Source organism: Notamacropus eugenii, chromosome 6, assembly GCF_028372415.1.
Source record: "Notamacropus eugenii isolate mMacEug1 chromosome 6, mMacEug1.pri_v2, whole genome shotgun sequence".
NCBI lineage: Eukaryota > Metazoa > Chordata > Mammalia > Diprotodontia > Macropodidae > Notamacropus > Notamacropus eugenii.
Window position 1 is genome coordinate 21,279,991 of NC_092877.1, and position 72,089 is coordinate 21,352,079.

The 72,089-nt window shown below is 39.0% G+C and overlaps 1 protein-coding gene across 4 annotated transcripts; it reads left to right on the top strand.

Moving 5' to 3' along the window:
* Window positions 1-19,629: 19,629 nt before the first annotated feature.
* On the top strand, window positions 19,630-50,037 carry KCNA4 (potassium voltage-gated channel subfamily A member 4). 4 transcript variants are annotated; one of them, XR_011969271.1, is made up of 4 exons: window positions 19,630-19,710; window positions 24,017-24,142; window positions 24,324-42,092; window positions 47,678-50,037. XR_011969271.1 is itself a non-coding variant. In XM_072619271.1 (3 exons), exons 1-3 carry the CDS (start codon window positions 19,682-19,684, stop codon window positions 26,332-26,334), a joined length of 2,166 nt encoding a protein of 721 aa, XP_072475372.1. In that variant the 5' UTR covers window positions 19,630-19,681; the 3' UTR covers window positions 26,335-50,037. The 4 variants fall into 4 exon arrangements, 3 of the variants coding, with proteins under 3 accessions (XP_072475372.1, XP_072475374.1, XP_072475373.1); XM_072619271.1 differs by having other exon boundaries at window positions 24,324-50,037; XM_072619273.1 differs by having other exon boundaries at window positions 19,631-19,710; window positions 23,593-50,037.
* The last annotated feature ends 22,052 nt before the right edge of the window (window positions 50,038-72,089 follow it).

Here is a 72,089-nt window from a genome sequence, read left to right on the forward strand (position 1 = left end):
AGCCTTTGGGAGGAGGTGGTGGGTGGGAGGGGGTATTGCCCTAACTCAAAGGGCCAAGGCTCAAATGCCTTGTTCAAGGTCTTTCTTAAGGAATGGTAATTCCCACACTACCTACCTACCCTACCTTGGAGGGTTCAGTGTGAGGATCAAATGAAAAAAAACACATGTAAGGCTGTTTGTAAAAGGCAAAAAGACTGGATGAATATCAGCCATTTGCATGAGGCCTTACATTTTGATATTCTTGTTACACTACGGGGAAAAAAAACCCTCTAGAAATGTGAGTAAAAAAATTATCCTTTGTAACTTCATGATAGATTTCATGCAGATGATATTACAGTATGATTAAGAGGGATTTTTTATAGTGTTCCATGCAATACACTCTCTCCTCAATTTGTAGTTCGTTGGCCTTTTTCCTCAAGGGAAATCAGTGTTTTTTAGACCCTTCCTCCTTCAATTTCTACCTTTATGGATAGAATTTCCATTTTTTCCCAAAGGGAACTTTGAAGACAGCTCTCCATGGTGAGGAGAGGGAGTACTCTCAGTGAACTGTCACAACTCCATGTTTTAAAAGGATAAAAATTTCTGAACCTCTCAGTGTGCTATTCCTGGATGGATTAATATGACACAGTCATTTTTCTTGAACATTTGAGTCCTGGGAAGATTCCATGTTCTCTGTTTCAGATACTATGTGATACAGATAATGTATTTTGTATTTAATGAGGTATGCAAAAAAAAACATAGGGTTTTTTTTTTTTGTTTTAGCTAATGCTAATTTTCATTAAGTAATGGGGAATAGTAGATTGAGAGCTAGGGAGCCTAAGATCCATAAAGATCTGGGTTCAAGTCTTGCCTCCAACACATACTGTGTTACTGTGGGCAAATCACTTAATCTCTCAGTACCCCAGACCAATTTTCTAAGACTAAAGGTCACAGATCAGGTGCCAAGCCCATATTGGTAGAGGGAGTTTCCTGAGAGCTCTCTATATCAATGAAATCACAGGTCCAATAACCTTCCCACCTACAAAAGATCATTTTCTGTAGCTTCTCCATGGTGTGGAGGTAATCCTGAGTTATTTTCTAAATTATTAAATTATGTAATTAAATATTAAACTATTAAAATTTTAAATTATTAAATTAAATCTTTATCTTAAATTAATAATTGTCTAATTTATTTATTTTTAACATTTATTTTTAAGAAAATTTGAGTCCAAAATTCTCTCCCTCCCTCCTGTCCCTTTCCTAGCCATTGAAAAGGCATTGATAGCAATTATACATGTGAAATTATGCAAAACATATCTCCATATGAACCATGTTGCAAAATAAACAAACCAAACAACAATGGCAATAAAAGCAAGAAACATAAAGAAAGTGAAAAGAAAGTGCTTTGATCCATACTCAGAGTTCATCAGATCTATCTCTGGGGGTAGAAAGTACAATTGATCATGTGACCCTGAGTTCTTGAAAGCTCTGCTAGTTCCTATTAGACTAAAAAAGCTTCTAAAATGGAATCTAAAGATGGACTGTATGACACCTATCCAAAAAGTATCCCAATGAAAGCCAGATATCATCACCAGTAAGTTGGCCACCAAGAAATGATTCATTTATTCATTTATTTGTTTGCTATTATAACTCAAAATATCTGTCTATGAAATCGCATGGTTTACAGCTGGAAGAGCCTTTGTTGCTGTTGCTGTTTCATTCAGTCCTGTCTTGTACTTTGCAAATATTGCTTTATCTTTACTTTTTACAAATTGAAGATATATGTCAACTTTACATTGGGCAAGTCTATTGGCACCATTTTTCCCAACACCCCATGCTCCCATCCTGTCTCTGTGTCACATTTTGGTAATTTCCCCAATATATCAAACTTTTTCATTATTTTTGTATCTCTGATTGCACTTTGTGATCAGTGATCAGTGAGCTTGGATGTTACTCTTGGAATTATTTGGAGGTACCACAAACTGTGTCCATATCAGATGGTGAGCTTATTTGATAAATGTGTGTGTTCTGACTGTTCCACCAACTGGCCATTCCTAAATCTCTCTCCCTCTCTTTGGAGCCTTCCTATTTCCATGAGAAACAACTATATTGAAATTTTCTTGTTCTTGTGCAGTCATTTCAGTTGTGTTTGACTCTGTCATTCCATTTGGGTTTTCTTGGTGAAAAGATACTAGAGTGGTTTACCATTTCCTTCTCCAGTTCATTTATAGATGAGGAAACTCAGGCAAACAGGGTGAAGTGACTTGCCCAGGGTCATACAACAAGTAATTATGTGTCTGAGAATGGATTTGAATGCTGGTCTTCCTGACTCCAGGCCCAGTGCTCTATCCACTGAACCACCTAGCTGCTCTTACTATTGAAATTAAGCCAAATAATAACCCTACAATGGCCTCTTAGTGTTCAAGTAAAAGGAAGAGTTAATCGATGTGACAAACTTCATTATCTTATTTTAAGAAACTGCCACAGCCACTCCCAACTTCAACAACTACTACCTTGAGCAGTCAGCAGCCATCAACACTGGGGCAAGAACTTCCACCAGCAAAAAAGGTAACAATTCATTGAAGACTTAGATGACATATAGCATTTTTAACTTTTTAGCAATAATGTGTTTCTAAGTAAGGTAATACACTTTTTTTAGACCTAATACTATTGTACACATAATAAGCTAATCTTGTGTGACTTGTTTTCTTGTGATATTGGCTTTATTGCGGTCGTCTGGAACCAAACCCACAAATATCTCTGATGTATGCCTGTATAATTGTTGCTCATCCTAATGACCAACCAATGAGTCCCCCTTCCTAGCATCAGTGAGAAACTGAGAATGGTTCTCAGATCCAGGTCCTCTGCTGCCAGGCAGATGCTGTAGCAGCAGTTTAGAGAAATAGAAGCAGCAGTTTGAAGGAACATTTCCTTGATATTCTTAGGCAAAGATGAACTGACCTCGAAAGGATTTATTTTTGATTTGAAAAATAGACCAGGAAGATTTGGAATCATTGATTTAGAGCTGGAAATGACTTTGGAGATCATTCACTCCAATCCTTCTCCAACCATTTTTTATGCTTGAGGAAGCTGGGACTCCAAGAACTTACGTGACATCACCTGGGCAGAAAGTGACCTGGGTTCAAACTCAAGTTTTCCAACTCCCAATTGACTGTCCTGTCCACTCTCCCACAATTCCTCCTACTTGTCAGCCATACATTTTACTCATGAAAGAAGAAAAAAAGAAATCAATTGTTTTCGTTGTATACATTTTTCAGACCTTTGAGAAGACAAATGGAGACATATCTTTCTTACATGGTAGAGTGTCAAAGGCACTAAATTCAATGTTAGGACCTGGGTTCAAATCCCTGCTCTAGCACTTACCATTTGACTGACTTTGGGCCAATCAATAAATCAATGAATTAACCTTTGTGCCTCCCTGCCAATGTGCCAGTTGCACTGCCTGGCGCAAAAACAGACTAAAATGACTCTGGCTCTTAAAGTACTTAGAGTCTAGCACCAGTCACTTTCCTGGGTGTCCTGGATATAAACTGAGGGCGTTAGACTAGATGGCTTCCAAAGCTTTTTCCTTCTCTGTCTAAAAGGTGGTGATTCCTTTGCTAGAGATGGGGGGGACTGTGGATCGAATATGTGGCATATGCCTGAAGATATGATTTCTATGTTGGTCATTTGGTTCAACTCTATTTCTTTGTTAGAAAGAAGAGTTCTAGAAGCCTGGGAAGACTTATATGAACTTATGCTGAGTGAAAGGAGCAGAACCAGGAGAACTTTGTACAGAGCAACAACCCCAGTGTGAGGAATTTTTCTGGTAGACCTAGTACTTCACTGAAATGCATGGACTTAAAAAATTTCCAATGGACTCTTGAGGCAAAACACCTTCCACATCCAGAGAAAGAACTATGGAATTTGATTGCAAACAGAAACAGACCATTTTCTTTTCCATTATGTTATGTTTTGTTTTGTTTAATGGTTTCCCACATTCATTTTAATTCTTCTAAACAACATGCATTTAATAGGAATGTACATGTAGAATCTATGTATGACTGTATGCCATCTCAGGGAGGGAGGGGGAAATAAGAGGGGGGAATGGAAAAAAATCTAAGATATATGGAAGTGATTGTTAAACACTGAAAATGAAATAATTCAATAAAAAAAAAGAAAGAGGAGTTCTATGGGAAGTCTAGCAGAAGACAAATGTGCCATAAAAAGAAGAGCATTAATAAAAAATGGGTGTATACACAGGTGCCCATAGGGATATATGTGTATATTTTTCTCTATACATTCATATACATCTAGAAGTGGATGCATATGAATATAAACACTCTCAATGTTTTGCTGATGTCTTTTTAAATATTGCATTTCTTTCCTGATATGCCCTTTCCTCACTTACAAAATTTCTAACAAGGATAGTTAAGGAAAACTGGAAGGGGGAGGAGAGGGCGAGAGAGACAGAGAGAGAAACAGAGAGACAGAGGGAGTGACAGAGAGGAAGAGACAGAGGGAAAACAGAGAAACACACACAGACAGAGAGAGACACACACAGAAAGAGACAGAAGAGACAAACAGAGATAGATAGATAGATAGATAGATAGATAGATAGATAGATAGATAGATAGATAGATAGACAGACAGACAGACAGGCTTAGTTTCCTATATGACTCTAGGCAAATCGCTTAACTTTTCAACGACCTATCCAGTTCTCTAGCACAACAGACACCTATTTGCAATGGTAGATTTATAGTGGAAGTTTCTTATGTAAGTGAAAACAAGTCTGGTCTTTTCTCTCTCTCTCTCTCTCTCTCTCTCTCTCTCTCTCTCTCTCTCTCTCTCTCTCTCTCTCTCTCTCTCTTTCTGTCTCTGTCTCTTTCTGTGTGCTTCTGTCTCTGTGCGTGTCTCTCTGTTTCCTTCTCTGTCTCTCCCTCTGTCTCTGTGTGTCTATCTCTGTCTGTGTGTCTCTCTGTCTCTGTCTCCTTCTCTGTCTCTTCCTCTCTGTCTCTCCCTCTGTCTCTCTGTCTCTGAATGTCTGTCTCTCTCCTCTTTCTCCCCCCCATGTCTTTGTCTGTCTCGATCTGTCTCTGTCTCTCCTTCCATGTTCCCTCTTTCCCATCCCCATTATTCTAGTGTTTTCAGACAATCTGGTTACTTTATTACACCTGAAGGTTTAGAAAACAAGTTTCCATATTTATTTATTTGGTTCCTTTTTTTTTACATCAAATGATCTCTACCACACTCTGCTGAGTTTGGTTGTGTTCTACATCCACCGAATGGTACATTTAGACCAAGATATGGCTATAGGTACAGATATAGCCCTTGCACCTCATTGGGGAATTTAGGTTCCTATGAAAAATCAATGCGATTTCCTTTCATTATCCCAAAGCAGCACAAGAGTGAGTAGCTACACATGGTGAAGAATTATTAAAAGCCTCTAGGAAAATTCCCCTCCTCCTCTCTAACCTGTCAAATGAGAAAACTGTCTCTGTACCTTGCAAAATACAAAAATAATTTCTCCAGTCCCATTTTTTGAAATACAATATTTACCAATTCCTTTATTACATTTATTCCCTTCTAAAGACATGTTTAATTAGAACCTATTATTACTGCCTGAAATAATCACATTCCATTTATTTAAGAATAAAATATTCAGTGCCTCTTACAGTGCTGGGGGACATAGTCTCTGATTTTCCTGCTTGAGCTCCAGGCCAAATTCCATCCATTGCTAGACAGAAATAACACCTCCTTCAGTCTGGCAATTAAGTATTATTATGAATCACAGCATCTCAGTTAGAGGTAGTTTTGTGAACAGAGGATGTCAGGAGGTCTTAGAGTTAGAAAGACCTGGCATCCTAAAGAATTGCGAGTGAGAGGATGTGGGTTCCTTATCCATTTCTGATCCATATCATATATGTGACCTTGGGCAACTCTCACCTCCCTGAATCTCAGGGGTCTCTCCTGCTTCTAGATCTATGATATTACCCTGCCCTCTCCAACCCTCTTCAGTAACAGTTGCTATTTCACCTCTACTGAGTGTCCCTAGTTCTCCTTTCCTGTTGGGAAAGGTGGGGTGGGAGTTGGGGAGACATCTTTCTCTGCTAACATCCCGGCTTCTAAACCCACATGCTTGTGTAACAGAAAATGAAGAAATAAAGAGGCTTGATGAACTTTTCAAAGCAAACAATTTATTTGGAAACAGTTTGTTCTACAACCTGGATAAATAATGCATTAATCCATTAAGAATGAATAAAGTTTTCATTTTGAAAAAAATGTCCTTGACATGTTAGTTACAAATAAAAATGTTCTTCAAAAATATATTGGTGGGATAGTTCCAATGAACAAACGAATCCACTTAGTGTGTGTAACTCCCTTTGGAGACTGAGAGCACCTGAGTTCGTTCTAAGACCAAACCAGTGGGTGATTCTACCTTTAAAAGAAACTGGTCTGGCCTATTTAATAAACACCTTGTTTAGATGATCTACCTTTTAGTGGTGTTGTGGGCACCTCCTGGCAAATCTTAAAACACTTATCACATGTTAAGGGGAAACCTGCTGTTGTTTAGAAGATGGCAAGAACAATTCCCATCTGCAAATAGTTATTTATGACTCGGTTATTTTTAGATCTATTGGATGCATCTCTCCCAGTAGCCTCTGGGCACATTTGCGGGAGTTTAATAATTAGCATTCCCATTATAGCTTACAAACAACACAGAAGACAACATAAACACAGGATCCATTCACATGCATCTGTACATAACCAGAATCAGACAGATAAAGAGATGAGCTATTATACTTTCTGCCCAGAGGTGCTCATCAATCAAGGGAATGATTAATTAAAAGCTAAAGTTGTAGCCAGACCACCAGATACACAATACAAGTAGTTCTGACTTAGGGAGACTCAATTTATGAATGATTTAGGAAACTCATAAAGGTTTCCAAAGGTGGACCAAAGTGGAGAATATTCTTTCCAAAAGGGAGAAACTATCTTTTGTTTCCCAAATTATAATATGGGGTCAAGGTGGGGAGAGGAAGATGAATGATCAGGAGAATTTCCACCTCTTTTTGAAAGTACCTCCTCATATTTGAACATGGTTACCAAATTTTCAGGGGCTTAAAAATTAATATTTCAAGAGTATAATGGATCTGTGATCTTGTGAATTTGGGTACTCCCTCCAATAATACAAACTGCCACCTGTCCATCCATCCTTCCCTTATCCTCCAAAACACCTGTCCATTTCCTCTGGTAAAGCCTATGCGATATCAACATTGTATGAATATCAGTAGAGCACATACAATAATTTTGCAGAGCTGCTTTTTATACAGATTTAGAGTTAATGAACTATTAGTGCCTCTCTTTTAATATTTTGGCTTCTCAAAGGAGTCCCCATCCTTCAAATAATTTCCCTATCTGCTTTTGGGAGAGCCAAGAATGAGGGATGTGGTATATATGGTATAGCTCAGGAATTCTTAGCCTGGGAACTATGAACTTGTTTAAAAATTATTTTGATAGTTGCATTTCAATATATTCAGTCTTCTTTGTACTCATTCTTTTATTTTATACATCTGAAAATATTATTCTCAGAAGGGGTTCCTAATCTTCCAAATGGGTTCATGACAAAAAAAAAAATAAACACAAACATTAAAATCTAGTTAGCAGAAAACACTTCCTATTTGGCATCAGAGGCACTGATGAAATCCTGGCTTTATTACTGACTACTTCTGTGACCTTGGATTTTAGCAACCTTATGTGTAAAAAAAATGGTGCTGGTGGGGGGAAGGTTACTAGTTCAGAGGTATCAAAGAGCAGGTTGGCAATACTCCGCAGTGCTACCTGAAATCAATTAAAATATTATTGGGAAATATTTAACAAATTACATAACAATAGAACATATCAAATAATGTTAATTTGTGGTTTATAGTCAATATGTGGCCATCAGGGATCCTTATATGCATTTTAGTTTAGTAATTCCATTCCTATTTGACATCATTGGACTAGATGACCTCCAAGGACTCTTTCTACTCTAAAATATGCAATTTGATGATATCTTACAATAATTTATACACACATATACATATACAATTATATATTGTAAAGCACTTTACATAAGTTATCTCATTTGACTCATAATGCCCTGGGAAGTAGGTGCTGTTATTACCCCTATTTTACAGATCAGGAATTGAGTTACAGAATGGTGAAGACATACAACTTCTAAGTACAGAAGACACAAGTTGAACTCTGATCTTCCTGACTCCAAGTCCAGTGCTCTGTGCATGGGGTCACCTAGTGTCCACTACACTCATTATTAAGTGTCCGTCATGTTCCAGGTACTAGGGTATAGAGACAAAAACAAAATGGCCCAAGAGCTCTCGAATCCTGCACTCTTTCAGTCAACAAGCATGTATCAATGATCCGTTCTGGGCCCGGCACTATGACAAGTGCTAAAGAACACAGAAAGGCAAAAACGTTGCCCCTATGCTCAAGTAGCTGTTCTAGATAAAGAAACCTACTTTCTAGTCCTAGGGCCTCTGTTAAATTAAACAACAACGATTTATGATCATTCTTATTTCAGGCCCTGGGCTAGGTGCTGGGTGTACCAAGACATGCAATAACAGTCCCTGATTTCAAAGAGCTAACATTTTGTTGGAAAGAACGATACTTGTGGTACATTTATTTATAAGGAAATACAAATAGAGAAGGTAAATATGACGTGATTTCAGAGAGAGGCACTTGCCACCAGAAAGGTCTTAAGTAGGGAGTGATACCAGCTGAACTTTGAATGTCATTCCTAGCACCTTAAATTGGAGCTCAAACTGCATTTCCCCACAAGAACCATGTTATGGATATTGATTAGGTATAGTTGAAATGCCAAGAACAGGACGATAGCTCAAATGAGTTACGAGTTAAAAAGACTTGGGTGACTCAGTATGAGAACTCAGCAGGAAGAACCCCTGATCTGGAGTGAGGGCATCTAGATTTAATTCTGCCTCTCCTATTTAATGGCCTGGGTGACTTTGGAAAAGTTTGATGATGATAGTTAGCATTTATACAGCACCTACTATGTGCTAGGCACTCTATTAGCTCCTTTACTTTGGACCTCTGTTGTTCCATTTGTTGAGTCTGGAAGGTGAACTAAATAATCTAAATATAGCCCCTTCCAGGTTGAAATCCTTTAATCCAACTTCTGTGGAAACATGCCAAGAACTAAACAAGGGATTTGCAAACTTCCTTTTCGACCATCACCCATCCTGAGTCTGGGTCCTATCTACAAAATGCTCTGAAGATTGAAGCAAACAATATTGCCACTGATTCTTACCAAGGTGTCATCAATCCTAAGGAATCAGTGAGCCAATCACCAGATGTTTTATTAAGGGTGTGCCATGTGCCAAACCCTGCGCTAAGGTGCTAGAAATACAAGTACAATCAATGAAGTGTTGTATGAGAATCCATGAGGTAAAGGCCTCTACTTAAAACCTCAAGTCTTCATGGGATGGATTGTAGATAATGAAAGCATATTCAGAGTCTTCCATATCAAGTGGTTTACTAATTCATAGTATAATAGGATTTAGAGCTAGAAGAGATTTTAGAGATTATCTAGTGTGATCTCATTTTATACATATGACAGGAACTTGAAACTCAGGGAAATTAAGTGACTCAATCAAGGTACCCTGTAGTGCAGTGAAAAGAGGAGTACATCTAGACTCTGACTACTTGGATTCAAATTCTACTTCTGATACTCTCTATGTGACCCTGGCAGATCACCTCTAGGCCTCAGTTTCCTCTTCTGTAAAATTAAGGAGTTGGACTAGTTGACCTGTAAGGTCCGTTGAAATGTGTGATCCATGAATCCTTCAATGTGTTGGTATTGCTGTGATTATTATTTTGGCTTCAGTTTTCAGTAAGACTTGAAGCAGAGGTAACTAGCAGGGGCAGGAACTGAACCCAGGCTTCTAACTTTTGTTCTTTCTGTTTAACCACTCTTCCTCTAAGTTTTTACTCCTCCAGTACCCTACTGTGGCAAAGAGGTGACCTTGGAGTCTTGGGCTCTTTGAGCTGGGTGACAGCCAGTCAACAAGCATTTATTAAGGATTTGCTATATGTCAGACACTATTTGAAACAGTAGGAATGAAAATACAAGCAGATCTACAGTCCCTTCCCTCAAGAAGATTATATTCTAATGGGGGAAGATAATACATAGAAGTACTTGTAAGTCCTAATAAACTGGAAAAAACTTTAGTACAAGCCTAGAGACTGTGTGTCTTTTCCCTAAGGACTTGTCTAGCTAAATTCAGAAATGCGAATCATCTGAAGATTAGTATTTTTTTTATTATTAAATTGTATTTTAATTTATGGAATAAAACAAGCATTTCTACAACAGTACAATAAAAAGATGATTACACATGAAACTGCCATTCTACTGTTCACAACTTATTATTCCTTGCTACTTTTTGGCAAGACAGAGGCAAGAGAAACTCACAAAAAGCCTCACAAGGTCATAATGGGGCTGTGTATAAAATACATTAATTTAAAATGATTCTTAAGTATTCATTAAAGTAACTAAGAACTCCTACTAGGAAGCTCTTTATTTACTAAGTTCCACACTTTTTGCCTATGGTCCTGGAAGGTTACCTGGGAAACATTGAGAGGTGGTTTTCAACAGAAATAATGAAAAGTAAAAAAATCATTGTAGCCAAATATTTCCTTCTGCCATGCTTATAAAGGCAACTCATCTTTCTCTAAAACTTAGCAGTTGACAAAAACACTGTGGAGAAAGGTGAGCTGCCATGACAAACATAGTAGAAGGCCATACTTGACTAACATGAATTTTTTAGCTCCGTGTCTGTGGTGCTGTGTAAAGATAATGAGGCTGAAAGTTGGGAGGCCAGAAGTCCACTTTTCAGGTAGCTATATTCGTGGAACAGAGATGGTTGGCATAGCTATTGTCCAAGTTTGAAAAATTTTCATTGTCACATGGTTTGTCATAGGGTGATGGTTTTTTTAAAGCCTGAACTCATGAAACTAAGGCTAAAGGGGTTATAACCTGACTAAGAAAAGGGGTATTCATCCCCCCAAAATCAGAGTAGCCAAGGTGTTTCTGGGATTGATGTATTTCTAGATGAAGAACCTAAGGCACAAAATGGTCAAGTGACTTGCCTAGGGTCACACAGCTAGTAAATGTCAAAGCTAAGTTTAGAACATGGATCTTCTCATTTTCAATGAATTTCTCTTATTCCTAGATGTATATATATATACAATATATATATGACTATACATATATACACATATATGTACATATATGTATTCCTAGATAGTCATATATATGTATGCATACATACATATGTGATAGATAAATAAAGATATTTCTAGATATACACCTAGATATGCAGGAAACAAATTAAAAAGCGCAAACGGAGAAATAATCTTATTCTACCACCCTTTCTTAAATGTTTGCTATATGGTAGCCACTGTGTTAGGCACTGGAAATTAAAAAAAAAACCAATGATCCCTGCCCACAAGGACCTTCCAGTATACTAGAGAAAAACGTGCACAAATAAACCAATATGAAATATAAACAAACACAATTTCCTCTCTGGGAATGGAAAACACCATCACCTGTGGTGACCAGGAAGTGCCCCGTCTAGGAGGGAACCCTTGACCTCTGAAGAAGAGCAAGGACTTCTGAGAGGCAGAGGTGGGGATGGAGAACATCCCAGACACAGAGTGCAGTTTGTGAAAAGGGAATGATCAAGAAACATGGAGATGGAGTGTTGTTTATGGAGAACAGTACGTTGGCTGGTTTGACTGCAACAGGGTATGTGAGGGGGAATAAAATCTAACTAGTCTGAAAAAAGAAAGAACTACAAAGAACTGAGTGCCCACCCAGTAAATGAATTTGTAGTTCATTTTAAAGGCAATAGGGATCCATGTAAGCTGCTTGAGCAGTGGAGTAATGTAGTCAGGTGTTTGGCTTAGGGATATCCATTTGGCAGTTGCATGGAGTATGCACGGGAGAGGGAAAGAGGCAGATGCATGGAGGTCAGTTGGGAGACTATGGTAATAGTTCAGTTGAGAAATCTCAAGTGTCTGGATTAGGGTGGTGCTCATGGAGAGAAGGGGATGGTGTGAGATATGTTATGAGACCCATGTAAACTCACCCAGGAGCTGACACCTCTGCGGAAGACTTTTTGTTACAACCCAGAGGAAATGCTGTGAGCAAAGACAGAGCTTTGGTTGAAAGATTTTTTTTTTTAATTTTTGACAGAGAATATTTTCCTCTGCCCTAAGATCTGAACAGAGTCTATCTGGGTAAGACAGGAGTGGGTAGTAGTGGCGAACACGCTTTACAAATCGCACCTCCAAGAAAATAATAGGGGAATGAGTCACATTTTACAAGGGATTGTGGGATGCTCAGCCCACCGGCAACAAAGAAAACAAGAAAGAAAGGCATGGAATGAAAAGCTTTCCAGAGTTTCTTCCCACCCACCTGGTACAAAACTCTCAAAGCTGAAGGTTAATGGGGAGGACTGATGTGAGTGCTGTGGTTGGGGGTCTGGTGTTAATAGGAAGCAGTGTGGGCATAGAAAAAAAGCTGGAGAAAGAAGGGAAGAAAGGGGATGAAAGATGTATATACTTTGCTCATCTTGCCCCTGAGTAACTTGATGTTAGCAAATGATCCTTTCATCGTCCCAATATACTTTAGGAAAATTTGAAATAATGGTAACCATTTCAATAAGAATAATAATAGCAATTTGGGAGGCTTGGTGTGCACTTAAGGACCAACCTGTATGCAACTGATGTTAAAGGCTGTATTTTCGGACCTGGTCTCTCTACTGAGCTCTAGTTGGGCATCTCCGGCTCCCCCACAGGACAGCTTCGTCTAAATGTCCCATTCGCACCTCAAATAATAATATTAATAATAACTAACCTTTTTAGAGTACTTTAAAGTTTACAAAGCAAGCTTAGCCAAAGGTTTCTTCTTAAACCTACTCCTGCTTTTGAGTTCCCTTCTTTTGTTTGTGGCGGCATCCTTCACCTTGTCACTCATATGTAGAACCTTTGCCCCCTTCCTTCACCTTTTATATCTAACTAGTTCCATGTCTTATTTTTTGCACATTTGTCACATCTCATCTACTCATTCTTCTCCATTCTCTGAGCCATCTTCCTAGTACAGGGCCCTCTTCAGTACCATCAACTCACATATTTTACAGTGCTAGGTAGTGCACAGTGGCTAGAACTCTAGACTTGGGGTCAAGAAGTGCTGAGACACCTGCCCGTGCTCCCAAACAAACCATTTCACCTGTTCAGTTCTCTTATTTATAAAATAGGGATAATAACAGCACCTACCTGCCACAGTTATTGTGAAGATCAAATGTGGTGACATATGTAAAATTCTTTGCAGACCTTAAAGTGATCTATAAATGCTATAAGCATTACCATCGTAGACTTTCCAACTTCCATTCACTCTCCCTCCAAACTACTATCATATTAGTATTAATAATAGCTCACATTGATATCGTGTTTTCTGTGTGCTCTGTTCTCAACCCTTAATAATTATTATCTTATATGATCCTTACACCAACCTTGGGAAGTGGGCACTACTGCCATATTATCCTCATTTTTCTTATGGATGAGGAAACTGAGGCAAACCGAGGCTATTTGATTTGCCCAGGGTCACCCAACTAGTAAGTGTCTGAGGCTGGATTTGGATTGAGATCTTCCTGACTCCAGGTCCTTTGCTCTATGTATACTTAGTCACCCGGTTGGCTGTAATACTCTCTAGGTAATCTTTCTTAGGACTGGATTATAGGTTCAGAAGATCATAGATTTAGAGTTGGAAGAATCTTTTGGAGGTCATGGAGTCTAATTCTCTCATCTTAGAGACGAGAAAATTAGGACCAAAAGAGGAAACGAAAGAACAGACTTTGTTCAAGGTTATAGCTAACAAACTGAAGGAATAGCACTTGGACCCAGGTTCTTTGACTCTAAATTCATGGCTCTTGCCACTGGGCATGGCACTTTTGTGCTCAAAAATCTTCAGTGGGTCCTTGAACTTTGCATACTAAAAATACAAACTCTCTCTCTCTGTCTGTCTGTCTGTCTGTCTGTCTCTCTCTGTCTCTCTCTCCCTCCTTTCAAGGCCCTGCACAAGTGAGTTACAGTTGGCCAACATTCCCCTTCATGAACTTTCTCATGCCCCCATGCTGGACCCCTCTGCCTGACTGACAAATTCACTCTTTGCTTTCAAGCTTCCCTGCCTTTGTTCAGACTGTCCCTTGGACCTGCAAGGCAGGCTGGCTTCACCTGCAAATTTCCTCCCCACTCTTTAGAGTCAGTCCAATGAGAATACCATCTCCAACCAGCACTAGGGGCAATTCATGGAAAGTACAAAGAGGTCAATTCATGCAGGATGTCAGGGATGATGTCCCACCCACTAGAACTTTTCCAAACCGGAATGGGCTGCTTCAGGAGGCAGGAAGAGCCTCCTTGGAGTCTTTCAAGCAAAGCCTCGATGACTATTTGTGAGGTACTTTGTTGATGGGATTCTTATGCAGGTGCCGGGTTGGACTGGATGGCTTCCTTGGCTTCCTTTTCAACTCTAAGCTTTTGTGGTCGCCTCCCTAAACCTTGTTTCATTCATTAGGCTGGTTATGGCTGCCCCTGTCAGACCTTATGTATTTTCTAAATCAAATGCTCTTACTATGTAAGATTGAGTAAAATCTGTCAGTGTCCTGTTCCTCTACTAGACTGTCAGCTCCCTGAACGTCTGTCTTTTCTAAGATTGGTATCCCATCTAGCATCTAGCACAGTGCTCTTTATACTGTAAGTACATGATAAATGTTTGTGGCACTGTATAGAAAATCTCAGAATCAGGATTAGGGCTAGCTCAGTGGTGCAGTGGATACATAGCTCCTTGTACCGGAGGCTGAAAGACATGAGTTCTGATCAGATCGGTGTGACCCTGGGCAACTGACTCAGCTTCTGTCTGCTTTAGTTTTCTTGTCTGTAAAATGGGTACAACAGTAGCACTTACTGTCCAGGACGGTGGTAAGGATCAAATGAGATATTTGTAAAGTGCTTTGCAAATGTTAAATGTTAGATACATATTAACTGTTATCATTACAGGATCACAGATTTAGAGCTGGAAAGAAATATAGGGATCCTTTGTCAAACTGCCTTATTTTATTGAAGGGAAAAATGAGACCTAGAAAACTGTAATGACTTGCTTGAATGGATTTGAACTCAGGTCCTCTAGTGCTGCAGTGGATAGAGACTCATCTTCCTGAGTTCAAATTTGACCACTGACACTTACTAGTGTCAACTTGTGTGACCTTGGGTGTCACCTTGTGTGACTCTGGGCAAGTCACTTAACCCTGTTTGCCTCAGTTTCCTCATTTGTAAAATTAGTTGGAGAGGGAAATGGCAAACCACTCCAGTATCTCAGCCAAGATCCCAGCCAAGATTCTCAGCTGAAACAATGGAACAACAGCAACCTCTTATGCCATATTCAGCACTCTCTCCACTGGACCATGCTGAATTTCATCAGGGAAGGATACAGAGGAAGCAGGGGATGGACAGAGCTGATGCTCCCAGAGAAGTTAAAAATCTAATTGGAGAGTCAAGGACTTCTATGAAATAGATAGTGAGCCATTAGGAGGCATTATTGATATAAATGCTAGTGGAATTCAAAATAAGGAGATGATGGGAGGAGCATGAGTTTACCAAGGAAGGCTTTTTGTGGGATAAAGTTTTGGGAAGGTTGGGAAAGATGTGTGGATCTTAAGAATGAGGTAGAGAATTCAGTTTGAGAAGACAAGGAATTGGTTTGAAGTCAGGAAGCCCTGGGCTCAAGTCTCATCTCTGTCATAAGTGGAGAGCTATTGAACCTCTCAGAGCTCTCTTAGGTGATTCTCTAAGACTGTTACAACATGGTGGCTTGCAGTGGGGGAATCTCTTCCCTGGATGTTCCCAATACTTATGTAATCATGGGTCCAGTCTCTAGCTCCATCTTTTCTTGTGCCATCTCAATTAATTAAGGTTTAAAGTCTGGGTCTTAAAGTCAGATTTCAAGGTTACATCCTACCTCTAACAAACATCAGCTGTATGACAGTGGGCAGGGCATATAAATTGCTTGTGCCGCTGGAGGTTCTCTAAGACTTTAAATGACACGGGGAGTTCCCCACTGTGATGAAATATCAAGTTTTGGACCAAAAACAAACAAAATGTCATTTTTTTTAGAGGTAATGGGGATTAAGTGACTTGCCTGGGTACACACAACTAGTGAGTGTCTGAGTCCAGATTTGAACCCAGGTCTTTTTGACTCTGGTGCTCTATCTGTTGCACCACCTAGCTGCTCCAAAATACCATTTTCTAAAAGACCTCTGTGAGACCACTGATCATTGTTTACGAGATGAAAGGGAATTGTAAAGTTATCTAGCCCAATTCTGTCATTTAATAGAGAAGGAAGCCCAAAAGGGTTAAGTGACTTGCCCAGGGTCACACAAGTAGTACGTGGCAGATTTGAACCTGGGATTTTAATAAAAGTTCTGGCCTTCCTAAGATCTCTTTCTGTAGCATCCATTCTCTCCCTGATTAAGTAATCTGGATTCATGTTACATTGGAAATATGCTGTATATTTATAAAGTCCTTTCGCACCTTTAAATTATTAAAAAAAAACAACAACAACTTGAGGCTGTGTACATGGTAGAGGTGAAGGAAACATACTGGGAAGCATACTTAATACAGTCTTAACAAGGTAGAATGAAAATGTCTTGCTTTTGATAAAGCTACCATCTTGGGGACATCATTCAATTCTATTTTCCAAGCCAGTGACAGCACTGGGCTTCTGATGAATTTCATAAATTGCTTTGGAGCCAAGGACACTGGATCCCTGTTGCCTTCCCTCTTCCTTCCTCCACTCTCTAAGACATTTTCATGTTGATGAGACAACAGCTTTGTATTATGTTTGCTTCTATTCATGAGGAGAGTTGGAATAAGTAGTTTTTTATGTAGCTCTTTCAGGTTTGCAAAAATGCTTTACATATGTGATACCATTTCAGCCTCACAACAACTGGGTGAGGTAAATGCTATCACTGTTCCCATTCTATAATTGAGGAAACTGAGGCACTTCAAGATTAAGTGCTTTGCTTAGTGTCCCCACTAGTAAGTGTCAAGCAGGAGCCAAACTCAGGAACTATTGATTCTTGAGTCAAACTCAGGGACTTTTTCTCTTCAGTAGGACACCAAGTTGCCCTAGAAAAAAGTCCTTTTTCTCATCCTGGGCAAGGTTTGACACCCTTACCCCACCTCCTATCCCTACTTTCTATTCAATGGCGGCTCTGAGGCCCCACTGTATGACATTCAACTTGACTTACTGTAAAATAAATGATTAACTCTCCAGTCATTGTGAGGATGGAATGAGATATTTCTAAAGCACTTTGCAAACCTTCAAGCATCATGGAAATGCTATTATTGTGCCGCAGAATGTTGAATTTCCTCATGTTAAAATATTTACATTCGTAAGAAGCAGTATTAAAAATGTGGTGGAGACCGCTAACTGTCTACCTTGCTTATGCCCAATCCCCACTCTGGCCTAGTGCAAACATTCCTAAACAACTTTTTAAAAAGACGGATCCTTGTAATATACTGAATGAGCTGCTGAGGGAGACATAAGGAGGGTCTGAGGTTATAACACACACATAAATGAAAAGGTATATTTCTCTGCTTCTCTCTTTCCTGAACAGAAACTTGGCCCAGAGGCCACAAGTGAAAACTTTCAGGTTTGGTAAGGGGGTTTAGTAACCTCTGCTACTCCATCAGCCTGGTCTCTCTAGGTCATACTTTTAAAGTATATTTAATATGAAAAGAAAAACAAGCATATTGTTATTATTTTTAAAATCCCCTCATCAGGCTTCTTTTTACCTGCCTGGAGTGGAGAGGTGTGCGGAGGCATATCTATAATTCAACTCGTGAATATTTCTCTTAATAATTAATGTATTACCACAAAGGGAGAATGCCAACACAGTCTGTGAACAAAGCCATCCTTTGGGGTTGGCCCAAGCCTCTGGGGAGAAGACAAGCCTTGGGTTGCTCAGGCTTGTCCTCCCTTTGACCAGATGGGGAGAGTTCGGAAACGGGGAACCCTGGTTGAGTCAAGGATCTCAGATGCTCTGACTGGCGAGGAAGGGGACAAAAGCCTAGTTGTGATCAGTCTCAGTCCCTTCCTCAGCAGCTTTAACTTCTCTGTAAAGATGAGAAACCCAAGGCACGTACTTACAGACCAAAAAAACCCTTTTAGCTTTTTTCTTTTTCTTTCTTTTTTAAATGAACTCCAGACTACATCCATTGCAAGCGGCATATTAATGGCCAAGTGTTGACATCGAAGCTTCCAAGGAAGTCAGATCCAAGAGGAACTCACCTAAAGGGGCACCTGCTGCCTCTTTCACTCTCTCCTTGGTGGCTGGGCATTGGTGTATGTATTCCGACACATGGGAGTCACGGTCACCTAAGAGCTTTCCGAATCGGAAGGCCTCACCAACTTGAACAAAGAAAAAAAAAAAGTAAATATTTTCATGTTTTTGTGTAGGTGGGCCTCTACCCTTTCCTTAGCAAATGCCCCCTAGGAAAACGCAGGTCCGGGATCACGGGAGAGTGGAACCCCAGGCAGGGCGAAGTATTTGGGAACTGTCGGACCCCTCCTCCAAGAGAGGAGGTGGGGAGAGGGGGAGGATATCTCCATCCTTTTTATCCCTTTCCAGCCCAGAAGCCCCCCAGTCCTTTCCCCGAAATCTCCTGGTGTGCAGAAAAGGAGGAGGAGAAGAGGGAGGAGGGGTAAAGAGGGAAAGAGCATCCTCACTCCGAGGGGAGCAAAGAGCGAGGACGAGAAACTCACCCCCACGCAGCTCGAAGACAGGAGAAGCTAGGGGCCCACGGGTGGGATTGGAGCTTAGAGGGGAAAGCAGGATTGGAGGGAGTAGGCCAAGCAAGAAACAAAGGGAGGGTTAGGAGACACACACACACAAACACACACACACCACACACACACACACACACACACACACACACACACACACACACACACACACACACACAGAGTCGGGGGTGATGAGATTCCAGCTGGGAGGTAAACCCGGGTTCCCAAAGCTCCAGGCTCCGCGCCTTTGGGGTCTCCCGTGGGGTCCCCCAGCCCTAGTCCCTCATTTTAGCTCCGGGGCTAGCCGTCGGGTTCTCCACCCTCCCACTTCTCAGGGATCCTCCTCCTTCTCCTCTCTCCTTCTCCCTCCCTCTCCCTCCCGCACCCCCACCTTTTTATGCATGTGGGGGGTGGTGGTGATGATGATGGGGTGCGCCGGAGAGAACCCTATGGAAGGGCTTTCAGAGTGGATGAGCAAGAAGCAACATCCCAGACAGCCAGCCTTCCCTAGGGGGTGTGTGTAGGGGGCGGCAGGGTCCTTGGGGAGGGGGTGGGGCGGGGGAGGGAACTGCGGCTTCGTGACTGCTCCCGCCCCCTGCGCCCTCCCGGGTAGGCGCCCCTGGCGACAGCTTCGATCGCCACACCCTCGGCCCGGCCCTGGCCCCGCCCCCGCCCGGGGAGGCGTGTGCTGCTGCTGCTGCTGCTTCGGAAGAGAGGGAGGAGAGAGAGAGAGAGAGAGAGAGAGAGAAAGAGAGAGCGCGCACGGGAGAGAGGGAGAGATGGATGTTGGGGAAGGAATTCAGGCTTAACAAGTGAGCTCTGCTGTCTAGGATTTTTATCCCTGCCCTTGGCTCCCTCCCCCTCTTTTCCCCCTTCTCCCTATGTGTGGCCCTCCCGTCGCCTCCAGGAACGCAGATCTCCGGGGGCTCCTGGAAGCCTGGGTCCTTCCCAGGGTAGCACCATCCTCTCCCCCAGCTGTGCGGGGCTCCTTTGCCTCTGCCCTCCAACCCCAGCCCCTCGCCGATCTGAGAAGTCGCTAGCTGGGCTTATTTTGGCCCCTCCACCTGCCCCCCACCTGAGTGCTCCTCCCTCTTCTCCTGGATCCCTCTCCGCCATTCATCCTTGTTGGCTTTTGGCTTGGGAAAACAGGGAGGACCCCCCCCCCCCCAATCCTCTGCCTGGGAACTGTAAGTATCCTTGAATTCTTCTTCTTCCCTCCTCTCTTTCCTTCCCTTCCCCCCCTGCGGGGGGGGGGGTGTCACAGAGTTTCTGTTTAAAAACAAGGCATGGATGCGGGGCGGGGGAGGGGGCAGAAAACGAGGGGGCTACCAGGATCTAACAGAAGGGCATGAATGGAAGGCAGTTAAAAATAACCCTGGGAGATGGGAGAAGGGAGGTGCAGAGGATGCTGTCTGCTCCGCTTGCCAACAGTTGTTATTTTCCCAATCTCGAGGAAGGGGCTTCATGTCCCGGGTTTCCTATGCCTAGGCATGAACCTGTATCCGGAGGCGACTGTTCCATTAAAGATGTCGTTTCCCCAGCGGAGGGGGTGGGGGTGGGGGGCGGGTGTTCGGTTTAGCAGAGGCTGCCTGCCTCATCCCTGAGTCTGGTCCGCTGTTCCTTTGGGGAACAGCTGGTGAGCGGGTTTCGTTTGCTTGCTTGCTTCTCCCAGCTCTGAATTTGCATGTATTTTTATCAGCATATGATGAGCACACACTTAGGGGCTATATAAATGGCGCGTGTGTGTTGGTGTGCTTATTTCTCACTGTGTGTTGGCCTTTCACATGTGCCCACACACTCACAAGCAGAGGGACCACGTCCAGGTACCACCCTGGACCTTTTGGGGAATTAGAAATAAAAAAGAATTATATCCTGAAGGCGGTGGTGGGTTTGTTGGTAGAGGAGTGGGAGGAGTCTAAAAGGTGTGTGTGTCGGGGCGGGGAGGAACTGAGCATAATTATATTAGCCATAAATCAATCAGTCACCAAACATTTATTAAACACCTACTGTGCACACTCAGTATCTATGGGAATTCAGACATAAAAAGGGATGGCAGAGGGGTTTCTTGGTTTGGTCTCTACTGAGAAACCCTTGGGAGTAAATCTGAGTCAGCCTAGCTCACCCTGGGGAAGATTTGACCTAGTCAGCCTTGTTAGGTAGGAGGGAACTCTTTAAAGACAAGGGACAATGAGAGAACTGGTCACCAATGATAGGAAAGGGAGATGTTTCAACAGAAGGAGAGAAGAATGAAAGAGGGACACTCACTTTTCCCCCACCCTACACACCTCCTAAATCAGTTTGTAAAGTGGGAGCGAGGGCTAATGGACATAGAGGAGACAGACTAGTTTCTTGTCTGAGAGTTCTAAATATTCAAGGGTCAAGAGAAGTAAGAAATGATACAGGGAAAGTTGTGGTTATGTGCTTTATCTATCTATCTATCTATCTATCTATCTATCTATCTATCTATCTATCTATCTATATACGTGAGTTTCCATTTATTGATATATTTGTCTGTGCATTGGGAAGTAGGGATAGAGAGATCTGAAGTCACGAAAACAAACAAACCACCTTGTGCTTATTTGGCCTGACCTGAGCCTCGCTTTCATAGATTCTCTATTGTGAAAATACATCTGGAGATGTGTTACATTTAGGGACTTGAAGTTCCTGTAGAATGTACGAATAATTTCTTAGGGACATAGAAAAAGATAATGTAAGGCACCTTGAGAGATGTAGCCTCCCAGTTCTGTTGCCTGGGAAACCTCCAAATGGGGACTTCCTCTCCCTCCCAAGAAGAGCTCCCTTAATTGGGAGAGGTATATGGTCCCTATTTGCCACAGCTGGGCTTGCACATCCTTAATGCTTTCTAGGGCCTTCAGGGCTGACACACTTCAGTAAGGAGCAGCAGGTGGTCAAGAGATGGATTTTCTCAAGAATTCCCCAAAACCTTTTTGTTTTGGTCCCATGCATCTGGATGAATCTAGTTACAGCAGAGGCTGAAAATACTATTAGAAATGGTCTGTAAATTGCCCCTCTAATCATCCCCCAGTTCCGTGGCCCTAAAGTCACTTCATGAACTCTATTGCATCATATAAAGGGTAGAGGAAGGGAGATAGAAGATTTGGGGCTTTAGTGGGTGAATCCATGGATTTGAACAACTAGGAGAGGGACAAAAAATAAAGAAGATTGATTGAAAGTCCAGAGGGAAACTCAGTGACAGTGGAACCCAGATTGGGCCTTGGAGGAAGGTATATTCTTCAGTAAGGAGAAGGTAGGAAGGAAATGTGGATGTTGAGAAAACCAGAGAGAGAAAACTTGAGGAAATGGGAAATGAGGGGCACAGATGGGAAAACAACTAGTGAAGGTAAACCTTCTAGACTGAAAAGGGATATAAAAGGATAAAGAGACCATATGGTATACTGGTTAGAGTGCTGGATCTAGAATCAACTCCCACCTCAGACACAATCTATGGGACTCAGCAAATCCCTTAACTTCTCTGGACCTAAATATTGTCATCTGCAAAAAGAAGGGGTTAACTTTGATAACTTTCCAAGTCTCTTCCATTTCTAAATCTATGATCCTATAAGCTCCTATGTGGGAATTATGCCAGGACTCTTAAAAACAAAATTGGAGGAAAGGAAAGGAAAAAGGTGGATTATTAGGAACTGGGATTAATTGCCCTACCTCCTCTGGGTAGGGAACTAATCCAGAGTTTAGAAGCATGCTATTAAACTCAATCAAAATGTGGGGGAAAGGTGGAGGGAATTGGAAATATCTCTTGCTAAAAATCAGCTTTGGAGAGTGTAGGCTAGAATAGATTTCTTCTCTGTCCTCTCCTCTGCTCAGTGTGCTTATGCGGATTCTCAAGTATGCCTAGGATATCAGAAGCATAGCATAGTCAGGCCACTCCTGGGATGGAATAATTTTGAAGCCTTAAATTATGGAATGATAGGTGTTGGGTGAGGGAGGAACTTATTTAAGACCTGGAAAAGACCATAAGAATGTTGTAAAAAAAAAAAAAAGATGAAAGAAATAGGGAGCGGCAGAAACACCCCTGAAAAGTGGCCAAGGATCAGTAATGAGAGTGTAGAATCAGCACTGGATAGATCATCCGAAGATCTGGATTCTCCTCATAGCTCTTCCCCTACTCAGACAACTGACCTTTAACAAGGGCCATTCCCTGTGATCCTCAGTTTCCTCATCTATAAATAAGACCCGGGAGATCTTGAAGGACCCTCCTAGTGCTCACATCCTTCTGTGATTCTCTTATTTGGTGAAAGCAAAGGCTTGGGTTGAGAATCATATGGAGGCTGAGTAAAGAGAAGAACAGACTAAAAGATGCAAAGAAAACAGACTGAGTAATGGGGTAATTGGGTCAGGAAACAGACTAAAGTGGGATTAAGACAAAAAACAAATGAGAAGAGAGTGAGGGAACACACTGGAACACACTTTTAGCAAATGAGTGGCTTTTGACTTTGTCCATTTGAGGCTGTTTTCTTTCACTGAGGCCACTTAGGATGAGAACTTGGGACCTTGGAAATCCAGGGAGCAGCCATTAGAGGACCATTTAGGACCAATAGTGGACCATTCACATGGAGGTCCAAAACAAAGTTGGTAGTTGATATTTTTATTAGGAAAATGACAGTTTTTCCTCTTCTCCTCCCCCACCCCACCCTGTTTTTTCTTCTCCTCTTCAGGTCAAGTACAACTTCTACATGGTCTTAGCCAAAGAGTGACTCATCTCCACCTCCGTGTCTTCTATGGAGACCTCAGAGTTGAGTCTGACATTGCAGTGGCCTCTTGTACTCTCTGTTGCTCCTAAAGTCTTTACCTCTGCCCATCCTTTGCTCCTGGGCTTGAGACATTGTTGATGGACTGATGTGTAGGGGACTTCAGAGTCCTTCTTGCTGAGTTTGAGAAATAATGGCAGGACCTACATCACAACACCTGATGTGGGTTAAATCCTCCTCACCTGAAGGCAGATGTTAAAACTAAAGATACATTGTTTTTTAATTTGAGTTTGATAGACCAAGTTCTGGACAATTTTCATGGCAGGAGGAGAGAATGCATTTTCCAGGTGCCATTACTAGCTGGCTAATGCTTACTTTTTCTGAACCTCAGGACTTCCTCACAGACTGGCTCCCAAACCATTTCTGTGTTTGGAGTTCAAAGGCATAAAGGCAATGCTTGGGGAAAATCCATCTTTATTGACCTAGACGTGCTGCTACTGGATCCTACACAACCAAGGTCAGTGGTACAATGTGGAACCCATGAGAGGCAAGAGGATAGGGAGCACCTAGGGTGGAAAATGCAAAGTTGGACTGGAGTTACCTTTGTTCTTCCAAAAAATTCACCTAAGCATTCAGAGCTTGCCCTGATTTGGTGAGGACAGGAACAATCCATTTCCTTCCCATCCTTCTCCTCCTAGGGTCAACCCTCGCAGAAAAACCAGCACCATGGAGGTTGCGATGGTAAGTGCCGAGAGCTCGGGCTGCAACAGTCACATGCCCTATGGATATGCTGCTCAGGCCCGGGCACGGGAGAGGGAGCGGCTGGCCCACTCCAGGGCCGCTGCGGCAGCCGCAGTGGCAGCAGCCACGGCCGCGGTGGAGGGCAGCGGGGGCTCGGGAGGAGGCAGCGGCTCGCATCACCACCACCAGGCCCGTGGAGCCTGCTCTTCGCACGACCCCCAGGGCAGCCGGAGCAGCAGAAGACGACGGCGGCAGCAGCGGGCATCGGAGAAGAAAAAAATCCATCACCGGCAGAGCAGCTTCTCTCACTGCTCAGACCTCATGCCCAGCGGCTCAGAAGAAAAAATCCTGAGGGAATTGAGTGAGGACGAGGAGGAGGAAGAGGAGGAGGAGGAAGAGGAAGAAGACGGGAGGTTTTATTATAGTGAGGATGACCACGGGGATGAATGCTCTTACACAGACCTGCTGCCTCAGGATGACGGGGGTGGGGGTGGCGGTGGCTACAGTTCTGTGCGCTACAGTGACTGCTGCGAGAGGGTGGTTATCAATGTGTCTGGCCTCCGCTTTGAGACCCAGATGAAGACCCTTGCTCAGTTTCCAGAGACCCTACTGGGCGATCCTGAGAAAAGGACTCAGTATTTTGACCCTTTACGCAATGAGTACTTTTTTGATCGGAACCGGCCCAGTTTTGATGCCATCTTATATTATTACCAGTCAGGGGGGCGTCTGAAGAGGCCAGTCAATGTCCCCTTTGATATTTTCACTGAGGAGGTGAAGTTCTATCAGCTAGGAGAAGAGGCCCTCCTCAAATTTCGTGAAGATGAAGGCTTTGTGAGGGAGGAAGAAGACAAAGCATTGCCAGAAAATGAGTTCAAGAAGCAGATCTGGCTACTCTTTGAGTACCCGGAGAGCTCCAGCCCAGCTCGGGGCATCGCCATCGTCTCTGTCCTGGTCATTTTGATCTCCATTGTCATCTTCTGCCTGGAGACTCTGCCAGAGTTTCGCGATGAGAAGGAGACGACCATGGCCATGAATGCTGGTGGGCGGGGCCTGATGCCCAATGACACCATGTCTCTTCACCTGGAGAACTCTGGACACACAATCTTCAATGACCCCTTTTTCATCGTGGAGACAGTCTGCATCATCTGGTTCTCCTTTGAGTTCGTGGTCCGCTGCTTTGCCTGCCCGAGCCAAGCCCTTTTCTTCAAGAACATCATGAACATCATTGACATAGTTTCCATTTTGCCTTACTTCATCACCCTGGGCACCGACCTGGCCCAGCAGCAAGGGGGTGGCAACGGTCAACAGCAGCAGGCCATGTCCTTTGCCATCCTAAGGATCATTCGCCTGGTCCGGGTTTTCCGGATCTTCAAGCTTTCCAGACACTCCAAGGGCCTTCAGATCCTGGGCCATACCCTCAGGGCCAGCATGCGGGAACTGGGCCTTCTTATCTTTTTCCTCTTCATTGGGGTCATCCTGTTCTCCAGTGCTGTGTACTTTGCCGAAGCAGATGAGCCTACTACGCATTTCCAAAGCATCCCAGATGCCTTTTGGTGGGCTGTGGTGACCATGACAACTGTGGGCTATGGGGACATGAAGCCCATCACGGTGGGGGGCAAGATAGTGGGGTCCCTATGTGCCATTGCAGGTGTGTTAACCATTGCTTTGCCCGTGCCAGTGATTGTTTCCAACTTTAACTATTTCTACCATAGAGAGACTGAGAATGAGGAGCAAACGCAGCTGACCCAGAATGCTGTCAGCTGCCCATATCTCCCCTCTAACTTGCTGAAGAAATTCCGGAGCTCAACTTCTTCTTCCTTTGGGGACAAGTCTGAGTATCTGGAGATGGAAGAAGGAGTTAAGGAATCTCTTTGTGCAAAAGAGGAAAAATGTCAGGGGAAGGGGGACGACAGTGAATCGGATAAAAAAAACTGCACCAACGCCAAGACTGTGGAGACTGACGTGTGATGCTCTCCCCCTTCCAAAGTTTCCAAATCTATTTATGCATAGGGAGTGCAGTGAAGAAATTGAAATATGCAAATGAGTCTAATGCATACAGTAGTACACCATTTATTGGTTAAATGAGACCTAATTATAACTAAACTTGTATTACATATCAAGCAGAAGATATACCTTGTAGAGGGGGTTGGGGCTACCTGAAAGCAAATCAATCTTTATATTTTTATTCGAATGTGAGAGTTTTGCACATCAGTTGGAAGAGATGATAAAAAAGCCAACATCATTTGACAGGGAGTGTGTGTGTGTGTGTGTGTGTGTGTGTGTGTGTGTGCGCATGTGTGTGCTTGTGTGCATGTGTGTGTGATGTCAACATTGCTAGTAATTACTTAATGATAGCAGAAAAAAGTTGGCATTGGAAGTATTTACTATGTAAGAATGAATATAGTCAAATGGTCATTTACCAATGCTTTCATTGAATCTCTCAGAAATCATTGGATTCCATAGTGGTTGTTTTTCCAAAAATTTGTATGAATTGCTGTGTAGACTTAAGGAAGTAAATTGAATAACAGAATAGAGGCCATGGTTTTATCCTGGATTTATCAGAGTTTATTTTTAACTGGAAATTAACTTTAAAAAAAACAGGCTGTATGGGCCCACAGAAATCAATTATTTTTATTATTAATTTTGGAAAGGTATCAGTAGCAAGTGTTGACAAAAATCCCAGAGGACATGAAATTGAAGGAAATGTATCAAGGTTGGGACCATAAAATAAAGGGACTGGAATGCTTTTTTTTTTTTTTTTTTTTTTTGCACTACTTTTATGCTGGAGATTGATCGAACGAGACTTCAAACTGTGAATGTTTACCAATGTTACAGTTCAATGACAATCATTGGAAGAATGATTTCTGGGTCTTATTTGATTGTTCTCCATTTTCCTTTGTGTGAGACTGTTAGCCACACAGATAACAGTTGATTTCATCCTCTTAAAAGTATAAATAACTGTGATCTGGAAAAGGAATTGTGAAGTAAAAACTCGCAATCAAGCCTTTTGAAATTGGTCTGTTACAGTGATGCTTTTGAAAACTAGACTATTTTAAATATGCTTCTTTAAAAAAAGCTTCTCTACAAAAATCTTCTTTAAGCTTAGTATAATCTAACTAAAGAGAATAATGCCCTACTAAAATTCTTAAATGAGTGAAAGGTCCATCAACTGCAATTGATGGATCTTAAGACCTGACTAATAAATGGACTACGTAAATATTACATTTCTTCCATAAGTACAGAGAGAACGCAACATAATGCAGTGGAAAGACTGTGGGATTTGGTGTTGGGGTGGCTAGATTTGAATCCTGCCCTGGCACTTCCCTGTGTGACCAGGGGCAAATCTCTTCTTCTCTTAGTTTTCTAAAATGAGGGGGTTGGACAAGAAAATCGACCTCTATTTTCTTTCTCCCTCTCTATATCTATGAGTGCAGGCCATAATGGCATTCCTTTCATTCATCCATTAAAGGAATTTACGAACCTAGAGTTTATTCTCACTCAGTCACTCTGCTAGCTCCTCACCTTTTCCTACCCCAAGGGAAGCCCCTTTCCATTACATTCAGAATTTTACATCCCAGTAAAATAAAAATGAACAGAAATATTGCTAGGCTACCCTGTGTTGAGATAATATTATTCCTAGCATTAGAATTAATTTATCAATGCCGATCTGCACATGGCTAGGTGCCATTGACATAGAGTCACCTAGGTGTAATAGATAGAGTGGTTGGAAGAATTGAGTTTGAATCTTGCCTCAGACGCTCATTAGCTTAATGTCCTTGGATGAATCACATACCTTTTCATAGCCTCAGTTTCCTCATCTGTGAAATGGGTATAATAATAGCATGTACCTCACAGGATTGTCATGAGGATCAAACGAAATAATGTAGACTAAATACCTGAAAACCTTAAAGTCCTATATTAGTGTTAATTACTATTATTGTTGTGTTAGTAGTCATAATTAAGAGTAAGCTGCCCAATGCCATCCTCCCTTTCGGTTTAAAGGATTACTAAAGTATAAATTAGAAAAGTTAGGGGGAATAATAAGAGGCATAAAGAATTCATGGTTCTTTTCTAACCCTTCACATCCCCCCTCCCCTTTTTATTTTTGCGTATAGAGATGCTCAGTCTTAGGCTCCATGTAGCCTGTGCTTGTCCAGGGTCATCTACTAAATGGGAACTTTAAGAATATAGGTAATTTGGAATGCAGCCAGATAGAAATTCATTGTAAATGCTGTTGGACACTGTTTAAATGGACTGCCCAAAAGGTTCCAACTGGAAAGTAAAGGGTCAAGCCAGTGGAGAAGCCTAATTGGTCTGGTAGATCATGGGACTAAAACTCCATTGTTTCTTCTTGCAATGTTGCTGAGTGGTGTTAAGCTAGTAGCGGAGAAGGCAAGAACCAGGACTTGTGGGTAACTAATGTGTCAATAGGCAGTTGTGTGGCTCATTCTTCAGTAAAATAAGACTATCTGTCTTACCTGCCTAACTGAGTTGATGGGAGGGTCTTGTGAGGAAGTGCTTTGGGAAGCATTGAATGCCTCCTCAAATGCCAGGGATTATCCTGCTTAGCTTTTCTCATCCCTGGCATCTCAATGTGATTGTGGGGATTAATAACTCCTGGGCCACATCTCACTTTGTGAAATACCCCGGTAATTTCTCCATATACTCTCTGTTCCTTAAAGAAAGCTGGCTGTATACTGACCCAAGATATAGTTTACTGATGAGCTGTCACTGGAATTTCTTCTGAGGAGAATTCTAAGAGTGCCGGAGATTGTAAAAAGAGGACCCTGAAGAAATGCCTTGGTAGGGAAGGCACTATCCATTCTGAGTTCCCACCAATTTGGGTCAGATTGTCTCCAAAAATTTTCCTGGTTCTCCTACAAAAGGTAATTCCTGAGCATTCTGTTCCAGCAGCGACTCATCCCCCATGTTTTGAATGGCAAACAATAGCCCAGAACTGTGGTGTTTCTTTTCACCTATGTGTTATGTTTTTTTCTAGAGGGCAAGAGAGTCTATTCTGGACCTCTGAATTGACTGTCATTAGGGTACCACTAAATTAAAAATGGTCTGAGTTATTAGATGTGTTCCTCTTGAGTCTTAAGCTTAACATATTCTAGGTACTTAATGAGTACATGTTGTTAGATTGGTGACAAAGGGGGCAAGAAAGAATTCCACTGTCAATAGTATCCCTGTTGAGGCTGCCATTGTGCAGAAAGTACTCAAAGATCTGGGGTTGAGTCATGACAGACACTTACTAGCTGTATATTTGTGGCCAAGACACTGCCCCTCTGAGCATCAGTTTCCCCATCCATGAAATGGGAATAAAGGCACTTGTCCTGAGCAAAGTTAAGATGATATCTCACACTTCGATGTGGCTTTAAAGATTTGCAAAGCACTTTTTATAATAATAGCTAACACGTACATAGCACTTTAAGGCTGAATAAGCACTTTATATTACTATCTAATTTGTTCTTCACCACAACCCCTTTTGAAATGGGTTCTATTGTTATCCTGCTTTACAAATGAGAAAACTGAGGTTCAGAGAAGTCAGGTCACTGCCAAAAGTCGTATACCAAGGCAAGTGTCAGAGACAAGGTTTGAACTCAGGTCTTCCTGAGTTCCTACCAAAGGTGACTGAGACTGTGTGTGGCATGGATGGGGCTTGAATCTCAGTCTTCTAGGTTCCCTGTCCATTAAGCCACTCAATCTCTCAATTCCTTGAGTGTCATGATAACAAGCACAATAGCTGATGTTTATATAACATTTTAAGGTTTGCAAAATGCTCTCTGTATGTTATCTTATTTGATCCTCACAATAACCATATATGGTACTATTATGCCATTTTACAGATGAAGAAGTTGAGAACTTGAGTGACTGACCCAGGGTCACACACATAGACTAGGGGACATCCTGTGACGTCTCTTATCACTAAAAATGGAAGCAGCCATATTTAGTAATTGGGTCAGAGGAGGCAGGGATTAAAACATTCCTTTTGGTCACTGTAAAAATCACTACAACAGAAAGGCATTATTGTGTAGTGAAAAGATCACTACACTGGGAAGACAGGAGAGCAGTGGCAGCTCAGGTGAAGTTAATCACTAGCCGTGTGACCTTCTCTGGACCTTATGTGTAAATTGAAGAGATTGGACAAGAAGATCTCTAAAATTCCTTACAGTCTGGTACCTTGAGCAAATTAGGCATTTAGCAAATAAATGTTTGTTAGCAAATAAATGTTGTTTTTCCCTTTTGAGTCTCACCACTCCCTTAATGCCCATGATATCATGCATGAAGTTTCACAGAAAAAAAAAAATTAAAACCCAACTACCACATGGCAAAACAGGACTCAACGACAGGTCTTTTCACCTCCCCAAATGTAGCATCCTGCCATTGATCAATAACCATTCAATTCAGTCAATCTAGATGAACTGTCTGTTGAGCTGGTCACAGAAAGGGAATGGAATGAGTCACAGTCTTGGGGCTGGAAAAAACCTCAGTGGTTATTTAGTCCAACTCCTTCATTTTACAGATGAAGCCTTTATTTTACAGATGAACTGAGGCCCAGAGGAAGTGAAATGACTTGCCCAAATAGAGGGTGTTGGGATGTTTTTAAAATTTCCCAACGTTGGAGTATTGGAATTTGATTTTTGTAGTTGGACAATTACAGTACCACTGGCAATAACTTTTTATGATAATATACTTTAAGATTTTCCAAGCACTTTCCTCACAGTCATCCTGAGATATCGGAAGTACAAATATCCTTATTCTAGTAAAGAGTAAGCTTCCTGAGGGATGAGACTATCTGGGGACTTGGGTGGAATTAGGAATTGTCTTTGTATCCTCTTAACATAGAGCCTTGTATAAGTAGACTCGTTTAATTGGAGTGGATTCGATCTCCATTTTTGAAATGAGGAAACTAAGGTTGAATTGGTTAAGATGTAACCAGCTGGTAGTCTCACAGTTAATGAATGTTTGACATGGGATTTAAATGGAGGCTCAGTAACTCCCTGGTCATCTTTTTTTTTACTCTACCTGGCCTGTTGCTTTATAAATGACCTTTTATATCTTGCTATTATCCTAGGATCATAGATTTAGGCCTGGAAAGGATCTCAGAGGCAATCAAGACCCACCCACCCATTTTACAGACAAGGAAGAGGAAGGAAACCAAGGCCCAGGGAGGTAAAGTCAATTTAGCAAAATCATAGGTAGTAAATATTTGAGGCAGAATTTGAAGCCAGGTCCTCTCAGTATTTCTGCTCTCAGAGATCTCAGTGATCTCTGATCTCCGTATCACTGCTCCTTTCCCATTCAGTTGTGGACTTACGTACTTAAGAACTCAAGTACAAGGGAGTGAAAGAGTCAAAGGACTCCTTCCATTGTTGGTTCACACATTAAAAGAGATGACTGATTTTGATCTTCTAGGTATGAGTATGTTTCTAAGGTCAATGGATAACTGGTAGACCTTCTGAGGAGAGAATGCAGTTAATGAATACATTCACGTCTTTACTTTTATTTTACGGAAATGGTGACAGCTGGTAAGTGAACCAGAGGATTTCTTTTCTTGATGTAGTAAAGCCTAGTCTGGAGACACCACATTCTCAACTCTCTTTTGTATATGGACACTAGCATTATTTTGGCAAAATGCATTCAACCTCCTCATTGGAGCCCTTTAAACAGAAATGTCAATTGTCATACCCAAGACTTTTCCTTAAATTTATGTTTGTGGAGAGGTCAGACTTGAATGAAAGAATGGCTGAGAAAAATAGATGCCAAAGGGAGCCTTATTTCACTGGCCTTTTTGTTGGAGGCAACTTTTTAGGTTGAGGAAGTTCTTTTTTTTAAAATAAAATACCCTGGATTTGTGAATAGCAGCTTGTCTTCCAGAAGAATCTGAAATGTTTGCATAGCATCTTTGTTTTTGTAGGGTCTGGAGGGTTGCCCCTTTCCTCAGTGGAGTGGGGGTTGCACTTCCATTTACACTTTTTACAAGAGAGCATATGGTGTGTGTGTTCTGTGCCCACTGCAGAGTGTAATCTCCCTCTTTTATATTTTTTTATATTGATACAGTTTGTAATGAATACAGGGGGCCATCAGGGCAAGAGGGCCTGCAACAGGGGATTTACCAGACATAAATGGCCTTGTGAGTAAAGAATACTTCAAGGGACACTTGGTGGAGACAAAAGGTACCTTTTGGTTTTCCTGCCAAAAAAGAAACATCTGCTTGCGTTAGAAAGGAGGGTTGGTTTTGGACCACCTTAACCTTGGCAGGTTAAATGACAAATTCTATCTTCTGGTTCAGGATCTGATAAAAATGAAATAGGGACAGTTGGACAGAGATCGCATTGTGCTGGAGAGGAAAGAAGACCTTTCCAATAAATGGGAATACTTATGTTTAACTGTGAATTGAGTCTAAGGGCCATGAACACTATTCCCTTAAAGGCAATGACTATATTTCTAAATAAATATACCAGACGCTATGGGCAAGGCAACATCTTGTATTTGAAATGTGTGGCATAGGGTTTGGAGTCAGAACATTTGAGTTCAAATCCCGGTTCCTTCATGTATTACTTACTTGTGTGATCTTGGGCTAATCACTTAATTTCTCTTGGGTCTCAGTTTCCTCATCTGTGAAGTGAGGGAATTGGACTCAGAGACCTGATAGGTCTCTTTTATCTCTTAATCCATGATTCTAAATCTCTCCAGATTGTGTTAGATACTACAGAAGAGTTGAATTTGGAGTATAAAAATTCCAGTATTAATACTTGTGAAGTGAAATTTGACCAAAAGTATTCAATTATCATCGATGATATGAAGCTTTTGTGTCTTCTTGGAAAAATCTTTATCTGGGTGTAAAGACTGCCATGAAGTTTAATTAAATAGATCTGAGTTTTTGCTTTCGTAGGTTTATTTCAGAAGAGCTATTGGAACCCAGATTAAGTGACTCCCCTTCAGAAGGTTTTTATTAACCAGGCTATGAACAGAGTCAATTCTCTCATGTGTTTTGTATGGTTAGATTTTAATTCTAGATTGTGTTCCTTCCTTTCCTGTGTCTCTCTTACCCTCCACCAACACTTCTCCCTAGGCCATTTCTGGGTCATGTCTTTCCATTGTCTAGTCAGTTCAGATAGTGAAAATTAATTTAAAAACAAATCACCCCCCAGAAATTATTTAAAGCAAAAATGAATGCCTTCTTGGTATCAAATCCATAGATAGGGTATGTAGGGCTCATTAATATTGTGGTTTCTTTCTATAAACTTGAATGGTTAAGTGTTTATTATATGACCAAAGGGAGAAAAAAATGAGACCTTTTAAAAAAGAAAATGAGAATGATCATTTTCAGTGAAAATGTTTGAAATGGAATACCACTTAGGAAAATGGTTTTAATAACAATTTTATGACTGCCTGATAAATGTTAAAAATTATTTCTGCTAATGGAATGTTTTTAAAAAAATGTTTTTTTTTAGTATCTGGAGTCTGGTGCACCTGCATCTGTGTCATTATTATATTTGCTGATTCTGAAATCTACTATGAGTTTGGTCTGGGATCATGTGTACAAACAGCTCATCTGAATTGACTGGACAGAATGGTCCATTTTAGTAAATGGCAGTACAGTGTGGTTGAAGGCATACTAGTTTGGGGCCAGAAGGACTGTGTTTGAATCCAGATCTGCTGCTTGGTGGCTAAGCTTTAGTTTCTTCTGCAAATTCTTCCCAGTTCCTTTTTGGTCTTAATTTTTTATACTGAAAAAGCCACTTCCAGCGTCAGTGTTTCATATTCTAAGGTCCTTTCCAGTTTTGACATTCTATGTTCTTAAGTCCCTCAGAGCTTTAAAATCCAGTGCTCCAGATTTTAAGGAAATTCCTTCTGCTTCTAGCATTTTATTCTGTGGTCTTTGCTGCTCTATCATTGAGATGTATAGTCTAAGATTCCTTTCACTTCTAATAACGTGTAATCTAGGGCTCCTTTCTGATCTGACATTCTAAGCTCTAACTCCCTTTCTAGGTATGACATTGATCCTGTGTTCTAAATTTCTATAAGGTCCTTTACAGTTTTTATAATCTATGTTTTGTGGTTCTTTTTAAACTTAACATTCTATTTTTCATGATCTAAGGTTGGGGGAGGCGGTGATGTGCAGCCTCAAAATCTCGTTTGACCCTCTAGGTCATTAAGTTCAGTCCTTTGACTGAATCTAGTCTTCACAAAACAATTCCCCCTAATAAAAGAATTTGTTCTGTAAAACTTGGACTCAGTCAAAAGACCTAGGACCTAGAAGGCCACATGTGGCCTCTGGCCACAGGTTCCCCACCTCTAGTCTAAGGCTTCTTTTACCTCTAACAATGGAAATTTTAGGCAATTGCCTGTTCAATTGTATTCAAGTGGTCAAATTAGCTTTAAAAGTAGGCACAGTTACAAAATGGTGGGCATTCTGTTGATTCATTCCCCTTTGCCTCCTTCTTACTTCAGTCTCTTCCTTCACCATCTATTGCAAGACAGCACTTGCTCATAAATTAATCTGACCATAGACTTGTCATGTATATAATGCCCGTCTCCCTTCTGTCTCTCATAGCAGCCCTTTTTTTTAATTTTTAAATTTGTTTTTTTCAATAAACACAAATCTATTCTCCCCACATCCCCCAAAAGGAAAAAGAGAACTCTTGTTACAAATATACATAGTTAAAAAAAATCTTGCATTGGTCTTGTCTAAAAACGTTTCCATCTGCATCTTGCGTCCAACATTTTTCTATAAGGAGGTGAGCAGGTGGCATGTTTCCTCATCAGTCTTCTGGAATCATGGTCATTGGCTACATTGGTCCAAGTGGTTAAGTCTTTTGTCTTTACAATGTTGTTATTGTGTAAATTGTTCTCCTGGTTCGGCTCCTTCCCTATGCATCAACTCATATGAACCTTCCCAGGTTTCTCTGAAACCTTCCCCTTTATGATTATTTCTTTTAGTAATAGTGCTGCATTTGATTCATTTCCATCTTTTGCTCAAATTCTTTGCAAATCTTTTAACATTTAACTTATTATTTATTGATTTTTAACCTTTATTTCTTTTTAAATTTTGAGTTTCAAAATCTTTTCCTCCTTCTTCTCCCTCCCATGTCCACTAAGAAGACAACCAGTATGATGTCAGTTATACATGTGAAATCATGCAAAACATATTTCCATATTAGCTATATTTCAAAAAAGTCAGAAAATTAAACAATGAGAGTAAATTATACTTCAATTTGCATTCATAGTCCATCAGTTCTTTCCTTGAAGGTGGATAGCATTTTTTCATCATGAGTCCTTTGGAATTATTTTGGATCATTGTGTTGTGTAGAGTAGCCAAGTCTTTCACAGACGATCATCATTACAACATTGCTGTTACTATGTACAATGATCTCCCGGTTCTCACTGTTTTCCTTCAATTCATATAGGTCTTGTCATGTTTTTCTGAAACTATCCCCCCATAATTTCTTATACTACAGTAGTACTCTGTTAAAACCACATACCACAACTTGTTCAGCCATTCTCTAATTGATGAGTATCTCCTAGATTTCTAATTCTTTACTGCCGCAAAAAGAGATGATCTCTTTGGGATACAGACCTAGCAGTGGTATTGCTGGGTTAAAGGGTATGCATAGTTTTATAGCCCTTTGGGTGCAGTTCCAAATTGTTCTTTAGCATAGTTGAACCAGTTCACTACTCTACCAGTAGGACATTAGTGTACCTATTTTTCCCTCATCTCCTCCAGCATTAGTCATTTCCGATAGGTGCTACCTCAGAGTTGTTCTAATTTACCTTTATCTAGTCAATAGTGATTTAGAGCATTTTTCATATGACTATAGATAGCATCAATTTCTTCTTCTGAGAGCTGTCTGTTTATGTCCCTTGACTATTTATCAGTTGGGAAATGAATCTTATTTTTATAAATTTGACTCAGTTCTATACTCAGAATATATTTAAGACATGAATCCTTTATCAGAGAAACTTGCTGTAATTTTTTTGGATATTATTTCATGTTTATGGTACCTTTTAGAATAATGTAGTTTCCCTGATTATCTCTTTTTGTTAGGTCTATTTTTGCTTTTGCTTTGTCTGAGATCATGATTGCTTGCTCTACCATTTTTACTTAGGCTGAAGCATATTGGATTCTGTTCCAGCCCTTTATTTTAACTCTATGTGCAACTTTCTGTTTCAAGTGTGTCTCTTGTAAACAACTTATTGTTGAATTCTGATGTATTCTGCTATCTGCCTCTGTTTTATGAGTGGGCTTATTCCATTAACATTCATAGTTAGCATTAATGTGAATTTTCCTCCATCCAATTTTTTCTGTTTCTTCTATTTTCTCTCTTTTTATCTTGCCCCTCCTCAAGAGTCTATTTAGTTTCTGATAACTGCCTCCCTTAATTGTCCCTTTTATCATCCCTCTACCACTCCCTTATAGCCTTCTCCTGTTATTTTCCTATTAGGTAAGTTACATTTCTTATACACACAATTTAGTGTAAGACAGTGGATGAGCAACATGTTGGAGTAGAAATATGTTGGCTCTGAAGCATTTAGAGACATATTTTCAATGCTGGAGTGAAATTTCATGCATGGCTTTCTTGCATGGGGGAATAGAAAAATTCATTTTTTCATTCATTCAATTGTTCTGGCCCAAGTACCTGTGGCAAGATTTGAGTTCATCTCTTTAAAATTCCTCTGGGACTGCTACATAAAGGACCATGTTACCAAGGTGAGTTGGTTTTTATACCTAATAGGGAGGGAAGAATATTAGTTTCATTTACTTAAATGCCATACATCTTTTCCCCCTCTGATGGGAAAAGTGAGGCTGTTATAAAATGTTATTTGGGCAACTACATGATTTTTAAACTTTATTTAAAATTTGATCTGACTGATTTGTACAATTCTCTTGGCTATAATATAGGATATGTGGTACAGTTACTAGGTTGTAGAAGGCAAAATATCTAGTTTATACTTACTAGAAATAAATTTGCCTAAAAATACTATGTTTTTGCATGACAACAACTCTGTTGACTTGCTGTGACTTCCTCATTGTTTTAAGTTTTCTTGTGGCGTGCATGAGGTCTCTCATTATGGCTATTTTTGATCTCTCTAATATCTTTTATATATTTAAGTCAACTTACAGCTTAAAGAGCTTGAGCAACCCCAAATACCTTTACATCCTCAGTCAGTCTCATTTCAGGGGCTTCAACGATAGGAAGTTATGTGTTACCATCACTCTTCTCTCTCTTTCTAAATGGAAATGATGGCATGACTTGCAGTTGACTTTGATTTGAGTGAGGGAGGGCTGTGCAAGGTCACCAACCTCACTTTCTCCTCAAGAGCCATCTCCCTGATGTCATGGTCCTCTTCGAAAATGAAGGACAGATACAATAATAACCTTGTAAATGGATCTTGCTCCGACATGCCTAACATGGTGATTTTGTTTTGTGCCAGTTAAATTTTTGTTCTCTTTCTGTATAACTGGTTGTGTTGATAATACCAAGAATAAGTCTATTTTTCCCTCTGTCAAGGGATGAGTATTATGATTCAAAAGAGAATTTTATTTGCCACTGGGAAAAGTAGGAAATAATTAATGGTGCTCCCCCTGGACTGAAATCTATAAGTGGGGGAGGAGGGGTGGCATCTCCTGGGATTTCAGTTGGCTTTACTAATTGGTGTCACTCCTGAGAGTGCTGTTGAAGGCAGTGTTGCTGGTGAGCATGGTGTAGTCAGCTATGGCATTGATGGGAAATTAATGAATCAACTACAAGTTATAAACTCTCTTGTGAGCTGTAGGGCTTCATCCACTTATTCACTAAAGATAGAAAATAGTTTTGTGAGAAGGCATTGTAATGTGGTATCAAGAACATTGAAGTTAGGGTCAGATGGCCTGGATTCAAATCCCAGCTCTACTGTTTACTACCTGCATGATTTGGGTTAAGTTACTTACAATTTTTCTGTGCTTCATTTTCTTCATATGAAAAATGAGGCTGGATTAGGTGACTTCTGAGGTGCCTTCCAGTTTTAAATCTGGGATTGGAATATGAACAAGGAGGTATTTATTTTGAGTGTATTCACTCTCAAAAAATAGTCATCAAGGTCTTCAAATTTCATGGAGAAATTGAATTATTTGTCTCTTCTTGACGTTTGGAAATGAAAACTTTCATTTCTAAAAACTCAAGCAAAAGTCTTGGTAAACAAATAGTTTTACTTTGCCAATGGGTGATAGTCAAAGTTGCTTTACTGAGGAGGAGAGGTAGATGTAAATTAAAGATTAGTTTTAAGATTAACCAGCAGGAGTACATATGTACCCTTTTGTCAGAAATATGGAGCAGGGCTGTTAGCAGTTAGGGTCTTTCTCTGGGTTCCCAAAGGTATTGTGGTGTAACTAGGTCTTGTTAATCTTTCCAGATCAATTCTTCTTAGTGAGGAGCAACCTGCTCAGTTTTTAGTGGTTGATCAACCCGTTAACTAAGTTTAGAAGGTATCATTAATTCCATCAGTCAATAAATATTTATTAAGCCTTTCTATGTCTGAGGCAGTTCAGCTAGATGGTGTAGTGGATAGAGTGATGGAGTTGGAGTCAAGAAGACTCATCTTCGTGAGTTCAGATCTGGCCTCAGACACTTACTGGCTGTGTGGGCAAGTTACTTAATCCTTTTTGCCTCAGTTTCCTCATCTGTAAAATGAGCTAGAGAAGGAAATGGCAAAGCACTTCAATATCTTTGCCAAGAAAACCTCACATGGGTTCATGAAGAATGGGATATAACTGAACACCAACAACATGTCCTAGTCACCGTACTAAGTACTGAGTATATACAAAGACCTTGAGGTCTGAGGAAGGAACATCTCTTTAGGAATTACCATTTTCTAATTTAGTTTCTTCAAGCAAGGGACCATGCCTATTCAAGGAGACCTAATGGACCATTTTCATTGAAATTGACAAGCTAGTTCACAGTTGATTTTTCTCCGAAGAATCGATCAATTATTGGTCTGAAAATTAATCGTAAGATCATTCAGTTAGAACTAAAAGGGACCTTAGAGATCACTGAGCTGAATACCCCTTTTTTTTTACAGATGAGAAAACTGAGGCACAGAACCTTTAAAGGACTTTTTTCCTTGCAAGTCCTAGTTTGCAAATGTTAAAAACTCTTAACTATTGCTAAGATGTTTAGCCCCATAGGTGATGTAGGGGATAAGCACCTTTAACTACAAATAAAGAAATTCTTTTAGCCTTTAAGAGTATCATATTTCTCAGAGCTGACCATTTCTTCCCAGCATAATATGACACTTTTCAGCCTTGAGTATGAGAAAACCAAGAGAGAATTTGTAAAACTACAGGGCAGGCCTGACACTGAGTCCCCTGAATGGCAGAGCTGAATGATGCACTTCTGCTCAGTATCAGTGGCATGCAATTCTTAGAGGAACAGAAAATAGAACAAAATCCCAGAAACATAATTAGAATGGTGTGTTGATGTCATCTGCTCCTTGATGATTTGTCTGAAGCTTGGGCTGCTCCTCTCCCTTGCTGAGAAGAGGTGTCATTACAATAGAGCATCTCTTTATTTTAGCAGGTTCCAAGGCAGTGTGAAATGCAGCTGAGAAGGGATCAGCTTGGATTGATAAGAAGGTAGCAGTACAATCTGAGATGTGAAGCACCTTTTGACACTAGGCTATTTTTACACATTCAGAAAGCTGTATGTAAACCTTTGGGTGGAGGACAATCTCTTCAGGAATTACCATTTTCTAAATCAGTCCTTTTCTCCCTCCAGGGGAATGGGGTTTATTCTTTTCTATTATAGCATCAGGGATTGACCTAGCATTAGGATAATAAAATTATCTGCATCTACCAAGCTGGTATGTTAGAAGCATATTTACTCATTCCTGGACATTTTCTGAGTGCATGTGTGTCCCTCCCGACCCCAGGGACTCAAATATGGCATCCTTAAGGACTGAGAAAGTTTGTTTATTGCCTTGATGTTCCCCAGTGCCTATCACAGTGCCTGGACTAAAGCAAATACGTAATGAGTGCTTCTTGAATTGGATTGGGTGGAAACACTGTCAGCGAGTAGAAAATGACCTTTTGTGAGTAATTTTTCCTCTATTTTAGTTACAAAATAGTGTAGCTTGGATGAGCTATTTGCCAGATGGGGATTTGAAAGGCTTTTGTGTAAAAGGAACAAAAAAAAAAAAGTGATTTCACCTTTAGTAAGATTTTGGGTGGAAAAATCAGAGGAGGCGAATTCTAGCTTTAGTCTAGATCCGAAATGAGGAGTTACAATATTGATGCTTCAAGTAATGCCCCGCCCCCAACCTGGCCAATGAAATTCTCTCCTCTAGGGCTTTAATGTGTTCTGGGAGTTGGCCAAGGGGCCCCAGAGGGAGCCCTACAACTTTTTCATCGTTCTCCCCTGTGTCAAAGGAAGTCTAGCGAGGAGGATGCATTTTTCTTCTCCTTTACTTCCCATGATACAAATTTTATTATTTCTCATAATTTGTCTGTCATTTTGGTCTTGATCCTTAGCTAATCCTGAAGTAGGCATTCATTTCAAAATATGTACAAACCCCATGTTCTTGTTGCAGAGTATTTTTCAATTATATACTTTTAATCCTTATTCAATGCCTAATTAGAAGATCTCATATTATCCCCTCATTGCAATTCCCAGAGGGAGAAGACAAGTTAACATACTCTTGTCCATTTCATGTTTCCTTTCCAAAACTGGCCAAAAGAGATGAAGCTGACATTTCCATCTAAATTTTGCATTTACGATATGCCCTTACATAAATATGCCATTTTTCTCATATGACAATAGCCCAGTGAGGTGATATCATTTTAGTTGAGGCTAACAATTGAGACCAAAGGCCAGAGGAGGGAGTCTGATTCACAATCTTTGAAATCACTTGAGAATGTTACATAGAACTGGAGGGTCTTCTCATTTCAATCAGAAAGAATATGTGTAGTGTGTTTTTTTTTTACATTTTAAATTAGATTTTATGGATATATTTTTATACTGCTTACCTTTCCATCTGTATACCTTTCTTCCCCCTGCTGCAGAGCCATGCCTTATTATTTTTTCTTTGTTTTTTTTTGATGTAATGTTGTCATTGCTGTTTTTTTTAACAAGTCATGCCTTGTAACAAAATTTGTTTACTTTTGAAAGAGGAAGAAGTGAAAAAAAATCGGAAGAACCATTCAACGCATCAACAAACTGAAGGTTCTATGCAGCGTTCCACACCCACGGACCCCCACTCAGTGTTTTCATAACAGACAATTCTTAGCAGTACTTGATGCGCTCCTTTTGTTTCATGGCCATACCATAGAAGATCAAAGTCAGAAAAAGTGCCCTAGGATTGTTATCTTGGGGGTCTCCCATCTACGACTTGGGGAAGTTTCTGTCTCATCTTTTGCCCAATGTGTTATTGCAGGCAAATATTCACCAAGTACTTCAGCTTCTTCATGCAATACATGTATTCCATTGGTGGCTATATTGTGTGGGGGGAGGGGATCTTTAACTAGTGGGGCAGTGGCTAGTGTGGGAACTAACAGGGGACTGGGATGCTGCTACAGACCTGGCAGAAGTAGCAGCCATCCTGGTTATCACTGATGCTATTTTTGTTTCATTTTCCTATTATCCACAGGAGTGGGAGATCAGAACAGAAATACACACTTCATAGTGTGGCCTGTCCTTAAAAAGATGCAGAAAATAAAATACATAGGATTAAAAAGGAAACCAAAGGTTAGTGAAAATCAAGACGTACTTTTCTTTGTTTCATCCAAGTTCAGAAACCTCCTGAAATCTCTACATGAAACACTTCTTTGGGTTCTAGGGTAAGGATTCTTATTCTAAGCTTTCTTGTATGCTTTCATGGTAGAAGACAGCTTTGGGAGAAGGTAGCATGATGTAATACAAGAGCGTTGGAGGTGGAGTCAAAGAACCTGAATTAAAGTCGAGTCCTTCAATAACCTTGGGCAAGTTAATTTTGCTTCCTGGGCCTCAGTTTCCTCATCTGAAAAATCAGGGGGTTAGATGGTCTTTTCTTGTTGTGAGGTTATAGTTTTGTTGCCACTTGGCCAAACAGGTGTGGGTAATCAGTCTCCTGCATTGGACTTTGGGAACCCAAGCTCAATCTTTTTGGATCACAAGGTTTGGTAGGAGCATAAGAGCTGAAACCATAGTCAACATTTGTATAGATTTAAAGTTCATCCTTACAGTCTTTAAGAGATGATTTAGATCATTTCCAGAAACATTTGTATATTTGGTTTTGAACCCAATTTTTCACTCTCATTTCATCTGTACAGGGAGGGAATTCAGAAATTCCTCTCCCCTACAAGTTTACAGTTTATTTTTTGTTTGTCTTATTCTAGTCCATGGTTTGGAAAAATCCAATGGATTGGCTCTCACTAGTTTATAAATCAAGTCAGATCAGTGAAAGAATCACCTACAATGAAGGACAAGAATGGATTCTGCTCTGTTGTCCTATTCACATTTTGTCAGTTTACTGTTGAGCACCTGGTCACTTGAAACATCTGGATGGTTGGGTCAGATTTTCTAGTTTGTTTCCAGATGTTTTTTGTGATTGTACAGATGCAAATCTCAGTGCAGAACAAGATGGAGCTTTAATAGAAGCCTGGCATGGGCATAAACATTATGACAAATTCTAAAATGCCCCCTTGCAAATGAATTATCAAGGATATACACTGAATATGATGCTAACTTGTTTTGAAAAAAGCCACGAATGGTGGATAGCTTGCTGGACATCAAGTCAGGTTCAAATTTTACAGCTGACATTAAGTAATAGAGACCCCGGGCAAATTTTCTCCCGGCCTAAATTTCCTCATCTGTAAAATGGAGACAAAATCTCGTGATATTGTTGTTAAAGTCATGTTGAGTGTGTTGTGTAGAATGCAAAAGAAATGGATTTGAAGGCAGAGAATTTGAGGTCAAGCACTAGGTATGCCATTTACTACCTCATGACCTTGTGCAAGTCACCCAACACCTCTGGGTCTCAGTTTCTACATCTGTCAAATGAGCAGTTTGGATTCTAAGGTCCATGCCAGCTCTAAATTTAAGATATTTTAAACTGACATATCATATTTAAAGATTTATGAAATACTTTGCAATGTTTAAAGTGCTGTAGAAAGGTCAGTTATTATGATGCATGTAAGTTTCTTTATAAGCCTTAAAGTACTACATGTCACTTGTTATTATTAGATGCAACATGACAACACCTGAGCTTTCTTTCCATTTGCTGCTAGCCAAAGAGACTGAGAACTTTATAGTCCTTTCACTCACCAGCAAGTCTATATTTAGTTTTGTCCTTTGGTAACTTCAACCCTGACTACAGGAGGGTTGAAATTCAAGGTCAGTAAGATTTTTTTTAAATGGCAATTTATAATTTTTATAGATGCTTCCTTGTAAAATGCAGTCTCCAATTCCATTTGGGTCCTGCTTATAAGTAACCAACCTAAGATCAATGTGTGAATAAAATGGGTGGATGGGACCTTTGTGCTGCATTAATCAAATACTTAACAAGTCTTTATTTAGCACTTGCTACGGGGCCATAATAGTGTACAGGAAGCCTGGTCTATTATTAAATATTTATAAGTGTCTTCTATGTGCTAGGCATTGTGCTGGGTGAAGGAAATAGAAAGACAAAATAATGAAACAGGCCGTGCTCTCAAGAAGCTTATTTTCTATTGGGGGGAGACAACATATTCGCAGAGAAGTATATATAATCTTCATGTAAAATAAAGTAACTTGAAACTACATCCATATAATCTCTCTCTTTCTCCTCTTTCTTCTCTCTTTATCTTTCTCTTTCCTTTCATGCTTAAATACCCCCTCGATGTAGGATATATATCTGTGAGTATATATGTGTATGTATATACATATGTATATAATATATACACATGATATAAATGTGTATGTAATATGTACACATATAATATACACACATATTACGTATGTATATGCTCAAGAGCCTCTCCATACAAGATATATGTATATACACATCTATCAAATTTACATGCTTAAAAGACTCTGCATACAGGATATACAGATTTATAACCATATATCCTATGTGGAAAGGCTTTGAACATGGGAGTTACAGTTTGCAAGAATATTGTCGATTATTCTTATTTTTGGAATATAATGCTCAGTGGAATGATCTCTCTGAAAAATATCTGTGTGATTTCAACTTCTTCTTGGAGAGGCCAAACTCTTATGTTACTGATATTTTCAGGAATATCCCAAGAATATCTATGGGGAATTCCCTCCACCAACTCAGATGGTATGTGTGTCTGTGACTTAAAAGATAAGTCCTTGGAGTTTCCTGAGGCATGCAGAGGCTAGTAGATGATTCATCAAGGCTTAATCAACAAGTCGATAAGTATTAAATGCCTACTGTGCACAGAATGCTGTGCTTGACTTGACAAAGAATGAAGCTCTCCCTGCTTGTTTACATTATATAGAAATTCACACAGTACATGTCAGAGGCAGAATTAGAACTCAAATCTCCCTTTCTCAGAGTTTTGAACTCTATCCACTATACCATGCCGACTCTCTTACTGGCATTGAATTTTTGTAAATTCTGTCTTGTGGTTCATAATGTACTCCATTCTCTTATGGATTTTGTGCAAACTCTATAGTAAGTGGGACCAAATTGTCAGATTGTTTATGAACTCTGAATATGAAATAATAGTCCCCCAAATAACCAAGATCTCATAGATGCTGGAGTTGATTAAGAATGCCATTTATGTTAAAACATACACACACACACACAAACAAACAATGTGTGTGTTTCTACATTTATGTTTCTATATTTTTATGGCATGCTAGTCAATTATAACGTATGATATATAAAGATAGAGATGAAACATTTTTAGCTAGACACATCTGAATATTTGGATTTAGAATAATAATTATACACCAACCCTTTTAAGACTGATACCTAGTGAATTTGCTTCACTAAAGTTAAAATGATGGTAGCTAACCCCTACTCTGTATGTCCAGGTGAATTTCATCTGTGAAGGAATAAGTTCAGGAAATATTTATATTGTATTGTAAATCACCAATTTTGCCTGAAGACATCATGTGTGAAAGTTCCTTAGGGTCATGTTTTCATGTCATTTTTTTCTTTCTTAATTTATGTTTTTCCTCTCCTGAATATAAGTATAAATTGTTTTGAGTGCTAGAGTTTGGAATCCAGTATTTATGAAAGTTTTCTTGGATGTATTATTTCAGGATCTTGGGGTCTAGTATTGGAAGGAAATTTAAAAAGATCATCTAATTTGACAATAACCTCAAGTTTTAGGTGAGAAAACAAAGAAAAAAAATGATGTTTCCAAGATCATATAGGTTAAATAAGTTGCAGATCTATGATTCAAATTCAGACTTTCTGATTCCAAATTAAGAGATCAAGTCATTACACCACATGACTTCTTGCCTAGGGTACCAGATCACCCTAATATTAAGATGACAGGCTGTATTGTGTAATTGATGTGTTGGACTTGCTGTCAGGTCTTGCTTCTTACACTTAGCAACTTGAGGACCGTGGGCAAATCAGTTTATCTCCCCGAGTCTGTTTCCTTGTCTGCAAAATGGCCACCATAGCAGTATCTCCCTTACAAGGTAGCTATGAGGGTCAGATGAGATTAATTCACATAAAGCTGTTTGTAGACCTTAAAACTCAATATAAATGTTGATGATAACAACAATGGTGATTGTGATGATGACAAATATACTAGCTATTGGAAACATTTTCATTTATCCTACTCTTTGGATTGAATTATTATATCTCCATAATGTTGAAACAACCAGCTTATCCAGTGAGAACATCTGTCAGGGTTATTTCTTAACCTCACACAGAGAAAAGACTGAATGAATGGCTGACTGAAATATTTTATACCTTTCAAAAGATACTTTTTGGGTGGCCATAGGTAATCTACCTCATTTGGGTGGATCCAATCTGCATGATGTGTTAGGAGTTCTAATCTGCATGTGGTGTTAGCTTGAGTAAATGAGAGAAAAAAACTTCTCTTTTTGGTTTAATAGAATTCAGAATTATCATGCAAGATTGTTTTGGGAAATCATAGATATGCCCTCACTTTATGCTAGAAGCATGTGCTCTTGGCAGTGTGTCACTGGGGTTTTAATATGTTCCTGCTGTCCTTACACAATTATTGATGTCTTAGACCATTGTTTGGCCAGAATGCCTCCTTGTATATATAAAATTCAAGTGGAAATGTGATCTTAGTACAGTCACATGGTCATGAAGAAGTCTGACTCACATTACGTCTATGTATGTCAATATATTTGTATTTTGACTTTTCATTGAACAATAGTAGAATGGTTTGTGCAAAACTCTTGAAGAAGGTAGGATTGAGCAATGGAAAAAGCTCTCAGGACCTGAGTTTGAATCCTAGCTTTACCATTTTGGGAACTTGAGCAAGTCTCTAAGCCTCTGTTTTCTCATCTGCTAAATCCCTGAGTTAGATTAAAGGACCCTTTCAACTCCAGATTTTATCCCATGAATCTGTGTTAATGAATTTCATGTTGAGTTCTAAGGTCTCTTCTAGTTCTAACTGTATTGTCTAGTCAACCTCTTCTGTTCTGAATCATACATTAAGTTCTAAGATCCTTTCTGTAGCTGTATTATCTACTAGACATTTGTTTCTGTTAATGAATCATACATTGAGTTTTAAGTTCTCTTCTTGCTTTGGGTCTAGCTTTCTTGTCCAGTGAACCTTTGTTTCTGTTAATGAATCTAATCTAAATAGTTTTCCTTCCTGGTACTTGAGGCAGAGTGCTGCCCTTGGATGAATACAGCTTTCAAATGATTATGTATATCCATCTGTCTAGGGGAAGCATGTAAGTTTCCTTCTAGCAGATGCTACTCTACAGCTTTAATGAAGATGCATTTCTCTGTGACCGTCTCTAAACTGGCAAAGCCAAATGAAGTTGGGGCAATTATATGGCTAATTTTGACCATGCACAAAAGCATTTGAGGAAAAATCCAGGCATTTGTGCAATGGGTATTAAGAGTATGAGGGACTGAATCCTCCAGATAGACAGCTTGAGTTGGTCCAATTACATAGAATCTTTTATAGAAGTGCCTCAATTTCTCTCTGCAAAGAGTTTTTTTCTTTTTTAACATTTGAAATATAAGTTGAGTGTTCATAAAGTTTTGTGCCATCTCTTATTGACCTTATTCTCTGTAACTTTTGGTGGGAGTGGGGAAACAAGTAGAACATAGAACTAGGACACCTCTTAGAGAAAGTTAAATGTTTGCTTTTTTATCTTTCATGTTTCATCTTGTATAGTTCAGCCTCAACCTTTCAGCTCTCCTGGAAGCCCTCCTCCATCATCTATAATCGAGGCTATGTCTACAAAGGATCAAGATCACTAGTGGGTTCAGTGGGGAAAAAAACCCCAACAAAATGTGTCAGACTGACTGCTGGGCACCCTGAAGCCTGAGCTCAAATTTTGCCTGCATGAGTACTCTACGATCAAATCCTTCCTGAGTCATTACGTAAATGTTTTGGGTTTCTGATTGCTTCATAGTCTTTTAGGAAAATCTCCTTAATTGTCGGACCAGTATTTCATGAGATTTTCAATTTTCATTTTTAACCACCTGGAACTATTCATTATATCTACAAAGTGTGACATTTCTTCCATTCCATGCAAAGGAAACTATTATTTATCTGATTTATGAGCCCAAGACATCATTTTTTTTCTCTCTATAATTTTTCGGCAAAGTTATTTGCAAACTTTCAAGATGTATAATTTAGTCTAAATTTAACTGGAATTACATTGCTACTACCTAGTTAAAAATTGACTTTAGGTAAAATGCTGAGTCATTCATTATCACAGTATGAAAGGAAGAGGAAAGGACTCGGAATGAATGCTCCAGATTTTTATCCTTACTGCAAATTAGAGATGGAAGGACAAGTAGTTATTTACCATCGTCAGTTCTGAAAGATATTGAAAGGGTTCTGTGTCAGCAGCATTCAGCCATGGTCTTCAAGACTCTGTTAATGGAAGCCAAGTACGTTTTTTTTTACTCTAATAGAATTTCCTCTATAGCTAACAAAAGAAGTATAATGTCAGAAAATAGAAATTAGATTGCATAGATCTAGTTTCTTTGATTGTTAACAAATTCAAATTGTATAAATGCTTTTCCCTTTCTTGGTTACTATATTATACAATAGAGCTGAGTATGTTATGTATGGGTTTTCCCAGAATAGAGTCTGACATTTTTAGTCTAAATGACACAGAAATGGGTGTAAATGGTTACACAGTAATAGGTCCCTTTCACCTGAATGTATTTCATTTGACCTCAATATAATTTGGCTTTGATGTTTATGTATTTTTCAAGCCAAATAGATGGCTTTTCTGGCAACGAGCAATGATTAATTGCTTCAGCTAATGACATTAAAGGCAGTCGATGAAACTCTTACACTGAAAGTGAGATTTTTATTTTTTCGAGGAGGGAGATCTAGAGCTGTCATTTCATTGGTTTAGGGAATTTCTAAGTATGTAAATTTCTTCCATGCAATGCAGGTTGGTAGTTCATCTGTCACTTACCATCATAGTGAGAAGGTGACAATGTACAGAAGCAAGAAGACCAGATTAAGAGTCAGAATATCTAACTTCAAATACCTGCCCTGCTACCTACTACTGGTGTGAACTTGTGTCACTGGTGTGACCTTGGGCAAATCATTTTAGCCTTTATGGGACCAAATTCCTCATTTGTAAAGTGAAGGAGGTGCACTGGATATTCTTTAGATCCCTTTTAGTTCTAAATCTAGCAAAAGACATTCATAGACTGCATGATGTACAAAGAGCTGGCTTTAGCATCAAGAAGACCTGAGTTCAAGTCCTACCTCTGACATATACTTTCCACGTGACCCTGGGCAAGACATTTAAACTCTCCCTTTGCCCAGAGATTCTTTACATCTGGACCTTGTAGAGTAGCTACAAATATGTGTCATCAAAGCACACACACGCACACACACACAGAGAAATACACAGTGTCCCAAAAGTCTTAGCACAGTTTTAATAACTTTAGAAATTTAAATGTGAGGAACTTACAAAAGAAATCATTTGAAAGTTTAATTACTTAAGTTTCCTTTACACTTGTGTATTTTTTTTGTGACATTGAATAATACATTTTAAATTCAAATTTAATTTTCTGGATGACACATTTTCAGAACAATGGATCAATAGAGGATATGCTCTTGCTTGGCCACTTTGGTCACCTGATCTATCTCCATTAGCCTTTCTCTTGTGGGGTCACATCAAAACTGTATTCTATGAGTCACAATCTCATTGTTTAGATGATCTTAATGATAGGATTATAGATTTAGTCCTTTCAGGACTTAGCAACACTTGATGAACATTTTTATAATCTCAAAAATCAATTAAAGCAGTGCATAATAAGAGATAAATTTTCAATGTAGTTGAAATTTAATAAGAAAAAGTTTCAGTATATTAAAATGTTAAATAATTAACCCTTCTGATGTTATCTTTTAAAAAGTTTGTGGCATTTATAATTTTGAAGATAAAAACTTAAAATTGTATATTAAGCCTTGTGGGATTGATTGTATATGTGTTAATATTTAAATATATACATATATTTTGTATTATATGTATACATGTTTATTATATATTCATACAAACCCATATTGTTCCATATTCAGATCTGTATTTTTTTCAAATTTATTATAGCCTGATAATGTAATCTATACTCAGAGATCATTGTAACCCTACTTGCTAGAGTGAAATTGGCTTAGTTGAATCCCATCCAAAATGGGGAGGGAATTAATTATAAAATCCTTGTTACAACACTTTCACCTCTAAGGAGGGAGAGATCCATGGCATGGATCTTCAGGGTTGCATTTTAATTTTGGAGTACAGATGTGCTTCATGTGATTTAGTTCTGTGTAGACACTTGTTCAAAGCATCAGAAATCGCATCTTTACTCTGTCATTCTTCTGAAATCATTCAATTGCTAAATGTGCAATTGACAAAATTGAAACCATGGCATAAAGATTCTTCCCTCCTTCCTCCCCTGCAGGTGTAGAATCAATCTGAGATGAGCCCAGTAGGCTGAAAGGTTACAGTAGTAGACCAGGTAAATAAGATGGGCAATTAGAGGACGTGGGTTAAGATGCCAGCCCTGTCAGACAGGATAGGATATATATGCATATGTATGTGTGCATGTATACATACACACATATGTATACATACGTACATATGTACTCTAAAAAGGGGATTCTTAGTCTGGATAGTCTAATTATATAATTAACAGAAAGAAAGATTTCTTTTTTGGGAGGGAGAGCTACCTTCAATTCAAGTTAATGACTATACTTCATTAAATATGTGACTTCATGTGTGCCCAGTACTCTTTACTCTCATATTTTCTGGATTGCTAGTTTGTTGGGAAATTTTGCTTTAAAGAAGTTTTCATTAAGATTTATATTACATAATGGAAGAACATGCAATTTGGAAATTCTCTCTATGGTTTGCAGTATTTAAAGACCAAAAATTAATTAAATATTGATAAGATCTATTGAAGACATCCAGAGGCACTTTGATCCAATGGAGAGACCAACTAGACTTTGAGTCAGGAATCCCAAGTTCGGTCCCTTCCTCTGCTACTTCCTTCCTATGTAGCCATGGTCAAATCACTGAAGATTCTGGAGCCTTGATTTCCTCATTTGTAAAATGGAGATGATAATACTTGTAATATATACCTCACAGCAATATTGTGGAGAATATACTTTGTAAATTGGAGACACATTATATAAGTGCGATTTTGATGTCGTTGTTGTTATAAATAAACATTCCCCAGGGAAAAGGGGAGCTTCATTCATGCTTGTATACATTGTAGAGGTAAGGGTTTAGAATCATTGGACCTAGGTTTGATTTCTAACTCTACTTATTTTCTGACCATTGAGAAAGTAAGACTTTTTTCTCACTGTCTCTTCATCTGTAAAATGAGGCAAATGATAAAGAGTTTCTATCTTACAGGAGTGTTATAGGAATCCATTGAGATAATGTATATAAAGGACTTTATAAATCTTAAAGCTCTTCTAAATATCAACTGTCATTAGGAATTTGTAAAATCTTTGTAAGCTTATTGTGCCTTTGTAATTTCAAATTGGACCAAAATGTCTGCTTTAGTCTTCCTAGTGGTGCCATTTTTAGCTGTCTTTTATTAGCATTTTTCAACGTATCTCCCTGATGATGATATATAGAAAAAAAATGAAGATAAATATTAATTGTAGTGGGATAGTGGAGTTACACCTTGGAGGCAGCTAGATGGTTCAGTGGATAGAGCTCTGAGCATGGAGTTAGGAAAACCTGAGTTCAAATGTGGCCTCAGATACTAGCTGTGTGACCCTGGGCAAGTCACTGTATCTCCATTTGTCTTAATCCACTGGAGAAGGAAACAGGAAAGTACCACAGTATGTTTGCCAAGAAAATCCCATGGACAGTATTGGATTGCTGTGATCACAGGGTCACAAACAGTTGAAAATGACCAACGACTAAACAACAAACAGCAGTGGATTGATGTGTTTTTTATTGTGGCTCTGGATAAAGGGTTTTTAAAAAATTTAATCAAAGGATTTAAAATATAAAAGCATCCCCTTTACTACTAGAATATGTAATTTTCATAATGAGCAGAGTGAGCAGAGAAACATATTTACACAATTGTTTGCTGTTCTGTACTGACTGCTAATCATTAACCATCTTTATCTGTATTAATAATTTAGGACATCTGTAATGGTATCAATTTTGTCGACTCAGAGCACGAGCAATTTCAGAAGAGAATGGGGACCTATATGACCTCGGGGGTTTATTCCTGCTCTGATATTCTGTGATTCTCCTTCAGTTCTATGTTGCCAAAATAATTTATTAGCAGGTCACATTGAGAGATTAGGATAACGTCAAACTTTCCTTTTTTGCTAGACATGGGGAATTTTGAATTCTTCTGCCAAATGGAATTGGTAGCAGTCAAGCTCTGTTCCCCTCCCTTTGCCTGAGCTATAGTTTGAGAGACAGGGTGGCAATGGTGGAAAAAGTCACAGACTTGGAGTATCCTGGATTCAAAATTGACCTGCGATTCTCACTTGCTTTGTGACTGTGGGCAGATCATTTCACTTCTCTGAATAGTTTCTCTTTTATAAAATGGGAATAACGATGTCTGAAGTGTCTACTCAGTGGGGTCATCATGAGGCTCAAATCAGATATAGAATGGAAAGTGCTTTGCAGTCTTTAAAGTGCTGTACAGAATGTCCAAGAAGTCTGAGTGTTTTAAGTTATTGAAGCTTAATACTTTAAGCGTTTGGGATACTCTGTACAAATGTCAGGTATTTCTGGCATTATTGTATTCCCCCTTTTGTGTCTAGTCTTGTCCACACTACCCAAATCCCTTTCTTACCATGAAGATAAGCTAGCCAGCATCTTAAAATCAGAATATCATAATATGAATATCCAAATATTCATTCTTCTATGTTTATTTGAACTGAATACAGTTCAAGAATAATGCAATTCAGTCAGATAATTTCTTAGTTCCCTCCTATCCCATTTTTTCTTTTCTTTTTTTTTGAAGGATTTATGTGAGGAGGTTCCATAACACCAACTAAATTGTCAGATTGATTTTTTCAGCATTTAATTGGTTATTTTGGTGCTATTGGAACCAAAACATTGGCACCAAAAATAGACATTAAAATAGAAATAAACTCCACATTTCTTATTTCCTAGGTCTTAGAACTCATGAGTATATGGGAATGGGGTGAGGTAGTGTAAGCTTACCTTCCAGTAATGCTTTCACGGAAATGATGTGAATTTCCTCAAATCCATCTAGACTTCTGAGGGGTGTGTGTGTGTGTGTGTGTGTGTGTGTGTGTGTGTGTGTGTGTGTGTGTGTGTGTGTGTGTGTGTGTGTGTGTGTGTGTTTTAATGTTCTGGCCTCTGCCTAGAGAATTGAGTGAAGATTAGTGAATTTATAATATTAGATTTTGACAGCAGTTGTTTACTGCAAATAACACAAATTATTTCTTTGAATACCTATTCCTGCTCTTGAGAAGCAATCTGTATGCACCTAACATTTAGGATGAGTCACTTACGGATTTCACATTTTAAAGAAAATGAGAGAATATAATAATATTTTTCAAAATCTTCTTCCCTTTCTTAACTCAACCCACCCCAGCAGCTAAGAGTGTATTTCTAGCCTCTTCCTCCAAATATCCTGAAAAAGAATTCTGGATGTAAGGTCTTTCTTCTCCAGGACTTCTTTGGGTAAGCTCTGAGCTTGTGGCGTCTTAAGATGATCCATACTATTTGCTGATCTTTCTTTAGGAGAGTGGCTTTTGTGATCTACTCTTGCATTGACTTGAATCACAGAGCTCTCCATCTGGCAGGGTAAAGACTGTTTTAGAGTATTTTCCATTGTAAAGACCTAATGCTCACTCATCCCATGACCACTTGGAAGCCTTGTCTTCTGCCTTGGGTCCTTCTACTGCTTTGAGAAGGTATCTAGTGTAGTGTTTGTGAAGTCCAAGAATTTTCTATCCAAATAGAGGCCCAGTATAGCCAGGAGCTCATTCTCTGTTCTAAGGATTACATTCTTAACAGCTATTTTCTACATATGCTTCTATTTTTTTGTATGCGTGTTAATTATGTAGAGATCTGATTTAGGTCCAGTTGTGTCAAGGGATCTGGTCATTCAACAAAATCATTAGGAGTTTGTCCTCCATGGTCCTGTTTCAAGCTGTGCAAGTGACTTGGGGTCAAGGCCTCATAAAGCTCTCTAACTTCTCTGTGCCTCATTCAGTGTACCCATCTGCTGCTTGGGTCTAATCAAACCTACCTCGTTCAAATGTTGGAGATCCTTGTCCATCAATAGACATAAAGTATTTTAAAGAGTATTATGTATAAGTTGCTTTTCTCCTCAGCATTTTACCCAGTGTCCTAGGGTTCAGGCAGCCTCTATTCTCCTCCATACTTACTACCCTCCACTCCAAAGATAGATATTAAAAATACTTTATGGAAATGGGGTTTTATCCATAGAGGAAAAACCTAGATGGTTCAGTGCAGTGCACAGTAGGAGAAATTATTTTATTTTTAGATTGACAGAAAAAAAAACAGGGCTTTTTTGATTGTAGTAGAGCTGAGTCCATTTGTGTATTTGGTCAAATAATGTATATATATAATTTTTATGATAAGATATTTTTTAAAAAGTGCTTTAAAGTTGCTTCAGGTATGCTTCATCTGCCTCATTTGCCTCAGTATGCCTGTAGCAAGGGGCTTTGAGTCTTCTATTGTATTACCCCAGCACCCAGTCTAGTAGTCTGTAAACCATTGTCTCTTGTTTGATATTGACTGACTTGTCCATAGACAAACCAGTTGTTTAGTGATAAACCAGAATCCTCATCTTAAGAAATGCCGGTGTTGTTCTGTCATTGTGTTGTGTATGTGTGTATATATGTATGTATGTGCATGCTTTTTGTGTTTAGTCCCATGGTGTTTTGCTCTTTGAAATCTAAAAGAAGAGGGAGGAAGCCTATTGGGTAAGTGTTCCTGGGAGTATGTGTAAAGAATATTGCTTTCTATAGGAAACATGACATGCACTCCTGAGAGATGTGATCAGAAAGTACCTACTCAGCCCTTCACAGGCACAACAGGAATTCCATTAGCCAAGAAGAGTCAGTCCGTGCTCTACTCGGTGACCATGCCAATGGAGCATCAGCATCGTGAATGGGCCTGCTGATGCTGACAAACCTGCTAAAGGACACACCTGGGTCTCTTGGAGAAGCTGTGTGGTTAATTCTTCTTACATTCTATTTGTATTGCCTGTGAGCAGTAAAAACAGTCCAGTTCTTGAAACTAACTAATGTGTAGCCTTCTGCCATTTTGTATATTTTCCTTGGTGTCTCTCCTCTGCACACTTCTTCATTGTCTATATGTTGCAGACTATTCACTTACCATGCACCTATCCATTGGCCTTTATGTGACCCTCAACTTTAATCCTTCTGATTGATTGAATTATAATTAAATTTAATGTTGATGTTTGAGAATTATGATAGTTTTTATTATTCACATTGCACTTGGGGCTATCAAATAAAATGGGCATTCATATCTCCTGGGGTGGAGGGAGGAGAAGCAGATTATTAAACATCTTTGGAAGAATGAGAATAAACCTTTGAAGAAACCTCTATTTATCCTCTCAAATAAATCTTTTTTCCTAATTCCATGTGATCATTGTTTATCCGCACCCCAAAGCAGATTAACTCTCTCCTTTGCTCTAGCTAGTGCATGTTTTACTGTTTTTGTTCAGATGTCCATGTTTTTTCCACCTCATGTATGTAGTATGTTTAAAACAATTCTGAGCATTTCATTTACTGCTTTTAATTTTCATACCCAAGAATTGTCTTTTTGTTTTCAAAGAGTCATTAGTTTACAAAGTCAGTGTTTTGTGTCAGTTCAGAGTTCTTTAATAAGTACAAGAAAAACTCCTTTTTCCATGTATATCTTCACCAATTAAACTTCTTACAAAGCTACTTCTAAAGTCACACAAAGGCCTTATGGCTCTCTTAGGTTGCAATGATTGAATACAGATTAAGGCTAGAACTGACATAAGCTCATTCTTTTTAAAATCTAGAATCTATTTTCCCAATAGCAGGTAAAGCTACAGATTTGGAGACTTTAATGGGTCTGATGGGAATCAACATGGGTCATGCGAGGAACAGGCAGTGGGCTTCACATGTCACTATTTCCTTCATAAACTACTTTTATTTTCTCCCATCGTTTTCTTGATTTCCATGGATGACCTTCATGTGCACTGCTGTGAGGTTAAAACTTAGTTGATTCTCACATCCCCCCTTACTAGATTGTAAGCTCCCTGAGGGCAGGGATTGCTTTCCTTTTCATCTCCCCTGAATCTGAGCAAAAGCCTTTTACCTAATAGATATCCAATAAATGTTTGATGACTTAAGTTACATTAGCCACAAATTAAGAGCTATGTCGGAGGATGACATGAGTCAAGGAGGGGAGCAAAGGTACCTTAAATATGATAAATTTGAGTGAGATCAAGAAATTTTTGCCAGATGGAATTTTTAATGCTCTTGGAAACCAGTTTTCTAGGCTGTGTCTCTTCCAATCTTTTTATTCAATTTTCTTGACCTTTAGACAAGTACTTCTCATCTCTGTGAAATGTGAGTGGATTGTAAATCAGATGAGTTGTATTTGGATCCTGCTGGTCTTGGGTTACTCATGTGGTCTTGGGGAAATTACTTAAAATCAATCTGTACCTCAATTTCCTCATGTGAAAAATGTGGTTTGGACTAGATGAGCCGTGAAGTTCCTTTCATCCCTAAATCTGTAATTCTCTCCCATTGTCAAGTGGTAAGGAGCTGTTCATTTAACTGGGCAGTCCAATGAACCTCTTCTTCCTGGAATGTTATTTCAGCTCTGGAACTCACACCTTATCAGTACCTTCTTTCTCTGGTCCCCCCTCTCTCACTTCGAAGACAGAGACCTCTCCTCCCTGAATTGCCATTTAAAGAAAGTGCTGAAGCCAGCTTTCTCTTCATTTTCTGCCCACTGCCCTTCTGGATTTATCTAGCAGGCCCCCAAACTGAGTATCTTTGTCCTCCCCACTCTTTTTTGTCTTCTCTTGTATATTATCTTTGCCCATCAGGGACCATCTTTTGCTTTTCTTTGTTTTCTCAGGTCTTCACACAGTGCCTAGCACATAGTGATCAAATCCACTTTCCATCCATTATCTGCTCTCTTGAGTGAACTTCTCAGTTCTGAAGGTGCTCCATGTATAAGGTAGGAAGGTTGGGTTCCCAACTCTGTCTTGCCTGTGGTGGTGGTGGGGGTGGGTAATTGTCATTGGAAGACAAGAGCTGTGTAAAATCCTTGTATCGTTCTGATAAGAGCACTTAGTATTTCAGCTTTTGAACTACTCCAAGAACTGACCCAAATGATTCTACACTCTTACCTATGGGATCTTGAGTAAATAAGTCACTTCTCTCTGTTCTTTGATCTACACTGGTGAATTCATGCAGTTTCCTCTTCCTTCTCCTCCATACAGCACTGTGAAGCCATAAGCAGAAGACAGGATCCTTCTGGAATTGTCTTAGATTTTGGGTCAGAGGATCTGCCCCACCTGTTACAACTCTGATTCGTGACCTATGTGTCCATGGTCAAGTCTCAACTCCTCTTGGACTCAATTTCCTCATTTCTAAAATAAAAGCATGGGACTAGGTGGCCCCTAAGTTTCCTTGGTCCTGAAAATCTGTTATAACAAGAAATACCAGTATCAAGAACATACTATCATTTTGGAGGAATTTTTCTCCCCACTGGATGGTAGGGACGACAAGGATTTCTATAGACATTCTTGCTGGCTCAAAGCTAGAACACCACTTCATTGACGAAGTCTATATTTTTTTCCCTCAGGCAACATGTTCAATTTGAAGGGATCACAATTCTGAAAGTGGGGAATCTACGTTCGAGCTTACTAAGTCTCCTCAACTGATACTTTGTCCCTCCTTTATGAGTTTCCGCTAACCTTTTCAAATAGCAAATACCTGAATTGGAAGTTACATTCATTGAGAGAACCATGGTGCAGTTACTGAATTTATCTCTTGAGCAAAATTCTACACTTTAAAACCCAAGCAAAAAGAGGTGAACTTGGAGTTATGTGTCCTAGGATTGCTCAACCTATTTTCCTTTAAAATTATAGAACTGAGTTTGACAGGTTTCATCTTGATGCCTTTAACCAGACAGTCGTATTTTATTTGCTTCTGTCTCCTCCCATCCTTTCCTCTCTCTCCTTCTTCAGTTTTTCCTCTCTTCTTTCTTAAAGATCCCCTAGGGAGGGATTTTAAACACCAAGAGAACAATTCTCCTCTTAGATCTGCTTGGCTAATCTTGCCTCTGAAATTCTGTTTCCCTTTGCCCATATAGAAATCTCAATGATGTTCCTGGAGTCACTTCTGTATTTTACACTCTGGCAGATCTCCTGGAATTGGACCCAATGGAATTTCTGTTTTAAATGCTACCCTAAGATCTCTGGCTGCGTCATTTGGGTTGGTTTTCCTAAAAGAATTAAATCCTAAGCTCCTCCTCATTTAAGCTTCTTTGCCAAAATACTTGAACACTAAATCAGATGTGGATAAATATATATTATACAACACACACATGCAGACACACAAATGGCAGACCTGAAGGTCTTTGAGTTGAAAAATCTTTTTCTGGGCAAAGGCAATTTCAACTGAGCACAAGTTAAGGAAAACCCAGGAAAATGAGAAAGGGGAAAAAGAGGAAGGGAAATTACTTTTTTGATCATCAGAGAATTGAGGTTTTTTAAAAAAGAGAATTCCAATTATAGTTAGAAATACTACAAAACATCCTTTGAAATTACAGTTTTAATTTTAATTTTTTTAAAGCAAAATTTGATCATTGACAAAGGGAAAATTGTATATTGTAGCTAACAAGATATTAGTGGCAAGTGATTTCAACTAAATTACAGGTTGGACTATTCCTCTAAATTGTGATGCTGGTAGATGTGGGAGCAGGGTACAATCATTATTTTTCCCCTATTCTTTTTTCTCATTTCTACCATAGCATTTATTAATCATTTGATTATGAATCTGCTCCTTGAGATATGGTTTCTGTCATTTTCCATTGTCTGAATTTTGTTTAGGGATTCCCTTACAAAACCATAGGCTTTCAATTTGGATCTTACTGTCAATCCATTTTAGTGCATTTACTGATGAAGAATATGATGCCCAGGGAGGTTAAATAACTTGCTTAAATTACCACTGCTGGTAAGTAACAAAACTGCAATTTACTATCTAGTCGCCTTGATTTCAAATAGTGACAATTGCTAACACTGAACTGGCCAAAGATTATTAACCTTTTCTATGTCATGATTTCATTTGACAGTTTAGTGAAACCTATGGACCACTATCATAATATTGTTCTTAAATAACTGACGGAGATGCTAAATTTCAATTGAACTTAATTGCAAACAGAGATGAACATGTTTCTCCAGTCCAAGTTCACAAACTTCCTGAACTCTGCATATTAGTTAAGAATCCCTAATATAACATTTAAAAATTAAAAATGTGTGTTTTATTTATGTCAGCAAATATATTCCCAATTACATGTAAATTTTTTTAACATTCATTTAAAAGCAGTTTCCAATTCTTGCCCTCTCCCTCCTCTCCTCCCTCTTTGAGAAAATAAGTAATTCAATCTGGAATTATACTTGTGAAGGCATGAAAAACATATTTCCAATTAGCCATGTTGCAAAAGAAAACAGACAAAAAAAATCAAAATAAAGTAAAAAGGTATACTTCAATCTATGTTCAAAGTTCATCAGTTTGATCTCTGGAGATGAATACAATTTTTCAACAAGTATCCTTTGTCAATCATTGTTTGATCAGAGTAACTAAGTCTTTCACAGTTGTTCATCTTTACAATATTATTGTAACTGTGTACAATGTTCTCCTGGCTTTGTGTATTTTATTTTGCATGAGTTCATGTAAAACTTCTTGGGTTTTTCTGAAATTATATTTTTTATTATTTCTTAGAGCACAATAATGCTACATTACAATCATATACCATGACTTGTTAGCCATTCCCTAATTGATGGACTTTCCCTTGATTTCTAATTCATTGCCACCATAAAAAAAGTTGCTACAAATATTTTTATACAAATGTTTCTTTTCCCATTTCTTTGATCTTTTTGGGATACAGACCTAGTAGTGGTATTGCTGGGTCAAAGGTTATGTACAGTTTTATAGCCTTTAGGCATAGTTCCAAACTGTTCTCCAGAATGATTGGATCAGTTCACAGCTCCACCAACAATGCATCAGTGTCCCAACTTTTGCACATCCCCTCTAGCATCTGTCATTTTCCTTTTCTATCATATAGTCAATCTGACAGATGTGAGGTATCAACTCAACCTTCTTTTAAAATTTTAATTGTCTAATCAGTAGTGATTTAAATTTTTTTTCTTTTTTGTGTGTGTGACTATTGATAGCTTTAATTTCTTCATCTGAAAACTATTTTGTTCATTTATCAACTGAGGAATGACTCTTATTTTTATAAATTTTGCTCAATTCTCTATATATTTGAGAGACAGAGCCTTTTATCAGAGAAACTTATTATAGATCCCCCCACTCCAGTTTCTTGTTTTCTTCTAATTTTGGCTGCATTTGTGTATGTGTATGTGTGTGTGTGTATGACATAGAGAGAGAGAGACAGAGAGAAAGAGAGAGAGAGAAAGAGAGAGAGAGGGAGAGAGAGAGCAAAACCTTTTTTAATTTAACATACTCAAAATTATCCATTTTATTTCTCATGTTCTCTATCTCTTGTTTGGTCATAAATTCTTCCTTTATGCATAGATCTGACAGGTAAAAATTTCCATACCCCCTAATTTACCTTTATTATTGCCTTTATGTCTAAAACATTTATCCATTTTGACCTTTTCTTGGTTATGGTATGAGATACTGGTCTATACCTCTTTTCTTCCAAACTGCTTTCCAGTTTTCCCAGGAGATCTCTCTTTCCAGCCTCCTAAATTGTCTTGAACTGGAAGACTGTCCCACTTCGACCTGGTTTGAGGCATTATTTTAAAGTAGTTTGGAGAGGAATGTTGGAAGATCTTGCCTGAATAATTTCTCCACTCCACCACCTTGGCTTCATTCCTGGATGTCCCTAATACACAAATTAAAAGATTTTTGAAGTGCTTGATATATGTTATCTTATTTGATCCTCTAACAAGCTTGTGAGACAGGACCCATTATTATCCCCATTTTATGAATAAACAAGCTGAGACTGAGAGAATTTAATGTATTTGCTCAGGGTCGCATTAATAGTAGGTGTCTGCAGCAGAATTTGAATTCAGAAACTTTCTGCTATACTAACTCACAACAATGTTCATTCCCCAACATTCCTAATGCAGGACTTTTGATCAAGGACATTCTTAGATCTATCTGATGACCTTATAGGATGTTGAACTTTTGTTTTAGACTTTTGAAATCGCCTCCCTATGGTGGGTGTGCTCATGCCTATTGACACCTTGCTATAAAGACGAAAGATAATTTCATTAAGTCTTAGTGATGATTACCTTCACCTAAATTCATCCTCCTTTTTATTACTGCTTAGAAACTGAAATTTTGCATCCAGCGTGAAAATGCATTTGACTTTGGTTTGGCTTTATTTCTGTGTCCTGATTTTACCGCTTTGGAGTTGAATTGCTCCCATAGGTTGGGAAAAATATTGATATTCAAAACTTTTGAAAATCAGTCATTTTAACCTCAATTCCTTATTGAGTACATATAACGTATCAGGGAATATGATAGGTCCTAGAAATAGAGACAAAAGTGAAACAGTTCTTGCCCTCAGGAAACTTATTTTCTACTGGGGGCACAAAAGGATACTTTGTAGACTATTGACAAGGGAAGGAAGAATAAGTAAGATGTTTTCTTTTTGTGGTTGTTCCTTAGAGAGGAATTTACAAAGCATATTGTAGAAGGGAAAATGACATTTTTGTAATGCCTGATGGGTATCTCTAGCAACAATATTTTTTTTCTCAGAATAGTCACCACATCCCACTGGGTCTTGGAGAAGAATGAGAATTTAGCCTACATTTAGCTTTCAGTTCTTTCAGTGGTGAAGGCTCAGGGATGCCATCTTATCCTTCCTTTCTGGAAACACTGACCTAGGGATACAATGGTCCATCCTCATGCAAAGAAATCTACTTTCATTGTTACTCCTGACTTGCTAAGCATTTTAAAAAGTAATGGAAGATGAACAAAGAGTTGGTGGAATTAGATCTCTTGGAAATTTGAAATTTTCCTCTGCATTTGCATGAAGTGCCCAAGATTAGGTTTTGCTGAATGATTCAGGCATTTCTGTTACTTCCCATAGTTTTCATAATGGTTATCATCCATCTTAAGCTGGCCAGGAAATGAATATAAGGAAAAAAAGACTTAAAAGCAAAACCCAAAAATTGCCAATTACCCCATCAACAAACTCTCTTTGTGTGTGTGTGTGTGTGTGTGTGTGTGTGTGTGTATGTACATGTGTAAGGGAGGGTGTGAGGTTAGGGAGAAGTGGAAACAACCCCTGCTGTAGAAGGGTGAATTTGACCTCCACTTTGAAGGAAGCCAGGAGGTGAGGAAGGAGAACATTCATGTACTACAGTTTGTTTTTGTTCAGTCACTTTCAGTTGTATCAACGCTTCATGACTCCATTTGGGGTTTTCTTTGTAAAGATGCTGGAGTGGTTTGCCATTTCATCCTCCAGCTCAGTTTACTGATGAGAAACCTGAGGAAAATAGGGTTAAGTGACTTGCCCAGGGTCACACCGCTATTAAGAGTCTAAGGCCAGATTTGAACTCAGGAAGACAAGTCTTCTTGACTTCAGGCCCAGCGCTCTATCCAGTGTGCCACTTAGTTGCCCTGAAAAGTCTCTTTAGACACTCCTTAGTTGATGAGCTAGATTTCTAGCTCTTTGCTACTATTAAAATAGAGCTTCTATAAATGTTTTGTTGTATATGAGGCCTTTCTTCTTATCTTAAACCTCTTTGGGGAATATGCCAAGCAGTGGAATCACAAAGAGAACGTTTGGGGTGAAATCTACAATAATGTTTCATACTGAGCCAATGTCCCATTCTACCAGTCATAAAGTCTTTCTCCCATCTCCTTCTTTAACATGTCAACAGAGCTCCTGAAGGTCAGAGGCTTTGCAATGATATCTATCTAAGCAAACAAGAAATCTTCAGTCAAAAGGACTATGGTTCTTCTAACGGGCCTGTGTCATTTGGAATTGTGTCAACAAGCAATTTGTGGAAATATTAGACTCTTTCTTCAGGCCCCTTGCATTCACACAGGCAGGAGATGATTAAGAAAGTCACACTTTTCAAAGCAGGGATGGCAGTTTTGTGTGAGTGGCATTGCTGGTTATGCAGTCACTGTATTGAGACTCTTTGTGAAGGGATGATGGGACTGTGGGCCACAGATTATTTGATTTTGTCACTTTCACACCCATTTTGGGCCAGAGCACCATAGTGAATTAGAGTGTCCTGTTCTTATCTATGTTACATATGGGTTTGGTGGAGTTCCCTCAAGTATAAATTGGAAGATGCCTCCTTCCTTCTTCCACATTGTATGTTTTTGATGCTTACAGTTCTGGTTGAGGGGGAGTGATGTGCCATTTTCCTGTTGCTTTTTATTTTTCTTGGCCTGAAAATAACCCTAAACTTAGAGAGTCAATCAGTTTGTTGGGGTTTTTTTGGTATGGGGAGGCATTTCTGATCCAACTAGGTAAGCAAACATGTTGTGATTTGTATCAATTGGTCTTTTCATTTGCACTTTTTTATTTTTAATCCTTAGGGTCCAGTCTCCCATCATGCCTGGTGACACAATCTGCCATCATGCCTGACTTGGTGATCAATACTACTGAAAAATACAATATGTCTTTATCCCCAGATTCACTCTCTGCTGGACTTTTGTGCTTCTTTTTGGGGTCTTTGTGCAATTAAGGATTAATTCCTCCTCCAGACTTTTAGGTCATTTTTTCCCTCATCCTTCCACAATTTTGTTCATATACATTTTTTACACATCTCTACATATTCATGCTGTCTACCTCATTAGAATGTAGAGTCCTTGGGGGCTGAGACTTTCATTTTTGTCTTGGTATCCTCAGTACATTGGACATTATTGGCACCTGCTAAATTCTTCTCTGTTGGTAGTTTAAATCAAATCCAGCAAACGTTTATTGAGCATCTACTATGGGCTGGGCACTGTGCTAGGCACTAGACATATCACAACAAAAATGAAACTTTTTCTACCCTCAAGCAGCATACATGCTCCTGGGGGGATAAAGTAAAGATAAACACATACAGTTCAAGGAGGAAGATGGTCATCACTGTGTTTCTATAAATAGTGTTAGCCTTCAAAAATGAGCACATCCACATCTGATTTCTGGAATGATTCCTTCTGATAGTGAATGGGGACAAGTAGAGTAATCCTGCAGAGCTTGCCCCTCGCATCTCTGGTAGAAAGTACCCAGAACTGAGAGATGCTTCTAGAGAAAAATTCAAATGGCTGCCTCGCTTTTTTGTTAGATTTCATTGTGCTCACAGGCTGTACAGGATAGACCCCTTGAAGCCTTTGTCTGAAATGGTTGCCCACACATCTAAGCCCACCCTTGTGTTGGGGTGGGAGTTAGTGGATGGGACGGTTGGCAAGGCTCAGTGTGACATTTTCATTCTAGTGTCCAACTGACCATTAGCAGTCAGCAGCCACCTATGAGCTGTTCTCGTGCTGAAATAGACAGCTCGCTGAGACCCTGATTTAGATAACTAACTCATTTTGCACAGGCTACTGAGCAACCATTAGGAGGTAATGCCTTCAAGTTCCTTTCAGCATGGACTAGATTAAGAGCAGAAATGTTGCATTTCCTCTTATTCTGCGCGACCAGAATGAAAGCTTTTTAAAGCTTTTATCTCCCCTTTTTTCTTCTTCCCTTTCCTTTCAGGATCAATCCTATAATTCCTCGTGTTTTTCATTCATTCTTTTTTCCTTCTTTTGTTCCTTCATTTCCCTCCCTCTCTCCTTCCTTCCTTCCTTCCTTCCTTCCTTCCTTCCTTCCTTCCTTCCTTCCTTCCTTCCTTCCTTCCTTCCTTTCTTTCTTTCTTTCTTTCTTTCTTTCTTTCTTTCTTTCTATCTTTCTCTCTCTCTTTCTTTCTTTCTTCTCTATATGATTCTCTCCTCCTCTTTCTCTTTCTCTCCTATTTATCTCTCTCTAATTCTCTCCTTTTTATCGCTTCTCTCTTTCTCTTGTTTCCTCTCTCCCTCCTCCCTCTTTCATTCTTTTTTTTCTGTACCAGTCTGGAAATTTTGGTGCTGACAATTTTTATCAGTTCTTGCCCAAATGATTAAGAAGGATATACAATGTAGAAGATTCCCACCTCATATGACAAGTTCATCTCTCCTTATATGTTTGTCTTAGATAAATGTGTTCAGGCAAGGGGTCACTATTCATTATGGTCATTATCCATATGTCCCAGCCCTCTTGTCTTATCTCATTTTCCCTGTCCTTTGTGAAAACCAATTCTTCTTCACCTTGGAAAGGTGCTCAAAGCTAAGTCAACAGCTTTAGAATAATTGACCTTCCTCTGCAGTTCGTTAGAAATGTAGCACCAAGTAAAAACCCTGGACTTTAGTTCAGGCTCTGCCACTGAGTAGCAAGTCACTTTGTTCCTCTGCCTCTGTTTCCTTATTTGTAAACTAAAGGAGTCCAGTTAGGTGACCACAGGTCCCTCCCACCCCTAGTCTCCTATGATGCATTGCTTTGCATCAGAGGACATTAAGGAGTTTCAATACCTTTAATTCATTGCCACTACCATATGTTGTGCCCAGCCAGGGGGCACATGGGGTGAACCATGGGAAAGAAGGACACCCTACCACAGAAACATGAATCTCATTTGCCTATCTTAGGCAAATATGGTATAGTAGAAAGAATGCTGGACTTGAACTCAAGCAAAAATTGGCTTTCCATTCCATCATTAGTACTTACCAGCTTTTGGACCATGGCTAACTCAGTTTCTTTAAGCCTCATCTTCCTCTTTTATAAAATGGAAGTAATAATACCTATAGAACATTTGTTTTAGGGTTGTTATGAAGATCAAATAGGATAATGGAATCAAAATGTTTTGCAGTCCTTAAAAATAATACATAGACTCTCTTCTCCTTCACTTCCCTTTCCCTCCCTCTCTTCCCCACCCTCCTCTTTCTTCTTCCTCCTTTTCCTTTTTTGTTCTTTTTCTTTTCTCTTCCTTCCTTCTTCTAGGACACAAACAGAGAGAGACAGGAGTCAATAAGACCAAGGTTCAAGTCCTATGTACCTAGGCAAGTAACAAAGTTTTGAATGCCCTAAGGACCTTTTAAAAATGTTCAGTGTAGCTATCAATCACAGGTCTGGATAAATGTGCACATACATATATACATATATAAACACACAATGCACATATGTTTACATGCTGATATTCATATTTATATACATATGCATGTATATATAAGGTAGGAATTGAACTTCTGATTTGATCAACATTAAGAATATCTGAATGAAGACATTTCCTCTACCAATGTTGATTGACACCTTCTCCACAACTGGATAGTTTTGGAGAGTTGACTGTATACAACCATTCATGATCCATACATACATATGATATATACCGACCTGCAAAGAAATAACTTACTTCCTTTAGGATACAAAGCTCTTTATCGTTCTCCCAGATCCTATTCAATAACCTCCCCACCCCAAATAAAACTTAAAGTTTTGCTTTAGCAACCAGTTTCAAGAAAAAAGTACAAATGTAAAAATTTTAGAACTTGTTTTTTTATACATTCAAATGAGGACTCAAAGGAAAATTATGTACAGACAGTTTGAAATGAGCCAACAGCAATACAAGATACCAAAAGAGTTGGGATATTATGGAATCATGTAAAAGAATGGGAGACCTGATTCCTTGTCTTGCCTTCTCTACCACTGATAGAGCAACCTTGGCCAAATGATATCTCTTCTTTGGATCCCAGTTTAATCATCCGTAAAATGGATGGATTGAACTAAGTGGTTTCTAAGATCCCTTACAGTCCTAACATTCTATGACTTTTTGGCATTTCTATGCTATCATCCTTTTTTACCCTGCATTCCTCGATCACCCCATCTAAAATTCTAAATTCTGTTTTTTTTTCTAGTATCTAGTACTTCTTTTTCTTTATTTTAAAATATGAATTCTTAAAAGGTAAGAGATCCTTGTTGGTTGTGCTGGTTTTTCTTTTGTACAAAGAATCAGTGAAGTAGGGGATACATGAATTGCCTCATTGAGTTTACCAAATTGTGTCCTACATCTGTTTTTGCTGATTTCTTTGACTATTTTGTTTAGGATTTGTAAAAGAAAAAAAAGAGCAAGTGGGTAGATGATGCAGTGAATAGAACACTGGACTTCGAGTCAAAAAGTCCTGAGGCAAGGCCAGCTTCAGATATTTACTACCTGGCACTCATTTACTACTCCCTGCCTCAATTTCCTCACATATAAAATGAGGATAACAATACCATCTACCTCCAAGTGGTATAGTATACATAAAATAAAGCGACATCTCTAAATCACCTTGCAAACCTAAAAGCTCTGTATAAATGTCTTCACCACACTATTTCTGTACCAGTTATTGATATCATTATTACTGTGCATGTGAGCCCAAGAAAGACCTCATAAACAAACAGAATTTTAAATGACTCCCCTTTATAGTTTATATATCACTTTGAGTATTCAACTATTTCTTTAAGTTCCTGAAGCTAGTTTATAGATCTGTAAAGAACATCAAAGTTGTTTACTATGATCCTTTCAAGAAATCTTTATGCATGTCCTCTGTAAAGGAAGTCTGAATGAAGATATAACATAGGATACAACGTGTCAATTTTGTACTTCAGTGATTTAATTCATGAGGGTACCCTGCTGTGCTGGTACAAATCAGAAACCATTCACTCTTCTCTATCTTTATGCAAATTTCCTCCCCCTCCACTTAAATTTCTCTGTAAATATTCTATAAGGATCTTCCCCACATTTTTGAGGTCTTCCTCTTGTTCTTTTAACATTTACTGGGTGCCAGTGGAATAATTGGCTCATTCCTATGTTATGCCTCACACTGTATTATAAACTTCAAATACTAGATTAAAATGTGCATCTTTATGCAAATTTCGGTGAATAATGCTTTATGACTCAACTAATTCTAATATAAATGTAGTTCTTCATTACATCCAGACATCTTATTTTTATTAATCAACTGGCATTTATTAACAACCTACTGTGTGTCTGACACTAAGTTAAGTTCTGGGTATACAGAAACTAAAATGAAACAATCTTTGATCTCATAAGTTTATATTCTGCTAAGGATAATGTATTATTGCCTGAGGTTTTCATTGCCCAATCCATTGACATCTTCCAAGGAGATGGCACTTTCATAAGTGTACCCTATTTGTTTTTTAGGATCTTTATTTTGTTTTAAAACCATCAAAATATGTCTTTTATAATCTTTGAGAGTCCTGATTTGTGGTGAAGACCCTTTTTTAATAGGTAAGCTTTAGCCCTGGTTGAATGACCACAAATTTCAAATTAATGAAATTAACGATGCTTTATTGTGTTCTTAATGGTGCCTAATAGTGCACTGATGATAAGTATTCTTGAATTCATGTACTAAGCACCTGTTTGGAAGAGAAGATAAAATAGGATGTTGAAGCCCAGCTAAAAAAATTTCAAAGGAAAAATTTAGGAATTGATTTAAATGTAAACTAAAATTTTCAGAGAGGGAGAAAGAAAAAAAAATATTTGTAGTTGCAAATCAAATTCCCAAACCAAACAAGTATTTGTCAAGTGCCTACTGTATACAAGGCATTGTGGCTACTCCTGAGAATACAAAGACACAATGAAAAGCTCCCTTGCAAAATACATATACATACATGAAATACACACACATATACATACGTACACATTTATATATACATATGTGTGTATATATGTATACATGCATGCATGCATACATACATATATACATATATATATATCTCCCCCTTGATGTCCCTTTTATTTCTGTGGAGGAAGAATGATGTAATAGAAAGAATAAGAAGACCAGGGTTCAAGTACTCACTCAACTCTGTCACTCTGGGCCATTCTTTTCAACATCCTCCTATTTCTCCCATTTGTAAAATGAGGAAACCAAACCAGATAATTTCAATGAGTCCTTTCTATAGCCCCAAGCATTGTTCTGAGTGGTAAGATTTATTTCCAACCATAACTTTTGGTGGATGGAATGTGGTCTGCCTATCTGTGGTTTATGGACCATGTGCCCCCACCTCAGAGTTAAGCGATTTCTTGATAGGATAAACAAGGGTATGCATCACTATTCTGCAATGTTAGAAAGCTAAAGCAAAAATTGGTGTGCCACTATCTAATGAAGATACTGCATTTGACAAAAATAAAAACAGTAACTGAAAAATAATCGACTTTTCTTTCATGAATTCTCAGAGTAGTGGATGTCAATCAGAGGGAAAAAAATGGAAGGAATATGTGACAGATCTCCATATGAGTAGCACCAGTAATGTGTCTGTATTTATACAGCTTTAAAAAACCTATAAGGCTAATTCTCTGCAATCCCCTCAAATGAATGGGAGAGAATGGATTGTCTAAAATCTTAGATAATCTTCCTTGAGGGTTATGCCCTTTGTTTCTTTTTATTTTCCAAAGCACAGAGTCTTATGCCCAGCAGATGCTTGTTATATTTTCATTGATTGGTAAATCAAAAATCATTTATATTTGGCTTTGAAATTTGTATTCAGCCCCAACCACAAGCACATCATCATACTGGAGGTTATGAAGCAATCTGAAAACAGAAATTCAGTCAGATCATCAGTTTTGATAAAAAAGAAAAACAAGTCCAATTTGATTATAATTGATCCAAACAGCTGGTTAGCAAATAGTTATTTCAAAATAACAGATTACTTGATTTAGTTTAGATCTCATTAGAAAAAAATCAATCAGTTCAGATGTATGTTTAGCTACTCAGGCTCACTTGCTTTTGGGTTTTTCTCATCTCAGCCTCTCCTGTGTGAGACTTATGATTTTTAGCTGGAGATTTGTTTAGCTAGTGGTGGGGAAAAACATTTAGTTCAGGTGGATAACCTGTTTGTGGAATATTCATGTTGAGAAAATTAGGGAGGAAAATAGGGCATCAGAGGTTCTGGGTTTGAATCCCACCTCTACTATGTCCTACTTGACCTGGATTCTTTAACTCCTAAGGGACTTGACCAGTTGGTGGCCTCTAAGGTGAACCAATGACTCCGTGTCCCATGCTTTAGCCGCACACATCCTGTTTCTCTTTAAAGCTGACATATAGCACTTTAAGGTTTACAAAGTAGTGTATATACATGCACATGTGAAGATCCTTTATGAGCATCACAATAGCCCTGTGAGTGAGACACACAGATGTTTGCCCTCATCTTATCAATGAAGAAACTTAGGCTGGGAGAGTTTCAATGATTTGCCCGATGTCACATAGGTGAGATTCAGCATGAGAGCTAAGATTCACTCCCTGAAGTCCTGAAATCCTTCTGCTAAATTTATTACTTACTTTAAAAAAGGTAGCTTATTAAGTGCCTCCTGTGTACAGGATGCAAGGCTAAGCTCTGCAGGGAGGTACAAAAATTAGTAAGATAACACAAAAGACTAGAACTGAGTAAAAACAAACAAACTAAAATTTGTTTTTTTTTAAGATCAACAAATTAGATGAACCTTTAACCAACCTGATTAAAAAGGAGGCAGAAATATAGTCAACAAAATTCAGAAAATGTACAAAGTGTAAACACTATAAAACTAGAAGAAATAAAACAGTTATCAGATGTATTATGCAGCTAAATGCCAACCAAACTGAGAACAGAGCAGAAACAGAGGACTGCTTTCAAAATTCTAGAATATTCAAACCAAAGGAACACTACATATTTAAAAAATATTTTATTGTTAATAGTATTTTATTTTTCTCCAATTAAATGTCAAGACAATTTTTAAGCATTCATTTTTACAGGATTTTAGATTCCAAATTTTCGTCTCTCCCTCCCCTCTTCCTAAAAAGCAGGTAATTTGATGTAGGTTGTACATGTGCTATCAGGTAAAACACATTTCCACATTAGTCGCAGCTGTGAAAGAAAAAAAAAAGGATTAAAAGGAAAAAAAAATGAAAAATGATAGTGAAAAAAATATGTATTCAGAGTCCATCAGTTCTTTATCTGAATATGAATAACATTTTCCTTTGTGAGTCCTTTGTACTTGTACTGGATCATTGCGTTGCTGAGAAGAGCTGAGTCATTCATATTTGACTATACAATGTTGCCGATACTGTATACAATGTTTCCGTGGTTCTGCTCATTTCATGTTGCATCAGTTCATATAAGTTTTTCCAGGTTTTTCTGAAATCTGCCTGTTCATAATTTCTTATTTCATGACGGTATTCCATTACATTCATATGCCACAGCTTGTGCAGCCGTTCTCAACTTGATGGCAGTCCCTTCATATTCCAATATTTTGTCACCATGAAGAGGGCTGCTATAAATATTTTTGCATGCATACATCCTTTACCCCTTTTTATTATCTCCTTGGGATACAGAGCTAGTAGAAGCTTTGCTGGATCAAAGGGTATGCACAGTTTGGTTGCCCTTTGCGCACAGTTCTAGGTTGCTTTCCAGAATAGCTGGATCAGTTCAACATTGCGCCAATAGTGCATTAGTGTCCGAATTTCCCCACATCCTCTCCAGGTGTTATGGTTTCCCTTTTTTGCCTTATTAGCCAATCTGAGGGATGTGAGGTAGTACCTCAGAGGTGTTTTACCTTGCATTTCTCTAGTCAAAAATGATTTAGGACACTTCTTTATGATTTCATCTGAAAACTGCCTATTTATATTATTTGACCATTTATCATTTGGAAAATGGCTTATATTCTTATAAATTTCACTAGGTTTCCTACAAATTTGAGAAATGAGGCCTTTATCAGGGGTACTTGCTGTAAAGATGGTTTCCCAGGTTTCTGCTTTCCTTCTAATCTTGGTTGTATTGGTTTTGTTTATGCAAAAGCTTTTTTTTAACTTAATCAAAATG

Bases quoted from the DNA above. Each gene is read 5' to 3' on its own strand.
- KCNA4 (XM_072619271.1), top strand. From the start codon at position 19,682: ATGTTGGGGAAGGAATTCAGGCTTAACAA. The intron at 19,711-24,016 runs GTGAGCTCTGCT...TCTGAACCTCAG, and splicing joins AAGGAATTCAGGCTTAACAA to GACTTCCTCACAGACTGGCT. The intron at 24,143-24,323 runs GTCAGTGGTACA...TTCTCCTCCTAG, and splicing joins CTGGATCCTACACAACCAAG to GGTCAACCCTCGCAGAAAAA.